Source organism: Rosa chinensis, chromosome 1 (assembly GCF_002994745.2).
Source record: "Rosa chinensis cultivar Old Blush chromosome 1, RchiOBHm-V2, whole genome shotgun sequence".
In the NCBI taxonomy this organism is placed as follows: domain Eukaryota; kingdom Viridiplantae; phylum Streptophyta; class Magnoliopsida; order Rosales; family Rosaceae; genus Rosa; species Rosa chinensis.
This window is the reverse complement of record NC_037088.1, coordinates 55,716,973-55,783,764: the sequence shown is the minus strand read 5'-3', so window position 1 is coordinate 55,783,764 and position 66,792 is coordinate 55,716,973. Positions and strand designations below refer to the sequence as shown.

The window sequence follows — 66,792 nt, the reverse complement described above, 5'->3', positions numbered from 1 at the left end:
CTTTGTCCCGAAGCTTCACAGTACTCAATAAGTATGGCATTAAGTTGCGAGCAGTTTTGTAGTGTAGCATTCAGAAAGAAGAGGGAGTCGTCCGCAAAGAAAAGATGTGAGATTACCGGGCAACTCCTACTAAGTTTAACACCCTTTATTACTCCGATAGAAACTGCCTTGGTGAGTCGAAGAGATAGGACCTCGCTGACAATGAGGAAGAGATAAGGCGAGAGTGGATCGCCTTGTCTAAGCCCTATACTGGGCTTGAAAAAAGGGCCTGCTTTACCATTCAAAACAATTGAAAATGATACGGTAGTAACACAACTCATTACCAATGTAACCCAAGATCTAGAGAACCCAAAACTTAGGAGAGCAGCCTCCAAAAAGTCTCATTCAACTCTGTCATATGCTTTGTTCATGTCTAGCTTTAGACCAAATGCATGATTCCCCCCTTCCCTTTTCAAACGAAGGTAATGATAGGTCTCATGGGCTAGCATGATATTGTCCTGTATCTGCCTCTCTGGGACGAAAGCGTTTTGGTTTGAAGAGATAATCTGAGGGAGGATTACCTTTAATCTGTTGGCTAGCAGCTTAGAAAGAATCTTGTACGAGTTGTTGCAAAGACTAATAGGCCTGAATTGTGTGGTCTTCTCAGGATTTGAGACTTTAGGAATTAGAGCAATATGAGTCAAGTTTAGAGCTTCAAGTCTGACTCTGCTTGCTTCAAACTCAGTAGATGTAGCAAGAATCACCTCATTGACAATAGTCCAGTATTTGTGATAGAATAATCCCGGGAAGCCATCAGGGCCCGGGGCCTTTAGTGCTCCCAACTGAAAAACGGCCTCTTTCACTTCCTCCACGGTAAAGGGAGCAGTTAAGTTGTCATTCATCTCCATGGTGACCAGGTGATTAACACCCGAGAGTGCCTCACCCCACTGACGAGGACCTTGGCTTCTTAAAATAGCCTTGAACTGTAATTCAAACTCCCTCCTGATATACCTTTCTCCAATCCCAAACTTCATTAGCAGTTTGTATCCTTAGGATGCGATTCCTTTGCCTTCGGTGAATCGTGGTGAGATGGAAGAACCGTGAATTAGAGTCTCCAGCTTTTAGCCAATTAATCCTGGACCTTTGGTGCCAATACTGCTCATTCAATCTCCAAAGAGAGCTCAACTTGTTTGTGATTTCCAATTGCTGAACATTAATAGTGAAAGGAGCCGAGATTTGTAGATCTTCAAGTTCCAAGAGGCATTTTTTTATTTCAGAATTAGTGCTCTTGGGAAAGCGTGTCTTGCTCCACTTCCTTAATTTGTGCTTGCATCTGGATAAGTTAGAAGACCAAGTGGAACTATGTGAAGCAGTTCCAGTACTCCTCCAATTATCCCTAATTATCTCATAACAATCAGAATCCTCGGCCCAATATGCCTCAAACTTAAAGGAGGGTTTGGGCTTGATCAAAACTGGGTTTGTTTCCAAGAGAATATGATTGTGATCAGAACCAATCCTAGTCAGATGCGACAAGGTGGTGTCTGGCCAAGCTAGAAGCCAATTCTCGCCAACAAGACATCTATCCAATCTTTCTTGCAGCACAATTACACCATCCACCTTCCTTGCCCAAGTGAAATTCTGCCCTTGGAATATCGATCAACTTATTTGTGTTCTGGAAGCATCTCAAAAAATGCTTTCTATTGAGACCCCAAGTAGCTCTTCCTTCTTTCTCATGTTGGCTTATCAATTCATTCAAATCACCAATTACCAACCAGGGCGTCCCATCATTCCAATTTTTACTATTCCAGGAATCCCAAAACTTTTCCTTATCAGCAAAATAGGGTGGACCATAAAGCCAAGTGATCCTGAAGCGTGATGAGCCAGTCTTGGTTACCACAGTATCAACGAAATGCATTGAGTAATCCAAGATACTCACGGAAAATTCAGGTTTCCACCAAAGACTTAGACCGCCAGCTGTTTCAATGGGTTCGACATTAAATCCTTTACTGTAACCAAACTGCCTTCTAACTTTATCTACAAAATGATAACTCTGATGTGTTTCAGAGAGAAAAACAAAAGCTGGGCTGTGGGAGCGGGTAACCTCCCTTAAGGTTTGTACTGTCAATGGCTTCCCCAAGCCTTGACAGTTCCAGGAAATGTAATTCATTGGTTCCTTGCAGCTGAATTCGGCCAGCCGCCACAGCCCTGGAGGTGGGTTACGTCCTCCATACCTTCTTCCACAATAGCTACTGCCACATGAGTATTTTCAGCTGTGGGTGCTGGGTAGGACTCATCGAGTAAACCAGAGATAAACTCAGCCGACACCGGTAGACTTCCTCTCCCTTTTCCTTTTCCTCCTTTGTTCCCCCTGGTTCTTTTTCTTCCTCTGTTCTTTATTTCGAACAAAGTGTCCTTCATATCATTACCAGCATTTGTTTTCATAACCACCAACGAAGTCAATGATCTAGTCAAGGAGTTTACACCTTTCGACGAAAACACAAAGAAGACGAAGAAGTTTGCACCTTGCTGCCCATGAATTCTGGAATGAAGGTGGTTTCATGCAAATGATTGTATATGTTAAATTTCAAGTGGCTCCTAATTTGCTACATAATTTTCGGGTACCGTCGTTGGATGCCTCTCAATGTTGTTGAATCAATCAATTCCTGAATATTTTATTTCTTTGATTCTCTTTACAAAAGAGAGAGATGGGAAAGTTCATGCAATCATAGGATTATTTTCGAATCTTTTTTCCCCATAGTAATTGCACTGATTGATCCCAGACTACTGGTAGAAAGTAGAAACGCTGCTTGGAGTTCTATCAAATAAATTTAATATATGTAGAATATATTTTGGTACAAATTATGAAACTAATTGGAAATAAAATTGTAAAGAGTAACTTGATAAAATTGTAAAGAGTAACTTGCTTATATACATGTTTCAAGTTCCCAAGAGTAACACCAAGTTGAGGCATCATGAGAATAACAGCACAGGGAAATTTCTTATACCAGAATTTGTGGCACTTTAATCGAAAAGAAAGGATTTATGTACATAGAGCACAGGCTGATACATAGCCAGCAGAACTTGAACAAATATGTAGACTCATGATATATATGCCTTCACCAGATCTGTGTAGTTGTAGATCTCACCTGTCCTCGGACAAGTAATTTTCCCATCATTCTTCTTGGCCATTTCTTCCAGGGCCTGCCCAAACATAAACTTAAGTTAAGATTCGAACACTCAATGACCAATCATCTAATTATTACTGGCACAAATGTGGGAACCTTAGTGCTGTAGACACGGCCGTTTGGCAGAACTTGTGGTGGATTTTCCGTGTCCATCAGTTCCTTAGTTATGTAGCAAACAAGCTTTGAGTGATGCTGCTTAGAATAAGGTAATGGCAGGGCTAGCTTACGGAAACCTTCCTGTGACAGTGGATCCTCCTTGGTGCAATCATCTTCATAACAATATCTGGAATAAATCAAGGCAAAACAACAGATCTGGATACAAGATGCAGCTCTAATGCAATAACCACATGTGCATAAAGGTGAATCAGAAGTGACCAAAAGCCAAAGGAAGAAGCCACTTTTATGACAGTAAGGATTATAACTTACAACCCCTAATGGGAAATAAAACTATAATGACATGAAAACGGTTTACATCATGCATTGAGTAAACTCAATACATGTACTTGACAGCCACAATAAATTGTTGTCAGTAATCCTAAAATTGTTCTCCATTTCAATCACATAATGCGCCCAATGCATTTGCTGTTTCACCATTCTAATTGGATAATCCTGCAGGGCTGCAGGCATTCTATCCCACTGATTAAATGTATATGAGGACAATAATATAGAAATCAGATAAATATCAGTAAATGGATACGGAGTTTTCAGAGCAGAGAGTCCTGCTTGCAGATAAATATTCAGCAGAGGCTCAAGTGTCATGCCATATAACTTGCAGAATTCCTGTTTGAATTGGTCAACCAGGTAATCCCATTGTTTTGGTTCAAATAAAACCTGGATAGCATAACCAACCAAAGAGAAAATCAATCACATATCTTAGAAGATAAACGACTAAAACGATTAGAGAGACCATAGTCCCAAAAGTACTTAGTTTACTACTTTCGCATTCGAGTTATATCTTTATCTTTACATCTGCAAGTCCATTCCAATAAAACAAAGCAACACAACTAATTCCAGACTAGTAAAAACTGATAATGCTTTCCACCATATCAGAAAAGAAGAAGAAAAATGCATCAAAGTAATCCAAAAAGAAAAGGAGCTTCCTGAACTAGAGAAAAGAATCACCTTGTATGTACCACATTCGGTAGTACTCTTATAAGCTACTGTTACAAAGACCCGCTGCAATTCTTTCATATAGGTAGTACCCCATGGTGCAAGGTATTTCTGGGCATATGTGATAGCTCGTAAGTTATTTTCAGCTCGTACCAACTCTATAAACTCTTGAAGTCTTAGCTGAAACTCCAATTTGCTCTGCCATCAATAAAAGATGCAGTATTAGACAAATAGCCAGATTTTAGCACAATAAAATTAGGGTAAGTATCGAAGTAGTAACTAAACCCTATGTGTCTTGTTTGATAAAAGCAGTTCAAAGCAACTACTCACAAAATGGAGTCCAAGTACAGAGTAAGAGAATAGATATGCCACTTCATCTGGCTTAATTATATAAAATTGCAATAATCTAACTAGCAGAAGTAAACCACCCACTGCCCCCTCCGAAAAGGAAAGACATCATTACTTTCTTTGCGCCAGCAAGCCTCAATCTAGACATGCAATCATATCAAATATAACTTCACGAGCAATTATCAGAAATCAGGTAGGGTGAAGATACTGTGGAAAGCAGTTGAGCCATCACTATGGTGGACCTTTAACAACCATATAGGACAAGAATGATTAAACATTTATGAAAGTCATTTTTCCATTCACTTTGATCTCCTATTATGTAGGAAACGTGCAAGAGATATGCATAACTAGAACATGTACCCCATATTGTGAGAATAATAGCAAGTCAAATGTAAGATAAGCCAAGCAGCAGGAGAGATGCCACGAAAGAACAGCCAGATTAGCTTATATAGAGAGTATTCATTTTGTAATTCAGAAACAAGCAATACAACAAATAATTGTACAAAGAAAACTCATCTAACCACCCCAATTATAGCAAGGTCTCCCCACCAACGTACACAGAAGACAAAGAGAATGCATACCTTGGATTTCTTTAACCTTGACTTATTCTCAGCACACCAGGCTAGGGCAGGGCCTACCTCCTTATTCTGGAGAGCTTCAATAACCTTTCTGGCTTCTTGAAATACATCGATATCAACAAGATCCTGGAACATAAGAAACACTAATCATGTCGCAGTTTCAAAATAAGAGAAGAATCAGCATTATGCTTAAAAGCAAAGAGATTCAAATACGCCAATGAACCCTGGCAGTCTTCCAAGGAGAGAAACTGGAGGCCATTATCCATTACTTATTTCTACTTGTCTTCACTCTTTTAACTCTTATACTTCAGGAATGAGACTCAACCTGTTTCAATCTATATGCTGGTTTCTTCACTTATTGCGAATTACAAAACCTTTTGGCCAAGCTATAATTTTACTCTTTTTCATTTCTAATAGGCTAGGCATGAGTTACAAATACCGGAACGAACAAGACCGAGACCATAGCATAAAGAACCATAATATTATACAATGCCAGCTAATCCGAGACCAGAAAGCGAAACTACCTGAATATTTTGGCTTTCGGCCAGCTTCACCGCGGTATCATAATAAGACATTCTCAACATATAGTCCACAAGGATCCGGTTCAAGCGCACATTGTTCCATTCTGACAAATTCTCCACATCTGCTGATTCTAAATGATCCAGCCTCGCCCGGCACCTCTGCGCCTGTAAGTGCTCAGTCTTGCTCCCCTCTTCCAGCTTCACCAAGCAATTATATCCATCATCACACAAAATCCGAATCACAATTTCGCAATTCAATTAGGAACAACCACTTGTTATGCCAAACATTCAAAATTATTAGCTCGAATTTCGACGATTCAATACTCCAGATCACTCTAATTCTATGAATTGTGATTCGTTTACCTACCTTTCGTTTGAGGCCTTGGAGCCTGGAGACGAGGGAATTGAGGTGACTGACGGCGTCGTCGCAGAGCATGTCGTCGCGGTCGGCGGCTTCGTTGACGCCGTTGATGACGGCGGACATCTCCTTCTCGGCGACGCGGTGGTTGGCGCGGATCGTCTTCTTGTAGTGCTCGAAGGGGACTCGGAGGAACTGGTGCTCGAGCTTCAAGGAGTCGGAGAGGTGGCCGAGCTTCAAGGACGGCGGGGGTGCGGTGGCTGGGCTCGGGCTTGGGCTTGGGCCTGGGCTCGGGGAGGCGGAGGTGCCGTTGGGGAGGGAGTCCATCTCCATCGGAGAAAGGGATAGGAGAGAGCAGTGTGGGAGTTGAGAAGAAGAGGACAAAAGGAACACCGGAGAAGAAGATAGAGTAGTTTTGTTGAGAATTCGTTCCGGCGTCGTTTATGTACTTTCTCGAAAAGTCAAAGCTTACAAATCACAGGCCCAAGAGGTAGAAGGATTTTAAATGAGACCCGGCCCATAAATATTGAAGGATCAAGAAATAAAGCGGCCCAAGTATCCAACTCACTATTGGTCGACATGTTTATCGGGAAATGATTTGCTTTTTAAAGATGGTGTTGGTGCTGATCTTGGAGTGCATTTCATGGAGCAACATTTTCCTCAAAAAAATGTTTTGCTTGATGATTTGTGTGCAAGTCCTAAATCTAGGACCGTAATTCTTGATCTGTAATTGTTTTTTTGGGCCTCTTGTCCCTCATCTACCCAAAAAAAAAAAAAACTCACTATTGGGCCTAGTAACGACAAAAACAAAACTCAGTAGTCCATAACGAATGGTAACATCTTTTCTTCTTTTAACCAGGATGAATTTTAAGCTTGGGACTTCTATCAATGTCTTGGCGGAGAGAAATATTGTGTTACTCAGTAGTGTTCATCTGGTCAGTTGTTGACTAAATAATTTATGCTCAATAACCCTTAGATTTACATCCAATGGTGGAAAACAAAACACCGAAACTTAATAATAATTCTCTCTGCCATTAGAATTACATCCAAGAGTGATTGAGCATTATTTTCTTGGTCAATAACTGACTAGGTGAACATTTTCGTTGTATTACTAGGCTAAATGCCTAAATACTAGTTGGCAGAGAAAAATTAAACAGAAGGTTTAGTAATTATCTTACATTTGTCTGAAAATTAATTGTGATACAGTGGATCTAAGAAAATGATGTTTATCGTAGTTATAACAAATTTTTTTGAATAACGATTAAAATTAGCTCGTAACAATCACAATGCTTCGGGATTACTGGCTCGGAGATTGCCAATGAGCATCCATTAAAGTTGGACTTCTGGATCAACTTGATAGTTTGAAAAGCAAAGAAAAACTGGAGGGAATTGAAAAAAGCTAATAAGGTCAGATCCGTTTGACGACTTCACACCAAAACTAAAAATGATCCTTTGTCTAAACTATCTTTTCCCTCAATCATCATCATGGACACATGTGGTAATGCGAAGAAAGCTAGAATGATCCAATTGAATCATGGTGTCTACGATGACTTAAATAAAGGAAGGTACCTACACGCCAGAGATTTTGGGGATGATGAGGTCCCGCCAAAAAGAAAAATGACACAACGGCTTCTTCTTTCTTATCTCTTGATTTAAAAGACAATTACTTTTGTTAATGTCACACCTTTGGCTTAGGCTCCTTTTCGTACAACAACATGACTTGATTTTGAAGTCATCAGTTACATATGTACTAAATATAGTTTATCCTTATGGCCCTTTCGATCCCACTTTAGTTTTGGTGTCGGAACACATTAGAATAGATATTCTTTAATTAATATTGGAATAGACATTCTTTAATTAACATTGAGTAACGTTACAAACCAGAAAATATTTTTGAGATATCTTACATTTAAGACACTGAATCACAAAATATTTTTAGCGTGTAAGATAAAAAGTCTCTCATATTTTATTTATTGCACCATTATCTAATTTTTTTTTTCTTTAAAGTAACACGTTTTCCATGCTTGCTTGAAGTATGATTCTCACCAAAATTTCAATTACCGTAAGAGTAACTTGCCTTGTTAAATGTTAACCACTACGACCGTGACACATTATGTTGTTGCGAAAATGTTCACCTGGTCAGTTGCTGACCAACAAAATAATGCTCAACCACCCTTAGATGTAAATCCAAAGGCAGAGAGAATTATTATTAAGTTGAGGTGTTTTATTTTCCACCTTTTGATGTAAATCTAAGGGTTGTTGAGCATAAATTCTTTGGTCAGCAACTAACCAGGTGAACACCACTGTATGTTGTTGTACCATATTAAACAATCCGACTCTGACGTGCTATGTCGTCACACATAATGTGGTTATGTGGTTAGGTTACATCAGATTTTAATGTCATTAACTAAGCTTTAAACGAAGCTCATCCTCATTTTGCAACGTGTCACCACACCATTGCCCAGCCTCTCTCTTTACACAGTGGAACCAATTACACCCGATTGCCGCCTTTTCAGACCGCTCCTCCCCCCCGCTTTTTCCGCAGGCGACAAATTTTTTCAAAAGTTTCTCTTTCGGACCACTTTGCCCCCATGAAATACTCAAACCAAGCGCGCGTACAAAATCATTTTTAATTAATAAACACAATAACAATAATAATAAAAGCCCCCGATAAACCATAATTGACTCTCTCTCTCTCTCTCTCTCTCTCTCTCTATCAGTATCACTCACACTGCTTCGTCTGCCTCGCGGAATCCAACTGGCCTTGGACTCTAACGGTCGAAACGCCGGCCTCTGACGTCGTTTGGTAAGACTCGATCTCTCTCTCCCTCTCGCATCTTTTTTAAAATTCCGTTTCCCTTAGAATCCGGATTCCTCAGTTGGAAAAATCCTCCTCCTCATTATTATTTTCTTCTTCTTCTTCTTCTTTTTGAATTTTGAATTTTCGAGCAGCAGCAGTGTATCCGAGTAAGTAACTCCAAGATTCTTCCATAATTGCACAGATTTTTGATTTTTGATTTTTCGAATTTTGAATTCCTTTTCCTGTTGAATTTATTTGCTTCCACTGCTGGTTTATTTTTCTTGACCGTTTGGAAAAAAAAAGAAAGAAAAAGGAATCTCCGAGAACCTTTCTTCGTTTTCCTTTTTCTGCTTTGGCTGCTCAGAAATCTGAGCAGATTGACTGATTGAGATCGAAATTTCTCTCGTAAAGAAGTTTTTACGAGACTTGGCTGGTGATTTTTCTGTAATTCTTGGCTGAAATCGCTGCAAGTGTGAGTATCTTTAAGTTTCCTTGGCAGTTGATCAGTAGTTGAATTTGTTGAACTGAAGAAGTTCTTGATTTTCTTGATTTTTCGAGGTCTAGGTTGCAGAAATCGTGTGCAAAATAGTGTCGAAACTATTTTATTTTTATTTTTTATGTTTCAATTTTCTGGAAATGTTGATTTAATTGATTGTATATGAGTGATTTAGATATCCGGATCTGGTTTTCTTTAGACTTCAATTTGTTTGTTTATGAATTTGGATGATGATGAAATGCCTCGGTTTCGTCGAAGAATCTGATCCTTTTGGTGTCAGATTGTATACAAGACTAGTTAGTTTTTTAATTTTCAGGCTTGCAGTTACCTCTCCCTGTGTGGGAAAGAATTGGGGCTTAGGGTTTTAGAGGGTAGTGAAGGTGAAGGGGGCTAATATGGTATTTCCCCTGCCAGCTTGGCTCTCAGCTTGACAGGCTCAGAGTGAGGTTGATTCATCAGATCTGCTGACTGACACATGTTTTGTTAAACACTTTGAGATTATGAACGTTGCTGAAATCTTTATTGATATATTGTAATTTCTGCTCACGTGACCTCCGGTATAAAAATTGCTATTTTTTGTTTTCTTATGTTTCCATTTTTAATTAGAGAGCTAGTTTCTGGGGAAGAATGGTAGAGATGTTGATGAATAAGGCTCTAGAGTTGTTTCTGGTTACTTGAAGTAAGGTTTTACGTGATTAATCATGGTTTACATAAAGAAATTCCTCCTTGGATTAAGGCTTTTCTCATTGTTTATCTACTTTCAGTTTCGGAATCTTGTTTTGGGGAAAAAGGGTAAGAAGTGTATTGTGTTTTTTGTTCAGTTTCTTTTTAAAGGTTTGTGAAAATAAAATAATCACAAAGTCTTTCACTTTCTTTGCGTTAATCCAGGTGTCTGTTGTACTTATTTCAGCCGTTGTTGTTAAAGTTCATGTTTCTCTCATGATGGTTATGCCCATTTTGCTATATGATTATTAGTTTCTTGTCTCCCAGTAAGCATCTTATAGGACATCTGAGTTGAGCATTTTCATTACGAGTCATTTGCCCTTTTCTCCTGTACCACTCCCCACCAGTGTTAATGGTACTCTTGTGTTTTTTGTTTCTGAATTATTATAGGTTCTGAGAGATCCCATCTGGTACAGAACTTTAATGTGCTGCAGTTAGCAATTTCTGCCGAAGATACACACATGAAGAAGCTCTTCTTTTTCAGATCTTCTGCTTCTAGCAATGGAAACAACAAATCCCCTCCATCAACTGATAAGCAAGTATACTGGGAAAACCCATCAGAAAATGGAAGTCAAGTTGGGGACATTGCTGATAATAGTTTTCAAAGCCCTAAAGGATTCTTTTCTAAATCTCGAAAGCAGGTCTCTGCTAACAAGAATTCCAGTGAGAGTCCAGGCCTTAGAAGGAGCCGGTCATTATCATCAGCAGCCTTCCTTGTAAGTGAGCCAGTGCAAGCAGAATTTTCTTCTGCGAGATATCAGAGTAGATCTCCTTGTAGTAGTACAAGTAGTATTCCTCATCGACAATGTGGCCAATCATCTTGGTGAGACTTTTGCATCAATATATTGTTAAGAACATGAACTTGTTGACTAGAATTTCAGTACATTATGTCAAGTCCTGTTTATGTGGAATTTTATCTTTGAGGTGCTAATTATAATGGGCTTTTGATATGTTCCAGTTGTCGGACTTTTACCCCTGAGAGGCATCAGGCTAAAGAGTTAGAAGTTCCAGCTGTTCAAAACACACACGGATTAGAACGACCTGGTTCTGCTGGTTCTCCTAGAATACAGCATGGTTCGTCAGGGAGCTCTTCTACTTGCTCTAGTAATGTCTCATCCAAAGTTTTGGACCGCTATATAGACGGAGAGCAGGAGGAAAGGGGCAGACAAGAGAACAATTCTTCCCATAGAAACTTCAATGGGATTGGAAACGGTGGTGGATGGCGCCCTCCGCGAGTTCAGATTACAGCCCCCAGTTCACCCAGGGCTCATTCATTTAGAGAGGCCAAAAGTTCTCGTTATCGTCTATCATCCAAAGATTGGGTCGAAAATGGATTTGGTCATGAATCTCCCAGGAGACTTGCAAAGAATGTTGTGGAGAGGCTATCACAGTCTCAAGTCATGCAGCCATCACATGCAAAGGAATTTGACCATGACATCCCACTCACCATTGAGGATATATATGGTAGACCAGACCTGGTAAGCCAGAAAACTTACCCTTTGGACGAACCTTATGACACAATTAGTAAATATCATGGGGATGATTACTCGAGCTTGCAGAAACAGTTCTATGGAGAGAAGTGTAATGGTTTAAACTCTGATGAGACTGGAGAGGACCTGGATGTGGAATTACAAAGAAGACTGGAGGAAGCTGAGGAGAAGGTCATGCTTCTGTCTGAAGAACTTGAGCAGGAAAGCTTTCTTAGAGATAGTGGGTACAATGTGCCATCACTGATTCAGACAATTAGAAACCTAACAGAGCAGAGAATCAGCTTTGCACTTGAGGTTTCAAACCTTCTTCAATTACGAATTGCTGAGAGGGCCTCTGCCAAGAAAGAATTGAGACTGGCAAACGCAGAACTTGAGTCTCGAACCAGAAGACTAGAGAAGGAGAAGAATGAGTTACAGTCAGCATTGGAGACAGAACTAGATCGAAGGTCAACTGACTGGTCACTCAAGCTGGACAAATATCAGTCGGAAGAGCAGAGGCTTCGTGAAAGAGTTAGAGAGCTTGCAGAGCAAAATGTCTCGCTTCAGAGAGAAGTTTCTTCTTTTAATGTGAGGGAAACTGAGAGTAGAAATTTCATAACAAATGCAGAGCAACAGCTTAAGGGGCTCACTACTAGGATGGAGGAAATGAGAGAGGAGAATCAAGGCCTACAAGAAAATCTCTCGGAATTGCAAGAGAAGTACAGAGCATCAGAGGAAGATCGTGTTTGTCTCCATAAGAATTTTGAAAAGAGGGATAAGGAGTGCAAGGATTTGCATAAATCCATTACAAGATTATTAAGAACCTGCAGAGAACAAGAGAAGACAATTGATGGGTTGCGTGAAGCTTTTAGTGAGGAGTTCGGGAAAAATCAATCATCGGAGAGGTTTGACAAGCATGTTTCGAAATTGCAGATGGAGCAAATGAGGTTGACAGGAGTAGAACTGGGTTTAAGGAGAGAGTTGGACTCTCAAAGGCTTGAAGTTGATTCTCTTAGGCATGAGAATATACACTTGTTAGACCGTTTGAGGGGCAATGGGAAAGACAGTGGTGCGTTAACTTTCAAGCTAGATAAGGAGATGTGGGCGCGGGTCGGCTGCTTGCAAAATCAAGGGCTATCACTCCTAAATGAGAGCTCCCAGTTGTGTTCAGATTTTCTGGAATTTGTCAAAAGAAAAGCAGGCCATCTCCAAGAAGCTAAGAAGGGTCTGGATGCACAATTTTTTGTTGAATCTGAAATGAAAGTGCAGGGGTTAAAGCGTGGAACTGAAAGCTTAACCAGAAGTTTGCAGACAATGTCTGCTTTGTTCCATGAAAAGTCCAGTCTGGCTGCATCAAAATATCAATCTAAGTGCATGGATGCTGACGAATCAGGACATTCAAATGATCAAATCCCAGAGGTAATATGCTCTGGTGTTCTCAGACATAGATCACTGAATATAAAATCTTTGTTCCATAATATTTTGAATGAGTCCTTTACTACATAAACTGTCATTGACGACTTTTGCTTATACGTGTAGGACGATATGAGATATAAGCTTCAATCAGAAACTATACTTACAAGTTTACTAAGAGAGAAGATACATTCTAAAGAGCTGGAAGTTGAGCAGTTGCAAGCTGAACTAGCTGCAGCTGTAAGAGGAAATGACATCCTTAGATGTGAAGTTCAAAATGCAATGGACAACCTTTCCTGTCTCACCCACAAGTTGAAAGACGTTGAACTACTGGTAACCCATCATATCACTTGTATTTTTATGTTCAATGTTACAGCCTGTGTTTTGGTCAGACATATAGTTCATAATGTGAATGAATCTGGAGCTTTGTATATGAGTGAGCACGATAGGCTTTAAGAAATAATGGTAACGATTTTCATTTTCCGGTAGATTTACTTCACATAGTATATCAACCCCATGAGTTATAGTTGATTTGAGGGCTTTGCAAGGAAAATTGAGGCAGAGAAGACTGTCCATAAGAAAGTACATTGTCATCATTGTTTGAATGGAATATTCTGCTTACTGTTGCAATAAGCATATTATTTGTCTGGGTCTATTTCCACTAACATTACATTGAAGTCAATTTTCTTTTGGCTATTAAAGTTACTTCCATCGATCGGCTAATTGAAGTAATGTTCTTAATAGTGCATCTTCTTTTCTTACAAAATAAAAGTTCTTGAAGTATTCCTCTGCTTATTTCTCAATTGTGCCAGTCTTGCCTTCTGTAAGCTGACTACTCTTTTTTTTTTTTTCCTTATGCATTGATAACAGATGCTCAAGAAGGATGATAACATAAACAAGCTTCAAAGTGACCTCCAAGAATCTACAAAGGAATTAACAGTTACACGAGGGATGCTGCCTAAAATTTCAGAAGAGAGAGATATGATGTGGGAGGAGGTGAAAAAGTACAATGAGAAGAATATGCTGTTGAACTCGGAGGTTAATCTGTTGAAGAAGAAGATAGAGACCCTTGATGAGGAAGTACTCTTCAAAGAAGGCCAGATTACAATCCTGAAAGATACATTAGGGAACAAACCGTTTGATCTTCTAGCGAGTCCTGATAATACACGAGAATTTCTGGTTCGATAGTTCTCCAAGATCAGGTTTAGGGTTCGTAATCAACTTGTTCATAGTCCTATACCCCTCAAGTTTGTCTTGTGAGATTGTATACCTGTCCTTCATTTTCTTCCTTGATAGAGTAAGAAGTGAAGAACAGTTCATCATTCGTTTGTAATTACCAATCTTTACAGTTGGTTTAGCTGCTTGAATCAATCAAACAAGCATGTTAATGAATCTCATGCTTTGCAGTCCAGGGTTTCCCGGATCAATTGTGTGAATATATTTCTTATTTCTGTTTAAGGACAGGAAGACTGAATGGTACACTACTTTCAGACTAGTCGTCAAAACTGACAACATGAGGTACAAGACCACCCTTGGAGTGACAATAATCAAAGCCATACCAAACGTTTTCTGGAACAAATGTCCTAAAATAGAACACATAAGAAACTGGTACTTCATGGCCACCATCTTGTCGATGTAGCACCTTCACCCAGCCAGGTCGCCAGTCATCTGATCCGACTTTCTTCAGGTACAGAGAGCACACCCTTGAGCTCATGCATGGTCCACTGGCCTCAAACACGTCTATGGCACATCTTCCAAACCCGCCATACCCTCCACGTTTTGAACCACCTTTCGGAGCATACAAGAGCTTAGGGTTGTTCAGATGCTTCACTATGATCAGATTACCCTTGGAGTCGCTGAATCTGACGCTGACATGGTCTGTGGTTTCGGCAGATTGTGCACAGGTTGTCTCAATCTCAATGGAGTAGGTGCAGTTTGGTTTGGCTCCTTGGAAGCCATGGTCGATAGGATGCATTGCATTGGTTGGCAGAGAAATGAAGAAGACTAGTGAAGAAATACTCAAAATGCTTATTTCCTTCATTGGAAGCTTTGGCATGGCTTCTTGGCTATAGTTTGTTTTTGGGTGATAGGTACTGAGTGATACAATGAACTACTATATAGTACAGGAGGTTTAGATTCTCTGAGGATATAAAGAAGGGTACACACAAAATCTAAAGGAAAGGCAAAGCAAATTGAGTGCTTTGGGAAAAGAAGAGATTCTCAGTTCCTTTGAAAATGTATGATGTGCTTCTTTTTATGACTGCTACAGGTTCTGATCTGATCTCTGACCAATCCTGTGGCAAATCTTCTAAGAAATAAACAGGAATTTGCTGCTGAGTAATATGACTCACAAGTCACAACCTGAAACCCTTTATAACTAAAAGGGATTCTTAACTAATGTAATCTGCTGTCAATCAGCTTTATGAACAATAGTGACCAAAGCTTTAGAATAAAGGCCAAGCTGATTATCTTTAGATAGGTTTATACTACATTTTTATAAGACTGGATATTTCAATGAGATATCTTTGATGATCTCTACAACCAAACAAAGCCTAAGCCTTCTTCCGTTCTGATAATTCTTGGATCTATAATACTCTGTGACAATCAGTGTCATTAGAGGAATCTGAAGTGTATTTCAGGTAATACAGAATGGCAAGAAGCTTCAGTTTTGAGTGAGATAAATGTAGGAAAAAAAAAAAACTGCTATTTTAAATTTGGAAAATCCTGCTTATCCCAATCTTTCAAACTGATCAATAGAATACATATTTTGTAAAGTACAAGCATGTGTTTTGAAAATAAAGAAAGTAGAGACATGTATATTTGGTGAACAGATCTTCAATTTCTGGCATCTTCATTTAGAAGTGCAACAGTAGTTTCTTCTCTTTTTTCTGGCTACCCTTTTGAGTAACAGGGCAAACAGGAGAAAGCATGTAAAGATCATAGAGATGCAGATTTCCAGAACTCAACAGGTTTCCGATGCTGAAACAGGAAGTAAATTAGAAAGAACATGAGTTGACTACAAGATAGTAATTTTCATAAACTGAAAATGAAATGAACAGGAGTATAAAAATGCTGCTTGATATTACCCCTATACCAGATAAATTACATGTCAAATATTTTACCCCTCACTCAGATTTCAAAACTACAGGAGGTACATGTTTGATACATGTTTCATTTCCATACTTATCAACAAAACTTGCCTTGGCAATTGGCATCTTTGCTCTCACTGAATCGATCAATGAGAAATCAATATCAGCTATAGTAATCCCGGTTGACAAAGTATCTAAGGCAGAGACGAGGAAATGTTAGAATTATGTTGTAGCACGTGGTACTGTAATACCAGAAGCATAAAAACTAACACTACAATAACTTTGTAGCATATTTAAAAAAAGAGATTCATATGTTTTAGATTTGACTCTTGAGCAAAAACCATTTCTCACAAGAGAAGCACATTCATTTCAGAATAGAACTACATGGAGTTCAACCCATCCCTAACTCTGAACATCTCCCCACAAAAAGGAAACCTTTCTAGTAAGTTATTTCTCTTAAAGCATGAGTTATCATTTATCAAAGGGACCAAGTCTACTATCTGTTCTTCCATATCAATGGGAAACAAACTAACAACACAAGAAATACCCCCAACTAGTTGTTTTCCTTAGCTTTAAGGAGTTTGACAATTACTTTCAAAACCTGATTATTTATAGGCCAACACTTTTTTCATTGAAATCACCTATGCCCATGACCTAAAGCTGCTGAACGTAACACCTATTCTAAGTGCTTAAAACGTGCAGAGATATTAAATTCTCACCAGGTAGTCGACCAACAACAGTTCCCCATGGATCAATAATTAAAGTTTCGCCATGGCTCTCTCTTTTATCATTATGCTTTCCAGCTTGTGCAGAAGCTATTACCTGATGCGCAAGTAACATTAACATCCCCAAAAGTCAGTAAAGAGCAATACAGCATGTCAGCATCAGCATCCAAGATAACACTGTCAGTAAAATTTTATCCTAATCGAATTATGAAAAGATTATACTAGTGGAGAAGAAAACTGAGTCCATACATAACATTGAGTCTCAATTGCACGAGCACGAAGAAGAACCTCCCAATGTGCCTGACCAGTTACTTTGGTAAAGGCTGAAGGAACTAACAGAATCTGCAGATTGTAATAAAATATGTCACTGTGGGATGCTTAACAAACATCAACCCTCAATTCCAATGCACTTTAAATCTAAGAAAAATCTAATTGTACCTGTGCCTCATGTTGGAACCTGAGCAGCTGGTAAATCTCTGGGAATCTCAGGTCATAGCAAACTGTCAAACCCAAACGTCCCACAGGGCTATCTACTGCAACAACATTCTTCCCTGAAAATATGACCAACCAAACTAAGTTCCTCAAAACAAAATAGTAACCGAAACTACAGTGGCAACGAAACTAGTCGGTACATTACCTGCTTCTGTAAAGCTACTTTCCTTGTATGACCTCCCACCAGGAGTATCCACATCAAACCTTTCAATAACAAAAACAACTTAAATTGCTGTAAGCACATTACACAACGACCACAGTTTTCGAGCAAAACCAATCAGCACAAAACTGCATTACTTACAAGTGAATCTTTCTGTAAGTGCTTCTGATGTTGCCAGCATCATCTACCACAACATGGGTGTTAAACAAATGCTCATCGTCAGACCCCTTTTCCTGAAACCCACCTAGTGACAACCAAATCCCAGATTCCCTACAATAATGGGTCACTTCAATTACACTCCAAAACCCAATGTATGCTATAAAGTTTTCACCTTTTTACTTTTCTACCATACCTTGCAAGAGAGCAGTACTGTTTCATTATTGGACCCTCTAAAGGTTCAGCTATTTTGAGACTATCCCCATCTTTAGCCCCAATAAAGGAGAAGCTTTCAGGGAAGCAAATCAATTTAGCTCCACTAGCAGCTGCCTCCTTCAAATTTCACAAATTGGGTTAATCATAATTTTACATAAAACTTAGAAAGATTAAATTTTGAATTTTTAAAAAAAAAAAAAGTGTAAAGTTGGGTACTTTGACGAGGCGGGAGCAGGTGGCGAAATTGGCGGCGAGGTCGTTGATGGAGGTCATCTGGGCGGCGGCGACTCGGAGCGAGTTGGCCGCCATGGCTGACCCGCCGGCGACGGCACGTGGGGACTTGGGACGAATCGGAGCAATGAGCGGAGTAATGTGAGGGTTGGTTAGTGAGAGACAAAATGACATCGTCGTTTTCTGCAGAATTGTCTGGTTTTAGGAAATGTTTAGGTGCCGCCACGTCAGCAAATTTGTCTTTTTGGTATAGGGTCCTTTTACTATGCTGTATATCCTTGAATGCACCCACAGGTTATGGAGTTTCTTACATTGTTTTTTCATAATATATATATTTTTTTAATAAAGTTGTTTGGTAGAGTTTAAGTTTCTTGATTTTTAGGTTTGAGAAAAAAGTAATTTATTTTGCTATGTCTGAAATTATTTAGTTTTGTTGCATAAGTTTTACATTTTTTTTTTGGTCAAAACAGAAGTTTTACATTGGTTATGTATTCGAGGCTAATCGTAGTCTATTAATTGTATTTTGTTATATTAAGAAAAACAAAAAATACAAAATGTGAGTCAATCCACTAGGTCAGATCGTGACCTAAGTTACCTAACTCTGAATCTTGTAGTTAGGCAATATTTTTCTTCACCATTTAGCCAGTCTCAAGAACTTACCAAAGGAAAGCTTTCGTCAACTTATAATAAACTATTGTTTATTTTCTGTGCAGGTATATATTAGATATCAAAACTAACACGAAGGAGAGTGACCATGCATATACCAATCTAACCACAGAGGTTATCAGTAGTCTGGTAGTAGCTCTTTATTGAAGGATTATGAGTTGTAGCAGCTCATTTTGTTTCTTTATTAAGGTTTTAGTTGTTGGTTGAGTTTATTAGTTAGGTTTAATAAGTCACTACTCAATTGGGCTAGGATTTAGGGGTCTTAGTCTTATCGCTGTGTCATTTGTATGACACTATCTCATGAATTATCTTATGTGTTATACTTTTGGTGTCTTCTCGTTACTAACTTGATTGTTAATTGCCCTAACACGTGGTCTAGTAATCTTGGGACACGGTACAAAAGATTGTGAGATGATTCATCTCAATATTAATTGTGAGGTTATATTGTGAAAATGACAATCATTGTGGTTAGAATTTGCATCTCATCGCCTTGTGGTAGGAATAAGTGAATAACCGCTGGACTCTAATTTAGTTGTAAATCTGTAATCGTTTGGATTAATAAATGAAGTTTCTTCTTTTCTCATAAGAAAAACAATCTACTAAATACAAAATATGAGATTTTCACAAATTATAATAAATATATTGAACTTTTGAAAGATGAGTCAAACATATGACTTAAAACTCAAGTTATTTCACGGTTCTTGTGGTGAGAACACAACGAACTATTCTTTCGCTTTTACAAAAAATATAAAAAATACTAAGTCATTTCTAAAAACCCACAAATTGAACAAATTGAAAGCCTAAAAATCCGCACTGAACTAATCATTGAGAAACACAATCGTGCATAAAAAAGGAAAACGAACAAAAATACCTTTGATTTTGACCAAGCAATGGAGACAACACCATTGACTCAATTGTACTTTAGAAAGAATCACTAAAACATGTACTTCACTGAGGGATGATTGAATTTATAGGGATGATTGAATTTATAGAATACCAAACTTGATGTACTGACACAAACCATATTCACATTGCTACATCAACTTTGTAAATTGTTAAAAACAATCATTTTCATTGTTGATTGAGAAGTAGTCTAACTGTCTCCTCTAAGTAAACTAGCTAGTCTACAATTTTGATGAAGGGTCATTTTCCACCTATTGATTGATGGGGTGCTCAAAGATATTTTTCATTGGCTAAACAACAACTATTACAAGTTGGGGGGTCAACTTTATTCCCAAGAAATTCCCCAAAACACACAATTTAGCAAGGTGGAAAATTCTTTCTTTAATTATTCTTGAGAGGGAACCTTCATTTGGCTATAATAAGGAGAAGGGAAGATGAGTAAAAGTTGCCTAAAATGGTGGTTTGTTGGAGGTCAAAGTCAAAACCCCAGCCCATAAATTAGAATACCAAAACTGAAAATCCTACCCAAAAAGCCTCAGCTCTCTCCCTTTCTATGGTTTGCAAACCAAGGGCGAGGGGTTTGTTGTATTGTATGCATAATCTCTTTCCCTAACCAAAAACCAAAAAAAAAACACAAAAAAGAAAGAGAACCCATTAAACCTTCCAATCTATCTATCCCTATCTCCCTCTCTCTCTTTTGGTCGATCCAACTTCCCACGTTGTTTCTGACAACCTTTTTTCTGTCAGAACATTCCAAATCTGCTTCATTGGGTGTCTTGGTAATCTGGATAAAGCTGTCATTTTGAGCTCTCATGGTAATTGAATTTTCATAAGACAAAAGGGTTGCTGCAATTCCTCATAACATAAGCAACACAAAGGTAATCAGCTACCCTTTTATTTATTACTTGGCAGCAATTCCAACTTTGTATGCAATTTTGTACATACCCATGTCTCTGTTTGATCTTACGAATATGATGGACAATTGGGGTTTGGTTCTGGTATTTGTCTGCCAATAAAGTTTGTGTCTTTCAGAAACCACCCATATTAGTTTGGTCTATGGACTGGTAAAGTTTGCATTTTGATTGTTGAGATTGCCGTTATGCATTTTGATGTTTGTCTCAAAGTTTCTTTTTAGTTTTTTTCTCCCCTTTCAATCTGTTTGATTTGTGTGTTCAAAAAGACTTTGATCATGTTTGGAGTTTAATGTTTTTTTTTTGTGAAATTTATATGCAGGTGTTTGCATACCGAACAGATTGTTCGATGCTTTTGCTTCCCTAGAGATTAATGTCCTTATTCGTGGATGAGTGTTTGATTTGTGGAACCTGTTATTTGCATTTTGAAATTGTAGGGAAAATAGAGGAAAGACTAGGATTAGATCATTTCCACAGCATATACTCGATGAATCATTTAATTGCCGGAACATTTGGTTGAGAATATGTGAGGTATGGTATCAGCTACACTAATGAAGATTATGGCACCGTGTTGGAGACCTTCTGTTGAAGGTGAAAATTCTAATAGAGCTGGGGATGCGAGTGGTCGAGTTAATGGTTTATTGTGGTATAAAGATTTGGGAAACCATGTTAATGGTGAATTCTCGATGGCAGTAATTCAAGCAAACAATTTGTTGGAAGACCATAGCCAACTTGAATCCGGACCGTTGAGCTTGCTCGAATCAGGTCCCCATGGAACATTTGTTGGAGTTTATGATGGACATGGAGGTCCAGAAGCAGCCCGATTTGTAAATGATCACCTGTTCAAGAATCTCAAGAGTATGTTGTTCCTTGACTTGCACCATTTGTTATTTTACTGGATCTCTTATAATTCATTTTTTATACTTGTTGAGAAGTTTTGGAATTAAAATATGATAAATAGTCCTGTTTCATTCTATACTTTTGGTGATAGCAGAATTTGATATATTAATGCATTTTGGTCATTGTTTTCCAAATGTCTTACATTTTGCCATAGCCATATGAAAGTAGTAGTACTAGCAGTAAGGTTTTGCCAACTTGGTGCCATTTTTGCATGCTTGCCACAATGTAACATGGAAATTAGAGGTCATTCAGATTCTCTTTTGGTGGATTTGGAGCTTTTCTGTCTAGGCATATCTTCATAGTCACAGTTTATCGTAATGCAATATTGTTAGGCCAACAATGTTTGAATTGGAACTGGAATTCGGTGGCTATTGGCCAAAAAAAAAAAATGAAAGCTAAATTTTAAACTAAGTTTAGAAAAGGCAAATAGACAAATATAGCAGAGACCGCATAATTTACTTTTGAGCGCATGTGGCCTGACTCCATCGACCATTTAAGAAGCTTTGTGTATATATATGCATGATATACATATGAATATATGATAGACCTGGATATCTGTATATATTCCATTACAGCTTTCATCTTTATAAGCTAATGCATATATTTACTGACTTGACAGCTATTCTCATGGTGCAGAATTCACATCAGAGATTCAGGGAATGTCAGCTGATGTTATCACCAAAGCATTCTTGGCAACCGAAGAGGAATTTCTATCTTTAGTAAGGAAGCAGTGGCTGATTAAGCCACTGCTTGCTTCAGTTGGTGCATGTTGTTTGGTAGGCATAGTATGTCGTGGACTGCTATACATAGCAAATGCAGGAGATTCTCGGGCGGTGTTAGGAAGACTGGAAAAGACCGTCAAACAGGTAAAAGCTGTTCAGTTATCAGTTGAGCACAATGCAAGTATAGAATCTGTGAGAGAGGAACTGCACTCGTTGCATCCCGATGATCCTCAGATTGTGGTAATGAAGCACAAGGTGTGGCGCGTGAAGGGTCTGATACAGGTGATCCTTTTTCTTATATGCTCTAAATCTCTTGTTGATACAGGAATATTTTTGTGCAATTAAAACAATGTTTGGACATCTTTTTTCAACATAAAATTGATGGCAAAGAACGTTACTAATCTTTCAAAGTACACCAAGTTTTCTAGATCCAGGTCCTCTGTTAGACCTGCAACTTAGCTTTTCTTTTTGTCTTGCTGTTTTTGGGTCTTTTTAAGACCTCCTTGTAACCATAAAAAAAAAAATAATAATAATAATAAATAAATAAAAAAGTACACCAAGTTCTTGGATCATATGACCTGGTGCCGTATGGAAATCGAGTTTTTATTAGATTACAATAGATGGATGCAGTTGGTTTCGGATTAAATATGAGACCTATTGCTGGATTCTACTATTGGGTAGATACTTGGGCTGTGTTTCGCGTCCTGCCCCATTGTAATGCCCCTGTTTCCTAACCAAATTAGCCTTTATATCTCTGACTCCTTTCTCTTTCTTGCATTATTTGGTGAAGTTAGATTGATTCTCATTGTGAAAATCTACTTAACCCATTAATAAATATGCATGGCCCCTTCTCAAAGATGACATGACATGCAAAATGGAAGAGCACTTAATTTAGAGTGATTTGTTTCTGTTGTAGATTTCAAGGTCCATTGGTGATGCCTACCTGAAAAGGTCGGAATTTAACAAAGAACCTCTGTTGGCAAAGTTTAGACTATCAGAACCCTTCCACAAGCCGATCCTTAAAGCTGAGCCAACAATATTGGTGCAAAAACTCTACCCTGAAGATCAGTTTCTCATATTTGCATCGGATGGCCTATGGGAGCAGCTGAGCAATCAGGAGGCAGTTGACATTGTTCAGAACTATCCACGTCATGTATGATTTTCCTTTCATGTTCTGAATTTCTCTTGTGTTTATTGGGTGTTATTATGTTGCTGTTTTTAAATAACATTGGGGAAGATTTTCTCCTCTTGCTATCAGAAAATATACTCTTCCCTGGCTGCCTTTCACATTCTTCTATCACCTTTTTATATTTCCCATGTCTCATAATGTATAGTGCTTATAGTGCAATTCAACCCAAAAGAATCATTGTGTTGACAAAACTAGGGAGGAATTTGGATCATAGTGGATTGTTCTTGTTTGTCTGATTGTCATTGTGAGCTCAGTTGGAAATTATCTATTGTTGGAGTTGCTGTGAGACCTACTATAATGTGTGCCATATTTATGCAGGGAATTGCAAGGAGACTTGTCAAAGCTGCACTTTGTGAAGCAGCAAAGAAGAGAGAAATGAGATACTCAGACTTGAAAAAGATCGACCGAGGGGTGAGGAGACATTTTCACGACGATATTACAGTAATAGTTCTGTTCCTAGATACACATCTGGTCAGTCGTAGCCACTCACACGGGCATCTGCTTTCAATTAAGGGAGGTAGCGGCGTCCCAGCCAACACCTAGATTAGGAGGTTCTAGTCATCTCTCACGCAAACCCCCTGTTTTCTTCATTTGTACTGAGAAATGAGCTGTTTGTTTTCTTTACAAAGAGGAGAGGTTAAAGGCAGATTTTTGGGTTTTTTTTTTTTTTTTCCTTCTTGGTTTTCTTTTTCTTCCTCCACTGATGTATAGCCATATGCTTCCTAAATTCTTTTATTTCTTAAATTTGCACCACAACAGATTTCAGTATAGAGATGGATAGTCAATGGCTAGATAAAAGAGTGAGTACCTGGAGAAATGAGAATAACTTCTGCAGAACTTGAATAATTTGACTGCTCTGTTACCTTGACAATAATGGAGAACTTGTCTTTGAATACAAAAATGTGTGGATGATACAGTGTTGTTTTCAATACATAAGCTTCATTCTATATATAAAGAAGATGATGACATAAAAAAAAAAAAAAAAATACAAACACACACACGAACCCGATATATATAACAACCTCTCCAATCCGATATATATAACAACCCTTCCAATCCAACCAAAACAAACTGAAAATGACTTCCACTTTGAAAGTCAGTTTCAGAGGCGTTGTACCTACTTCATCACCTCTGAAGTCTCGACCGCGCGTTTTAGATTCATTGTATGTAGCCAAGTTTCCAAACACCACCATACTATGTCCTCCTAAGCTTCGACTTCAAGCTAAAACAACCAGAGCTTCACTCTCTGCAACAATGGCAACTGGGTATGTCACAACTCTCCTGTTTAGTGTCTGCTTGCTAGAAAACGAAAAATTACAGTGAAATTTAATCCAAAGTTCCTTTCTTCTCCAACCCAATAGCTAAAGTTTTGAGATTCTTAACTAGCTGTGCATCTTACTTTGGTTTTGTTTTCTGTGAAAAGTGTGCAAGAGGCTCTTCCACCAGCTCTTACTTCTACCTCAGACCCTCCTTCAATCTTCGATGGGAAAACAAGGTTGGTATTGATCACTAGCATTTGTAGTGTTCAAGTGCTTGTAGCCAATGTGTTTGTTTCAATGTCAATTGTACTATTTGGGTTTAAGAGAATCTAACTATTAGAAATGTTGGGGTTTTTATGTTGTTGAAGGTTGTATATATCTTACACATGCCCATTTGCACAGCGTGCGTGGATTGCCCGGAACTGCAAGGTTGTTTCTAGAACACTTTACAGTCTGGTTTTGCTTGAATTTGGTCTCTTTTTCTGAATTGCCTTCTCATTGGTAGCACAAAAGTTTAAGGAGGAGAAATGGAATTTGAGTCTTTATACTTTCTGGCTTTGCAAATAATGAATAGGGTCCTCGTTTGTTGAGTCACATAAAAATCTTATACATTTTCTTTCACATACTGTTTTCTGAGCGAGCAACAAAACTGGAGAGTGAACATGTCTTTAGTGTTCTTGTTTACGCCACAGGGATGACATCAGTTTAACCCTTAAGTTTGTTCGAAACAGGGATTGGAGGAAAAGATAGAATTGGTTCCTATTAATCTGCAAGACAGGCCTTCTTGGTACAAGGAGAAAGTCTACCCTCCTAACAAGGTGATTTTTTTTTTTTTAATAGAGTCTGCGCTTCAAAATCGTACAGGGATAAAAGGTTGTTTTCATATATTTTTGTGCTGATTTGAAGGCACAGGTTCAATGGTTCATCTTCTAAAACCCAAAAGTAGAGACATAGCTAGATTCAGCAAAGCCATAATGAATAATATCATAGTAATAATGCAATGAAATTCTGCTAGTTCATGGATCATCTAAGTTCCTGATTAGCATGGAGTTTTATGGAAACCTTACTGGTTGTGCTCTATAATGTATGAGTGAACTACACAAAACTCGTATTAGAAACATTAGAGAGACAAAATGGAGCTTCAAACCTATGTTGAAGCAGGTGCCATCACTGTAATTTTACTGAAATGAGATTTCAATGCAGGTGCCATCACTGGAACACAATAACGAAGTCAAAGGAGAGAGTCTTGATTTGATTAGATACATCGACAGTAACTTTGAAGGGCCTTCACTGTTCCCTGATGTAAGATTTGTGGATACTTTTTTACATATTATTTGACTTCTCTCTAACATACAAAAGCTCATAATCTGTAAATATAGGATCCTGCAAAGAGAGAGTTTGCAGAAGAGTTGTTTACCTACACCGACTCCTTCAGCAAACCTGTGATTTCCTTTTTTAAAGGAGAAGGAACTGAGGCAGCTGCTGGTGAGTTGACTGTTGACCATTTTGTTCTTTTGATGTTGTTCATTGGAAATAAGCTAATGTAAGCATAATGTTATGTTGAAGCAGGTGCTGCATTTGACTATATTGAAACTGCTCTTGCCAAATTTGAAGATGGACCTTTCTTTCTTGGCCAATTCAGTCTGGTAATAAGCAGCTATATGTGCTTTCTACTAATCACTTTCAGTTTCCATTTGTCTTAAGCTTTAAAGGCAATCAAAACCTGTCTACTGAACTTATCAAAAGTTGCTCGATCATTTGGAAAAGTTTCAAGTGTCATTCTTATTTTTCAGGTGGATATCGCTTATGCACCATTCATTGATAGATTTCAGCATTTCGCATTGGATGTGAAGAAATATGACATCACTGCAGGAAGACCTAAACTGGCAGCATGGATTGAGGTACAATATGATTCAAGTGATCTTTCCTTACACAATTGCCAATTATAAATCGTAAACATATGGACCCCACAACAGTGTGTTACTTGCAATGCAAAAGATTCATCTCAGTTCCACTGAAAAGATTACTCATGAGACTATATATCAATTTTCTAGGAGATGAACAAAAATGAAGGTTTCAATAAGACCCGACGTGATCCCAAAGAGCTCGTTGAAAGCTACAAGAAACGCTTTTCGGTAAATTTCTTCTTGCTCAATCTTAAGAAGTAAATTCTAAAGAAGTTGCTGGCTTGCTGCCAATAATTATACTAAATTCTTAAATGCATTGATTATGCAGGCTAAGGTCTGAGATGCGCATAAACAAATTGGAAGGGGTGCTGCAGATGTTCCAAATTTGGCTTCCATTTTCTCATATCTTTGTATGCCACTGCTAAGTACTAATAATGGTTCTGGGAATATGGTGAACCATATCATGTAGTCAGCTCATTGCCTATTCCTTGTATCTGCAACTTAATATTAGTCTATCAAATTCTCAAGTTACATTGTTGAAATCATTTTTCCAAAACTGTAAATCGCCCTCACTCACTCCTCATGGTTTGTTAATTCTAGCAACAATTTAGCTCCGCGAATTCAAGGTAACATAAGAAGGTCTCAAATCACATTTCGAACCCAGTAATTAGGCTAACTGTGTCTAGACATCATGTCCATGGTTGCTCATTTTAAGTCCATCACATGACTCAAACTTGCAACGGTCACTCTACCACTTCTTGTAGTGACATCCCTCTGTGCATATATCTGCTTTCTCAGCTTTTCAGTTTGACCATTTAGGTGGAGATTGGGTTTTCATGGTTTTAGTTGTTACTTGGTTGAAATTGAAACATTTTAAGCAAAGTGAAGTGGTGATTAGTTCAACAAAAATCAAAATAATGTGGTGCAATCCGAAAGAGTGAAAGTACCTAATACCTTGAGGGTGGAATATAATTAGGTCCACCTGCTTTGTTTTCTCTCTCTCCTCCAACAATATATAAGTACATAACGAACTCTCATACCAACCCAAAGAACGATGACTAGTTTGAAAGTGAGTTTCAGAGGCACTGCTCTTCCTTCTTCATCACCTCAAACTTCCCGGCATCACTTTTCAGATTCAGTCACTTTTTCTCTCCCCAAGAAATCAGTGATAGCCAAGTTTCCAAACTCCACTATACTATGTCATCCTAAGCTTCGTCTTCAAGCTTCTTTTGGGAAGAAGACCAGAGCTTCAGTCTCTGCAATAGTGGCAACTGGGTAATGTCACTAGTCCCATGTTTAGTATATGCTTGCTAAGAAAACATGAAATTACAGAAACATCCAAATTTTTCTACTTCTCTTTTTATCTAACCCAGTAACTAAAAGTTGTAACAGTTCTTGAGAATCTGTGTATCTTATTTTGATTTTGTTTGTTTTGTAAAAAGTGTGCAAGAGGTTCTTCCACCAGCTCTTACTAACAGCTCAGTCCCACCTACACTCTTTGATGGGAACACAAGGTTGGTGTAGAGTGTAGATTACTTGATTTGCAAGTTGCATTAGTTTTTTGGTTAGCTTTTGCAGTGTGCAAGTTCTTGTAGCCAATGTGTTTGTTTTATGCAACCTGCATGGGTATCATTATCTGGATTGGTTTGTGTGAATCTAAGTATCTAACTATTGGAAATGTTGGGTTTTTATGTTGTTGAAGGTTGTATGTATCTTACACATGCCCATTTGCTCAGCGCGCATGGATTGTCCGGAATTGTAAGGTTGTTTTCTAGATCACTTCATAGTCTCGTTTTACTTGATTTTGGTCTCTTTTTCTGGTTTACCTTCCAAATGCTTGCGTTAGAGATTGAGGAGAAGTAATGAAGTTTTCAATCTTTGTGCTTTTCAGCTTTGCAAGTATTAGAATTCTTAATGCTTGCTTGTATGTGGAAAAATCTTACAATGTTGACTATAATGTTACTTTGGTTATTCTGGTTTTCGCTGTGGGTCAAACCTTTTAATACTTGTTGACTACTGGGAACAGGGATTGGAGGAGAAGATAGAATTGGTTCCTCTTGATCTGCTAGACAGGCCTTCTTGGTACAAAGAAAAAGTGAACTCTACTAACAAGGTGAGATTTTGTGAATAACTCTGTTGCTGCATTTGAATAACTATGTATAAGGTTTTACACATGCTTTTGTTGCTGCATTTGAATGCATAGGTTGAACTGTTCATCCTCTAAAGCCTAAATTAGTAGTTACAAGATGTAGCAAGCCCCTAATAAAAAGTTAGTAATAAGTTGCATTGGAAATTATGGAATGCTGTCATTTCACCGGACAAATATGGCCTTGATGTGGAGCTTGTAGATACCTCACTAGTTTTGGCTTTAAGTTGCACTAGATCGGTATCAGAAAAGTTTAGAGAGAAGCTAGAGTTAATGAACCTCCTGAATAAGCTCTAACTTGTGAGCTCAAGTAACTGCGGTTTGCTGATGTGGAATCTGAATGCAGGTGCCATCACTGGAACACAATAACGAAATCAAAGTAGAGAGTCTTGATTTGATTAGGTATATCGACAGTAACTTTGAAGGGCCTTCACTGTTCCCTGATGTAAGACTTGTAAATACGTTTGTTGCTTAGGTTTACTTCCCTCGATATTACAAAAGCTAATAATCTTTAAATATAGGATCCTGCAAAGAGAGAATTTGCAGAAGAGTTGTTTTCCTACACCGACTCCTTCAACACATCTGTGTTTTTGTTTTTCAAAGGAGATGGAACTGAGGCAGCTGCCGGTGAGTTCAGCATTAACCACTTGCTTCTTTTGATGGTATTTAAGTTGCATATAAGCTCGTGTAAACATGGTGTTATGTTAAAGCAGGTGCTGCATTTGACTATATTGAAACTGCTCTCTCGAAATTTGAAGATGGACCTTTCTTTCTTGGCCAATTCAGTCTGGTAACATAGCAGCTATATCTGCTTTCTGCCAAATAGTGATTTTGTTGTCATTTGTATTAAGCTTGACAAGGCAATCAAACCTGTCTACCAAACCAAACTTATGAAAGTTGCTCGATCAGTTGAAGTGTTTCAAGTTTTGTTCTTCATTTTCAGGTGGATATAGCTTATGCTCCATTCATTGAAAGATTTCAACCTTTTGCATTGGATGTGAAGAAGCTTGACATAACTGCAGGCAGACCTAGACTGGCAGCATGGATTGAGGTACATGTGTTTTGAGTTCCTCAATGATTAGCCCCACATTCTCTGACATGAACATGTACATTACTCATGTGACTATATCAATGTTGTAGGAGATGGACAAAAACGATGCTTACAATAGAACCCGACGTGATCCTAAAGTGCACGTTGAAATCTACAAGAAACGCTTTCCGGTAATTTGTTCTTCTGCAAGTTAGGAAGTCAATTTCACAGTTTTTGCCAGTTCTCAAATCATTTCATCGATTGTGCACCCTCGAGTCTGAAATCAGCGTAAACTAGTTGAAGGGTAGCTGCAGATAAATTTTGCTTTCCTTCTCATCTCTGTATGTCATTGTATGGTGAACCAAATCATGTAGCAAACTCATGAAAATGGATTTCAAAAGGGCAGTCTAATTAGTGATTCGAATCTTCATTTCTTGTATGATAATCTAGCTGAACTGGGATTTGCAACTTCCTTATATGATTAGTAATATGCAAAGAGGAACACTTTAAATATAGGGAGATAATCATGTCCTGAAAACGAGGGCCTTGATTTCCTCAACTTTTGTGATTGTTTTAAGACACGAGTAGGAAAGTAACCTTTGCTTTGAAAACTATGAATATTTGTACATCAATTGCCATGAAAAAGTAGCCACTTGGGATATTTAAATTGAGAAGTTCAGTTTTTGAGGACATGGAAAAGCACCCATGTCCTAAAGGACCTAAATCCAGGTTCATGACAATGATGGAATTGCAGTGACATTCGAGATACAGTTTTTCCCTGATAGAAATATAATCAATCTTTATAAGACCTAGAAAAAAAAGTGAAAATGTTTCTCCAAGGATATAAAAGTAAACAACTAAGAGGAACTAAAAAAGCTGTTTCTTTGTAATTTAGGTTTACACTTTAAAAAAAAATCAACAAGCATAAACCATCTCCAACACCAAACTTCAGCAGCAAATGAATTAATAATGCACCCCCCAGCCTCACCCCGGCTTCAAAGAACCAACATCTTGCAAATAAATGGGCTGATAAAAGAATTGAACCAAACTGTGTAATGTGAGGAAAGTTTGTTTCAACATCTGTATCCCGAATATTATCCCAAAAAATCAGACCAACCTGACAGCAGTGAGAATATAAAGTCGTTGAGGGCAGCCACTAAAACACAATGACACTACCCACCCCGAAATATGAAATTTACTTAATACTGCAGGAACTTTAGCAATAATGTTATCCTCCTTCATCAACTATCAGCAAAATGCTGCTCCAATGTGCGATAACGGTCATCAATGGGTTCATGTACAGAGCACTGACAAGTAGTTCTTCGCATTTGAAATGATTGCTCAGATGAGATGTATATCCGTAAGAAGATAGAGCAGCAGCACCACTGGCTACCTCAGCAGTACTTTCCATATCTTGCTCATATACACAGCTAAAGACCATACAGCAAGCCCTGCTGATATATAAAGCAGAACAACCCCAGAGGCTACTACAAACTCTGGCCCTCCAAGACTGCACACGTTAATGGGAAGCAAGGGGTAAACAATGATCCAACAAGTTTGTTGCATAAATGATCTCTTTCATCTGCATTGACATAAAAAGAATATCCCCAAAGCCCAAAAAAACAGACAATGTACCTGCTATCTCGGGTGGCCAAGAGGATAGTTAGTGCGATCATCTGTGTGGCTGTTTTCCACTTTCCCAAGTTATTTACAGCAACAGCCTGAAAACATTTAACATCCAAGTGATTCCTTGAAACGTAAAACTTCTTTAAGATTGGAAATAGAAGATAGTTGTCCTGAGAGGTGACATGGGAATGGAAACAAACCTCTAAAAGCTTGGCGTTCTGAGAAGCAGCCCATTCTCTAACTGCAGACATGGTTATCTGAAAATAAGAAGCGAATTGATTAATACAAGGCAATCAAGTCAACAGGGATCCGAAAAACTAAAGGATAAGAGCGGTTGCAAAAAGGGAAATCAAGAGAAATAGAGGGGTGGGGGGAGAAAGAGCATTCGATAAGATAACTACTCATTGGAGTCAACATAGGCAAACTTTCAAATGAGCCCTAAGCCTTGGTCAACAGAAACTAAATGACAACATGGACATCCATACAGAAAGGAGTAGCAGGCGCACAGTCAACCTAGAAAATTGATAAGAACACCATATATTTGCAAACTGCAGTTTAACATTCCACTGTATTAATGATAACCTAACCATCACATCTTGGAAAGATGCAATTGGACTTTCCACCATGTAGATGAGGCCCACTATTGTAATGTTAAATACAGGCAAAATACCTTCCTACTAAATCTAACTTCCTAGTGCAAAATCACAATCAAATCTAATTTTAACAAATAACAACTACAAAATATACCAGTAAAGAGTCAATCACAAGTTCATAACAAGAAATGCAAGAAAAGCAGGCCTGAGTAGATGAATTCATAATTAAGGAAATACAGTAGACAAGTAAAATCATATAATACCTCTCTACCTATTATGGCAATTGAAGGAACAACCAACAGCCATGGCACTTGCCCAAATGCAGCAACATCTTGAGGTCTGGAGCACAATAAAACCAGTGTAGCAGCAACCATGAGCTGTATTTGGCAGGAAAAAGAGTCAACTTTAGAACAGTAAAGGAGCTTTAAAATAATAATAACAAAAAGCAATCTTTTCATTTTGAGTAGCTGATATTGACAATTGAAAGTGTTTACTTTACACTTAATAACAAAGGCAAATACCTTATCAGCGACTGGATCCAGAAATGCACCAAAAGCCGACCCTAACCTCATCTGAAATCCAAGGAAATTAATCAAATTATAAAATTTCAATCCAAATGTAACAAAAAGTCTCTGTCTTTAGAACTCCCAGGACTAAAAAAAGGTCTTTTAGAGTCGTGATAAAGAAAATAAAGCTAACCTTGCGAGCAAGATAGCCATCAAGCCAGTCGGTAATCGCTGCAGCTATGAATATACTTGTTGTAGCAGTTTTTCCCAACCAACTATCCACATAGAAAGCTACAAGAACGAGGGTAAAAAAAAAAAAAAAAAAAAGAAAACCATGTTAGCCATATCAAATGCAGGGGCATTGTGCAACCCAACCAAACCCCGCAAAAAAAAACACCACGAATGCATACAAAACCAAGATATCTGAGCACACCCAAATGCCAAGTATGACCACCCCAATTGTATAAAAACCCTCCAAGATGGGCGCCAATATCACTAACAACCACGTTAGCCTAATCAAACGCGAGAACCAAATAGCTGAGCATATCTGCTCCAATTTTATTGGAGAATCTAATGCAATGTACCCGAACCAAAGCCGGCAATGACTCCAAATGAATGCAAACCACATACAATTGAACATGACCAATTGACTACTCCAATTTTATAGATGATCCAACAATCATCAAATTCAAAGCAAAGATTCATCGAAATCAATCAATGGAAAAATGGGAACATACTGCTGATGAGAACGGGGACGGCGGCGACGCGGCCGAGGGTGAGAATGGTGGGCAAGGTGAGCAATTTAGGGGATTGATGAGGCGGCGTTGATTGGGCATCGTGATTAGGGGAAAGCAATCCGTCTTTATCAGCGTACAATTTGCCGTCGAACCACTCATGGCCTTTATGATTCTGGGAACCCATATCGGCCATAAGACCACCCTCTCCTTGATTCTCGGAGCGACCGCCGCTAGCAGATGAAGAGGAGGGATAAATGGCCAGGCATTTATATGGGCCGCGGAATCTGGGCCCAAGCAGGGGAGTCGAGGAGGGTGAGGGTAGTGGTGGTGCTATCCTCCACCACTTGTATTTGCGATTCTGATTTTGGGTTTGGGTCTGGAGGGTTGTTGGGTGGTGGGTGGTTGTGAAGGAGGAGCGAGAGAGAGAACGAGGGCGGACCCAATTGGGGAGGAGGAGATTTTGGGGGTGGGGTTTTATAGGAGAGGTTGCTGTGGTCATTTTGAGCACAAGGGCTGACATGGTTTTTGGTTTTGGCTTTTGGTTTTGGTTTTGGTTTTGGGTGTGTGCTCTCTATACTAGTTCTACTTCTACTACTCTACCCCCCTACCAAAGGCGTGGGGTGGGGTGGGGGGGCTTTACCTGCTTCTGCTTTTATTAGTTTACGCTGTTGAGCTGAGCAGGAGAGGGCAAAAAGCGGTTATTAAGTGATTTTGGGGGAAAGCACTTTCCGACTTTGGCTCTGGCTCTCTCGTTTTTTTTCTGCTTTCTTGTTTCTGATTCCTGTTCTGCTTAACTCTGTTAAAGCCGGAGAAAGAAAGGCTGGGTGGTGTTTTTGATTCGGTGGAGGATTCTAGAGGGAGGTTCAGGGAAACCTATGTCACTTCTAGAAATGCTCTGTTTCCTCGGGGGAAAAGAAAATGGAATTTTTGTCTTGTTCTTTTGTGTAATTTTTTGTTTTTGTTTTTGTTTTATATGGTGGTCTAAGTAGGAGGAATTCATTCGTGGTTATCTTGGTGTTATAAGAGTCGAACTCAATATGCCTCACGCTAGTGACTAGATTGACTTGGGCTTACACGAGTTATAATGGCGTTATGTTGATGTTGATTGGCTTAGGACATTTCAAATAGACTATCTATATATAAGTTTTAGACAATTTAGTTATTTAGGTAGACTAGCTATATATGAGTTTTAGACAAATCAATTTTATTTTTGGAATTGCTTTTATATTATTTTCTTTTATCAATGTTGGAAACTTCAGTCTAAAAAAAAAATAAAAAAATTGTTGGAAACTTCATTAGAGAAATACAAAGAAAAATGTTGGGAAGAAAAAAAATCCCGAAATTATACGGATAATACATTTTGGTGCATAAGGAGGAAGGTGGGAAGGCTGCCCAATTTGGTGGGCAAATCCTCCTAAAAGCCAATGACACCACACGGTCAGTGGCTTGGTTGGTTTTTATGCTCATCCATTGCCAATTACACGGAAAGGGCTAAAGAGACAACCATTTGTTTCCTGTAAGCCAAAGTCTGAGATACTTGTCATTCTGAAGAGATTTGGTTTGTATAAAGAGACTTATTGAGGTGCAAAGAGCCTGTTAGAATTGGAGCTCTGAAACCGAATCCTTATGGTTGCTAATACAATAAAAAGGGTCAGAAATCTTTGAGTAACCGAATATCAAAGCAAACTATTATTAGTCTTATTTTTCGGTTTGACAAAACAATATATATGGTTCTAAAATTATAAGACTATTTTCGATAATTTCACATTACATGCATGTATACCTTAAGCATCAAGTTTCGATTTCATGACCCAATACTCTCTCTATATCAAGACAACACAACGAGGAACATCTTAATTCTATCATATCTTAGAGTTGAAAAATGTATGCCAGCCACATTATATCACACCTCACCCAAAGACACAAATCCTTATCTTAAGCCTTAAACCCAGTTAACATTTGCTTCTGCAAATCCAAAAGGCAGATCACAGGTGTAACTTCAAAGCAAGTGAAAGGTACTCCTCGTCCTCGGAAAATGAAAACCGAATTCGTAAGCAATATTAATTTGCAAAATCAAAAGCTTTGGCCTCACATTAGTATTATTGCCAGATCCTGTGTATTGTTATCTTGTACCGACACAAAGCTTTTCATTTTCAAGACCTGAAACCTGTGCCTGTGTCATTTGGCATTTACGAAAAAGGGCCTTTACACTCAAATATCGGGACATCAAATGCACTCCACCGACAGGCCGCACTATTTAAATCGAGTCAAAAGTCAAAACCAGAAAGTTCATATAATTACCATCACCTTGTGTGTTAAGGCACTCATGATTTCAATAAAAGCTTAACAACTCCTGCAATTTTATGACTAAAAGTAAATAATTAGGCTTTCAGAAAAGTCGATAAAGATCGGCTTCGTTTGGAAGGCCACGTAATTGATGAAATCAAGTCTTTAATTCAGTTTTTTTCTAGTTGTGGTAGTCATATTGTGAGACGGAATGACAATAAAGTTGTCTATCGTTTAGCAAAAAAGTCTTTGAAATTTAGTCAACCTTTACTTTGTTTAGAGTCGAGGCCAGCATGGCTTCATCAGTCTGTCAGTATGGATTTCCAATGTGAAGTCTAGTTGGGTCAAATGCTAGGAGTGTTTGATTCTAAAATCATTGTATCCATTTCATCATGAATGAAGTATCATTTTGATAAAATAATAAATAAAAAAATGATAGGCTTCGTGCCATAGTAAACTATTTTTTTTTTTTTTACATAAAATAGTGGCCGAGTAAGAGGAGAGGATTATATGCACTGTAGGTTATTTTAATCTCTAAAAAAATAACAACCACTCATCTAATCCACTCCTTTATATATTTTAATATAAAAAAAATTACGTCCATTCATATTGCAAGTATTTATGCACTGACGGTGCATGGAATACACTCCCATTTGCAGCCTATCATGTTTTTACCAGACCAACTCCATTAAATAGTAGTAAACTAGTTTGAGTCAAGGTTTAAAATTTTGATTGCGTCGTAATCAGTAATTTCAATAACAAAATTCTTGATAATAGTTTTTGAAGAAATTTAGATTCATATTCTGAGTTTATTATTTTGTATGAAACTGGTTTTGTCCGCATGAAGAACCGGCGGGTAGGTAGATTGTTATAATATTGGAGTTGAAAGTAACCACGTCTTTGCAAGAAAAGTTGAGCTTTCCTATGAAAATGATAACCGTGGGCCTCCATATTTTGCCTTTATGGCTTTACTCATTTCATGTTTGCCAAATGAGGAATCGTCGATAAGTCTCTTCATTTTATGGTTAATTTTGAACATTTAGAACATGCCATCGGCCCATAATGCCTTGAATTTACATATTCCATATGTAGAAATCTCTCCTATTTTTTCAGAAAATTTGACTATATAGGAATTCCAGTATCTCCTATTTAGTAACTTGCACATATTAGTCTATGCAAACTTTATAAAGAAATAAATTTCACAGTCTTCGTTTTCTTTTTAATTGATCATATTGACACTTAATTATTTAGGCGATTGGATGTTTATTTAGATTGTTTATATTTTCTTATTATTCATGCAGTGGTCTCAAATAGTTTTGGTAGAGAAATAACGCAATTCGTAAAATATGGTTAGTCCACTTCAAGCATTTAAATACTTCCACACCAATGCTTTTTGAGGTAATTGTCGAGTATCCTTCTAAATGTCTTTTTACTTTTTTGCAAAGTTTAATTTTAAAAATCACTTGGCCAACAAATCTGTAGCCTAAGTGACATTGTTATGATGTAGAAGTCTCACTTACAAATGAGTATGAAAATAAAGAAAAGAAAAAAATTTAAGACATATGAAAATAAAGAAAAATATTTTAAGACATAATTATCATATGTTTACTTTAAAATGTAAGAGCATCTCTAACAGAGTAGCTAAATTTAATTTTTAGCTATATTTAATTATTTTTGAAGCAAAATTCAGCTCCAACAGACTAGCTATAGCTTAGCTATATTTAACTTTAGCTAAATTGGCTAGCTATATTTAGCTAGAGAATCCTACATAGCTAAAGCAAAAGTTATATTTCTCTCTCCTCTTTTGTCCACATGTCAGTTTACGATTCGATGAAACATAATATATCATTTACAAATAGCTATCATTGATGGAGCAACATTGTTAAATCAATAGCTATAATTCACAAGTTTAGCTAAATTTAACTAAAAAATAAATTCTACTGTTGGAAATGCTCTAACTAGGTTTTCCTATTTCTTTAGGGATCCGATCACGTTGTGGGTAGTGAGTAAAATCTTTATAAATTTACCATAAAAAATTCAATGATTTTCAAACTAGTATTGTACAAGATAACTTTTATAGTAATTTATAAAATAAACACTGTTTTTTTTGTGTTGAGAAAGACAATAACCATTAATCAACAAAGCATATAAGGGGGACATAAACCAAAACCCCAATAAACCGCGTTATAGAGACCATCAGGCCAAAGGGCCCAAACTCTAACCACCATACGCCTCTTCCCAGGCTACTTTGAAACCTATGAACCTGAAAGTTCCAGTGTAACCTTGTAATCCACCACACAGAAGACAGCCTCCTCTTCAACACCGTGTCCGAAGGTACTAAACCACGTGTAAAGGATCGCTTATCAGCAAATCGACAACAAAGATAAACCAGAGTTGAACCAAATCGTCATCGTCCTCGGGAATGACACCATTTACATGGCATAACACCTACACTAAATCCTAGCTCAGAAGAGTAGGAACCCACCCCTAGCTCAGAAGAGTAGAGACTTATTAATAGTAACCAAACCAACCAAGAAACCCTAATTGACTCCAAACGACAGACACAACAAAACCCAAAAAAATTGAAAACAACACACCACCAACGAGGCCCAAGAACAATAGCCTAGCCCAGCCCAACCACCACTTTTCCCAACAGAGAGCAAGCGCCCTAGACAGCCCTTCCCGACGCTGGCAAGCTCCAATGTCACCACTCCGCTGCCACGTAGCACCATGTAGCACCACGCCGCTCCGCCGCAACCCTACATCGCAGCACCGCCTAGCCACGTTGCAAACAGATTCGATAGCCTGCAGACGACCACAACTAGATCCAAAAAGGAGACCGAAACTAGCTTCGATTCGATCTCGTCAGCCACAGCACAGATCGCCAGACTGCTGGCGCCCGATCCCACCACCTGAAAGAGCCGTCGAATAGCTGCTCCACAAGCTTTGTCATCCCCGATCCGAGATGGACAGAACGAGATCTGTCTGCCCAACCCGAGGTCAAAGACCCATCCTTCTTCCCTGGACAACACCTCTGCACAGAAAGCCCGCCGCTACTCAGCATCCCCTCTCGGGCCAGAACGAGGCAGCAGCGTTCGGCCAGGAGAAAACAAAAACCTTCGGGATTTTTCTTTTTCTTAGCGCGCGGGGCGCGTTCTAAGCACCTTCTATTCTGGCTTTACTTTATAAAATAAACGTTTATGATTACAACCCCGTAAAATTACTATTGATCTTGTGAATTTTATTTTTTTGAGAATATATTGATCTTGGTACAAACACATCCAAAATGGCATGATCGGAAGCCATATGGAAATCATAAATGAGCATTCTACCTGTATGTAGCATATCTGACCCCATCCAAGATCCGATTTTCCCCCAACAACCCGCTCTCCCAATTTTATTTTCCTTTCAGGTCCAGTCAATATTACCCAAAAACTTCTTCTAAACAATAATTACTTTTTTTTTTTTTTTTTTTGAGTCTCTAGACAATAATAACTTAAGCATAGAGAAATAAGCCTGGTGTCTCCTCGGTCTCGAAGTCCGTGTCCAAATCCATGGGGGCTGCACATGTAATAATTATGTGACGCCAATCTCGCTCTCCTCTCCTCTGCATGTGCCTAGACGCTAGACAGCCGAGTCTCTTCTCTTCTCCTCTGACTCTTCCACTCCCCCAGAGCCAAAACCAATCTCATCGATTTCTCTCTCTCTCTCTCTCTCTCTCTCTGGTCTAGTCTCAGTCCAAGTTTCAGTCGCCGAGAAAATCAAGGCGAAGAAGAAGAAGAAGAAGGAGGAGGCGAAGATCTTCGTAGTCGCCAACTGAAAAGTCCGATATCTCCGCCGATCCGGAATGAAATCCTCCTCCTCCGCCGCCGCCGCCGCCAAGGCCACGCTTAATCCGCTCAGTGTCGCCTACGAGAACAAGAGGTACGGTTTTCCTGTGCCACTACTCTCCCTTTCGTCCACGCTTAGGTTTTGGATTTCGTAGCTATATGCTTCGATCATAGTGATTTGGCTGAAGCTGAGTTAGTGTTTGAGATCGGAGCTGTTCGTTTGGTACTGAGTGTGCCTTAATGCGGTGTCGTTTAGTGTGGATTGGGATTGAGATGAGTCGATTGTGTGACAAGGAGTTTAAGATCCTGATTGGCTGGATTTAGTTTAGTGTGTAGTTTTGGTAGGATTTGTGTTGTCGTTTGCTTTTGAATGTGCATTGAGGCAATGCCGAGCTCTATGGGAAGTAGAATATGCCGATTGCAGGTAATCGGAGCTGCCCGGCGGTGCTCGGAGTTTTGTTTATTTACGGTTTTTGGTGAGATGATCTTTATAATTGGGGTGTTTGGTTGGGGATATGATTGGGAATGCACTGTGTGATCTTATTTAATGAAGCAAGTTTTATTGATATTTAAGAAGAAGCAATAGGTAGGTGGATTTTACTGTGCTTATTTATTGGAAATTTTGAATGAACCGGCATTGGTGTTTTGACAGGGATGCTTATGGATTTGCTGTGAGACCTCAGCATGTGCAACGCTACCGAGAATATGCCAATATCTACAAGGTTTTACTCTATCTTAATTTCCACTTTCCAGTTGACGTTTCAGGTTTGTATGAGAAATGTGTAAAGAACGAACGCAGAACAGAATCTCTTCTTTTATGATGTATAGTAAAAGAACTTATGTTTTCCTCTTCTCATATTGTACTTGATTATGTAATATACTTGTGCTTTCAGGAAGAAGAGGAAGAAAGATCAGAAAGGTGGACCTCTTTTTTGCAACGGCAAGCAGAGTCTGCAAGATTGTCCGTAAATGGATCATCTAATGCAGAAGATAACAAGGCCTTGGAAGCTGAGACCTCAGAGCAAGAACTAGATTCCAGTTCAGAGAAGGGTGTTGATGGCGATGTTTTAGGTGACCGGAAGCCGGGTTCGAATTCTCCAATAAAAAATGATAGCGAAATGGAGGAACTGGCAGCGAAGGAGACAAAAGCTCATGGGATCCAAATATGGAATGAGATTAGATCATCCCTTCACGAAATTGAAGAAATGATGAGTATTCGTGTAAAGAAGAAGAGCAATTTATCAAAGACAGAGCAGGACACGAGAAATGGAAAGCCGGTTCATCCTATTGAAGAGTTTAGACCCCCAAAAGGAGCATCTGAGGAGGACTCTGAGGACGAGTTCTACGACGTGGAGAGGTCAGACCAAGATGCCCCTTCAAGTGACAGTATAAATGCCTCTGCAACAGGTGCTGCTTCTGACGTAGTCCCTTCAGAATCCTTATTTCCTTGGAAACAAGAGTTGGAGGTTCTTGTTCGTGGGGGAGTACCCATGGCTCTGAGGGGAGAGGTGCATTTATGTTCTCAATTTGCTTCTGCTTATTTGTTTCTATATTTCATGAATATCACTGTAATTAGCAAGTTCTATAACTGCTTCAGTTCAATCTTTCAGCTTTGGCAAGCATTTGTGGGTGTGAAGTTGCGGCGTGTTGATAATTATTACCAGGATCTGCTAGCTTCTGAAACTAAAGCTGGCAGTGATGTGGAACAACATAGCTTGGACTCAGACATAAATAGCAAGTTGTCAACAACTGATTCTGCATATGTACCCGAAAAGTGGAAAGGACAGATTGAGAAGGTTATTCACTTCTTTACTCTGTCTGTGCTATTTTATTTGAAATTATTCATCTATCCAAGTGCTTAACTTATTGACAATGATTTGAACTGCAGGATCTACCTCGTACATTTCCAGGTCACCCTGCTCTAGATGTGGATGGTAGAAATGCTTTGAGGCGATTGCTTACTGCATATGCGCGACACAATCCTTCTGTTGGGTACTGTCAGGTAATCAGAGTGGAGTTGTAACATGACCCTTTTTGGAATTGTTTTTGAGATATTGCATTGTATTAAGTGTGACACTTCTGTAATTTGTTTTATTTTTGATATACCATATGATAAATGTTATCAATTATGTCCTACATTTTTTCACTTGTCTTTGACTTTAAAGCACTTTTGCTTTAATCTACATGCAGGCCATGAATTTCTTTGCTGGCTTGCTACTACTTCTCATGCCCGAAGAAAATGCTTTTTGGTAAGATGAGAAGCTTGATCAATTTATTGTCTTCCAGTAAAGAATACTCTCCAACTTCTTGGCTTTTTTCATATTTTCTTTTCAAGTTTTTATTTTTTATTTTTTTATTTTTTTTTATCGCTAATCAACTTACTTTCTGAGTCATACTTATAAAGAAAAAAACAAGGTACTGATTTTATTTCATTTTAATGATATATATTTTATTTATCTTTTATGCAAGGAGTAACAATTTCCTGGAGAAATAGAAGTTTAATTTAGATAAAACTTATTAGCATAATAGTTCACATATTTTTTTTACGTATATTTACAAAGTTGGTAAACTCTTTCAGGGCTTTGATGGGAATCCTAGATGATTATTTTGAGGGCTATTACTCTGAGGAAATGATAGAATCTCAGGTAATCTTTTCTGTTTTTCACCTTACTCATTTTGTGTACATTTGGTCTTTCTCCTCTAATGAGAAACATTAACAAAAGTAAAGAAACCACTGTTTAAATCCATATTGTTATTATTTACAGGTGGATCAACTTGTTTTCGAGGAGTTGGTGCATGAGAGATTTCCTAAATTAGGTTTGTATATCGTTACTATTCAAACAGTATATGCTTCTTTTTATACATTATTTTTAGGTTGGATGGTCACATGTCACCTTTATTCATAATGCAGTCAATCATCTAGATTACCTGGGAGTGCAAGTGGCATGGGTGACTGGACCATGGTTCCTTTCCATTTTCATGAATATGCTGCCATGGGAAAGTGGTCAGGTTTTATATTCAGTAATATAAACACATTGCAGAGGTACTAAATCAAAGCTTACCTAAATTTTGATGGTTTATTATTCACTTACAGTTCTACGAGTCTGGGATGTGCTTCTTTTTGAGGGGAACCGCGTGATGCTATTTAGGACCGCACTTGCTTTGATGGAGTTATATGGTACTGGGTAACAAAAAATGTTTTTATTTTTTATTCTATCCAAGAAAAAGAATAAAATAAACATATAATGTTGATACTTGGACATGAATGTCGTATCATGTTGGCTGTAAGCACCTCTGGTTTATGAAACTTAATTTAGCTCAGTTACTTGTAGGCCCTGCACTGGTTACTACCAAGGATGCTGGAGATGCAGTCACTCTGCTGCAATCGCTGGCTGGCTCCACATTTGATAGCAGTCAACTAGTATTGACAGCTTGCATGGGTTACCAAAATGTAAATGAAACTAGATTACAAGAGTTGAGAAATAAACATCGGCCTGCTGTAATTAATGCTATTGAGGAAAGATCAAAGGGACTTCGGGCTTGGAAGGATTCTCAGGGTCTAGCTTCTAAGCTATACAATTTTAAGCAAGATCCTAAATCAATGATAATAGAAACGAAGAAAGCAGAAAGAAATGGTGATTTATCACGTTCAGAGTCTGGGTCCACTAATGCAGATGAAATTCTTATTAGCTTGACTGGGGATGGGGAGTTGGATTCTGTTCCAGATCTTCAAGAGCAGGTTGGACTCTTGAAATAAAAGCATTTTGTTTCAGTCATTTACTCAGTGCATAGATTAGATCTCTGTTTTGACACACACACACACACACATTCATCAATGTACACCTGTCCATGGATTGCCAATTATTTTGCTTTTTGGAAAGAAAAAGATACGCGCATGGAGCCTCTTATCCACTTCTGTTATATCATCTGTGTGACTGATAGAGATTGTTTTTTTTTTTATTCTTTATTTTTTTGTTTTTTTTTATACAACTAGTACAGTATGCACAGTTATTTGGGCTGGGCATAGACATTGAGATAATATTTAAGCTTAGAGTTGGGAAATGAGTAAGATTTTTGGTGTATATTCTATTTGTGAAAAATGTCGAAGGAAAATTGTCCTTTTCTCCAGAAATTGGTATCAATTGTACCATTGAGAGAATGATTTTAACAATGTTCTGACATTCTATCCCCACAGTGTTCACTTGTACATCAAGAAGTCCCGAAACCATGGTTTATGACATAGATAGAGTATACAAGGTTTAATAATTGTAAATGCGAGGAGATTTTGAATTAAAGTATGCTACTGAGAATCCACTATGAGATTGATATAGGGTTCTACCTGCAGGTGGTGTGGTTGAAGGTTGAATTATGCAAGCTGCTGGAGGATAAAAGATCTGCTGAACTCAGGTTAATATTTTCTCTCGTCTTACGGTTTTAAGCTTATAAAATCTATACTTACATAGGATGAATGTATGGAATATGTTTAGTGACATTGACATTCTTGGTCCTAACCATTTTTCAGAGCTGAGGAGCTGGAGACAGCATTGATGGAGATGGTTAAGCAGGATAATCGTCGGCAATTGCATGCTAGGGTATTAGATTCAGAAAACTTATACATGTTGCAGTTTCTTTTATACATGTTCCCTTTTTACATGGATATTCATTGATTGAGGGGGGTCTTTATTGGCTTATTCTAAATAGCTTTTCATTTTTCAGTGTTCTCTTATTAGATTATTTTTGTTGTAGTTGTAGGTTTTAGGTTAACAGTGTGTGATTGTGAGGAAAGTAAAGGAGGTGATAGTTAGTAGATCATAATTTTCTTGCTGATAGGCTCTCATTGCGGCCATTGCACCTTGCTTTTCCTTATTATCTTTTGTTTCTTTTGGTAGATTTGATCTCAGAATTAGAGATGATTTGCAGTTTCTTTGTGGATGTAAAGAGACCATGCTGGAAACAACTTTCCTTCATTTATAGCTTGTATTGTTATTACAGTTTGCTGAAAATTTGTAAACTTTTCTACACAATACTTTAGCAATAAAACAGATTCTGACAAACAAATGAGTAGCTGATATGTACTGAAACCAGTTAGTTTCGGTCTTACTGCATCCAAATAATTTTTAAGATAAATGCTCATGCAAAGTTCTTGTGTTCTTGCATCTGTACTCGAAAGTTTACTAGTAAGTACAGTTTAGTCAGAGGCAGTTACTCATTCACTATGTCACTATGTCAGGTTGAGCAATTAGAGCAAGAGGTCGCCGATCTTCGCCGAGCCCTTTCTGATAAGCAGGAACAGGAGAGTGTCATGCTCCAGGTTTTCATTTCCTTTTCCTCTGTATTTTTAAGTTTATTTTTATTTCCTTTAATTGCTTTAGTACTTGCCACTTACAAGGTCATTTTCCATCTCATAGGTGTTGATGCGAGTAGAGCAAGAGCAGAGATTAACTGAAGATGCGCGAAGATTTTCTGAGCAAGATGCAGCAGCACAGAGATATGCTGCTCAAGTGCTTCAGGTTGCATATATAACCGTACCTCTGAAATTATGTTTGGACATGTATTGATGAGTAAATCTTATATGGGATACCCCTTATAGGATTTGTTTGATAAATTGCTTGCAATTTTTTCCCCCTTTTCCTTTCCCTAATAGTCTTTTCCATGGGGCTTGATGTCTTTAGTTGTATACGACTATATGGTATTGGCACTAATTGTCAATTCAAAATTTGAGTGTTTTCTGCTCAATATACAATTCTGTGCTGCCAGCTTAATAGAACTAGCTATTGCTCAAAATTGAAATTACTTTGTGCTGTCTGGAGAGTTTGAAATAGGTGTATATTTAGAGCATGTACTTCTATCAAACTTTTTCTGACTGCAGATGATACCATTATCTGGTGATGATATACAGTTTATTTATTTTTATATGTTCTGTCTTTGCAGGAAAAGTATGAAGAGGCCACTGCTTCCCTCGCGGAAATGGAGAAGAGAGTTGTTATGGCAGAATCAATGTTAGAGGCTACTTTACAGTACCAAACTGGTCAACAGAAAACACAACCTTCTCCACGGTACCCCTGCCAGCTTCTTATTTAGTCATTTTTGAAAGTTAATCTATGACCTGTTGTTGCTCTTGGTTTTCTTACATGTCTACCTTAATTTAGTCGTTGCGTAGTCGTTGGTGAGTTATATGAGTTTTAAGTTTCTCCTCTAATGTCATCCATACTAAATCTCTATTTTACATTTCTAAATTGTCTCTCTCTCTCTCTCTTTTTTTTTTCAAAGAGTTTTTGTCTTTCAATAGAAGAAATTCCTTTACACCTAAGAGAAAATGTTGGGATCCTGATAGATACGTAAAGCGTGCTCATGTGAAAAATCATATGCAAAGTATAAAGCCATAGCATATCAAGGATTGAAATTAGATTTACATATGTTTCGTTTCTCAATAGATGAAATTGGTACAGTGGAATTGAAACACAAAGTTGTTTTGCAGATCTTTATCTTTAGATTCTTCACCCAGAAGCAATCAAGAGCCCACACAAGAGTTCCCTGCAAGAAAGATTAGTTTGCTATCTCGACCATTTGGACTTGGTTGGCGCAATCGCAGTGAGGTTAGTTCATGTAGACTTTTGAACTGATTTTGTGTAGAGCAGATTAAGAATGGGGTGGGTGGGACATTTTGACTAAGACCAGTGGCCTTTTTGCCTGGGATTCAACTGCCTACTTTGGTAGGAGTTGAACTTACGAGAGAGAAGTACCACTTGGCTATGAGGCCCGGAACAATATTTATTCTTTGGTACAGTAGAAAACAATGAATCTGTCAAGCATCTGAACTCTGTTCATATAGTAAGTAGTAACCAAGGCATAAGGTTCCACTGTCACTGATATTCAGTTGCTGAGTCTATTATTTGAAACCCAATTCAATTCATTACGCTAGTTGAATGCACTAACCATTATAACACGGGAGAAATTGAGCCGGTGATGATAACAGCATTTCCATTAGTTTTGCTTTTGATTATTTAGTTTACTTATCTGAAGTTCTTTTCAAGTGTATCCTTGCACCATAGATGATATCATGCTAGAATGTTTTTTTTTTTTTAAATTTTTTTTTAAGGAAACTTATAAGTTCTTCTTGATCTTGTGCTATTATTATCAATTCCTATTGAATGTACCAGGGAAAAACTGCTTCCAGTGAGGGACAGAGTCCTACCACAGAAAGGAAAGAAACAAATGCAGAACTTAAAGAGGCGAATGACGGCAAGCATATCAGTGAAGGACAAAGTCCTACCGCAGAATGCAAAGAGACAAATGGCATTGAAGTACAAGATAAAGTGTAGAACGGTGCAAGTTGTGTTGATATCCCTATAGATATTTGCTGCCCCAATAGTAATACCATCATGTGGTATTAGCTCGGTAGATGTTACTTTCTGTGTATGCCGGTCCAGGGTGCAATAGTTTTGATTTCCTCGTCTTTAATTTGTCAAAGACAACCAATTTTATCCATTCATTGTTTGACTGTTCATTAAGTAGTACTAGAGTTAAGGGGAAGAGTACAGAAAATATGGTAGTATGGTTTACATAGTTGTATAATCTTCATCAATCTGTTTGTATGACACTTTTCTAAACGTACAGTTCTTAGTTACCTCTAATGAGGGTCTCTTCCAGGTTGATTTTCTAATAAAAAATTGTCAGTACTTGGTTCATACAGTGAGAATTATTGCGTTTCTTCACTCTTATATTCTGTACCATCAGTACTGTGTAGTTGTACATGATACTTGTGCCCAGATCGGAAACTCTTATTGTATGTTATTCAATTTTGAGATAGGATGAAGGCAATCAATTATACTCCATGATCGTAATGAGCTTAACCAAGTTGAAAAGTTCCAGTGATTTGCTGGAATGAGGCTATGGAACAAACAAAAGACAACATTCTTTGACATATGAAGGAATTGAGGAACGTCGCGCTGTTGGATGCTGAAGGTAATGGCAATGAGCATCGGATTTGTAATCCACTCAAATTGCCAATGGGATGGGGGCGGCGTAGAGCTTTCGAGCGATATTTTTACGGAGGCTACATCAATTGAGGAAGCACAATACTGTTGAAGAGGATACAAGCATGGGGAGGGTGAAAAGGTGGTGCCCCAACCTTGAAGAATATGAAGAGTTGAAGACAGAAAGGGTAACATCTACACTAAGAAGACATAATGATCTGCAGTGGTTGGGACTGTGATCTAAGGATGAATGCAGCTGATTCATGCTTTTGCAAGTAAACTTTTGATGAGTTTTGAACCACAAAAGGGAGTAACACAAAACCTTCAGACTCGGTGAAAGACAAGCTTATGTGCATTCACCTGGAAGATTTATAGGTATGAACCCCATGTCCTACTCTTAAAAAACAGTTATATCCCACATCGGAAAAAAAAGTAAATTCTGCAAATGTTTATAACCAATTGAGCGAAGGATAAGGCTACCCTACTCAGTATGGGTAGGTAGCAACTAGCAAATCACTTTGTTCAGATCATGCAACCTCACTTTAGCCATTGTGGGTAACAAATACTACTAAATGAGATTCTCCAAACTCTAAAGCTGGAGCCTGAGCCCCTAGGGTTATAGGGGCCTCCCTACCCATCGTCGGTAGGTAGTTTTTTTTTAGGTTTCGTAAGTCTCAATCTCTTTTGTTTTGTTTATTTTATTATTATTATTATTATTTTTTTTATCAAATCTTACAATTATACTTCATCGTACAAGAAGTAAATATTTAAATATTGACATCCACCGTTCATTAATTTTGTGCTTACTTAGATTCAAAGGGTGTTTTGTTTATCAAGATATCTGATGATGCTAGTTCTTGTCTATTCCAATCATGGGGGAGGTGGATTAATTCATGTACTGAACCTATAGCTAACATCGGACTTACTGATTGCAATGTGAAATTGCCAGTATTAGATGGTGTATATTGAGAATATAGATACTGCACCTTTGGCTTGATTTCAAAGTGAAATTGCTAATATTCATTAGTAAAACAATTGCCCGCTATGGAATTTTAGAACTAGAAGTATTAACAGAAGCTTCGTTGAAAAAGCACGAGACGAAAAGGTCAAGTTGAAGACTAAAAGAAGAAGGATATGAAAACTGTCTTTGCAAATTTGCTTTATTGAACAAATTCAAATGGCTTTGGTAATTTTCAAATATGATCTGATGAGGGTAACATCTAAAGCAAGAAGACATATTGATCTGCAGTGGCAGGGACTGTGATCTAAGAATGAATGCAGCTGATTTGAACTTTGCAACTCGAGCTTTTGATGAGTTTTGAACCAAAAAATGGAAAAGAAAAATGAAACTAAAAGCTTCAAACTTGGTGAATAAACAAGCACTGCTCATACAAAATGCTTCTATGAACTCACCAAAATGGTAAAATTCCTGTAAAGAATTATTTCTATGATTCAATGGATTAACAGTTTCTATATCGATACAAAACACCCCATGCTCAATTGTACATAAAAGAATCTTATAGAAACAATAGAAGGAGGAAAGGGCCGGGAGAGACCGGGAGTCGGGAGACCACTGCACCTGCTACCAGAGTGAGCAAAATTCGATAAACAGGCACCACTGGCAAGTTGGCAACAATGCATACCACTAAGCTCCGAACTATTGCTTGCTGAATCAGGAATTCTTCCAGCGAATTATATATATATATATATATATATATATATATATATATACATTTAGCGAATTACATAAAAACAACTAAAAGTTAGTGTTACGGTGTAAAAAGTTGTTTGTAACTAAATTTAATAAAATTAATTTGGACATACGTATTTTCCAAATTCAATTTATCAATGCTATTTTTTTAAATGAAATTAATTAATATTTGGAACGAAAATTTAATGCCTATTTCTTGTCACCTAATTTAATATATTTATGCTATTTGGAAAGAAAATTATAGGAAAGAATTTAATTAGATGAAGAAAAATATTGGTGAAAGAATCTGTAAACATCTCCCTTAAATTAATATATGTTGTAGAGAAACTGAATTTGGGAGGAATTTCTGTGTGTTCTCATTGATAATAGGGGCCTATTTATATAGATGATTACAATGCATAGAATCTCAATCATACAAGGAAAGTAATTCTACATTGATTAGGATTCTAGATCCTTCTAATTAAATCCTATTACCACTAGGTCAAGTAACCTAGAGTTTGGGCTAAACACAAATTAGGTTTTCCATGAACACTCCCCCTTGTGTTGCCCAAACGCGGTGCTTCTCTCGTTGCCTCATTAAAAACCTTGCCGAGTAACAAAAACCTAGTGGGACAAAAATAACCTCGGTCGAAGGGGAAAAAGAGCACAACACACCCTTCACGATTCGAGACGAACATGTAGACATCTCCCCCTGATGTCTGCGCCTCCCCCTGATGACTACGATCATGGGAGTTCAGATAATTTCCGCAAGCCAATTCTTGCCACATGTTTCTCGAACGTGGAATTGGGCAATGACTTAGTAAACAAGTCTGCCTTACTGTCCTCAGATTGAATCTAGTTCACTTTGATCTCGAGGAGTGTCTGTTGTTGCTGATTATGCTTGGTGTTGTCGCTGTTGATGTAGCCTTGCCTCATTTGTTCAAAACAAGTAGCATTATCTTAAACGCTCGTAGGCTCAACTATGGTAGACTTCAAACCACAATTGTTCGAACATGCGTAATTATGGATCCAATCCATATACATTCACGAACCACTTCGTGAAGAGCAATGATCTCTGCATTGTTCGAAGATATAGCGACTAGGGTCTACTATGTAGACCTCCAAGATGTCACGGTCTTTTCCCATGGTGAACACTTAACCGGATTGGGAATGACCATTGTGTGGGTCAGACAGATACCCAACATCAGCAAAACCTTCCAAAACACATGTCGTTTTGGAATGGGGATAGAGAACGCAAGCCAGCGTTGGCGGCGTTTCTGGTGTGTGATGGGTCCGAATCCATCATCTCTTCGTAGGGATAGAACAAGCCCATATCAATCATACATCCCAAATATCGAAAGATATCTTTTACACCAATCCAATGGCGTCGCGTTGGCGCAGAGCTATATCTAGCTAACAAGTTCACAACATATGAGATGTCCGGTCTTGTGCATTGAGATAACTACAATAATGCGCCTATTGTACTAAGTAAGGCACTTTTGCCTCTAACACATCTTCATCATCATCCTTTCCACGAAGAGGATCATTTTCAGGATCAAGAGTACGGACGATCATGGGGGTGCTTGAAGGCTTGACCATGTCAAAATGCCTAAGCATCTATCGACACGATGCTCAAGTTCCAAACCGAGACATAATCGTGTTCTCCCAAAATCCTTCATCTCAAACTCAGATTTCAAGTGTTTGGACCCAAAATGAACATTTTGGTCTGACAAGGCACGTCTTGCAGAAATTGAGCCAATATCAGTGGCTCAAGCTATATATTGTCGACAAGTTCGAAATATATATTTAGAGGCTAAACAAAGCCTACTATGGAAGCATGAAAAGTCAACTTTAGCACATTTTCCTACTTCGGCTAGGAGAAACCGAGCTAAACAAGGAAGGAGGGGCGGCAGACTAACCAAATGAAATCTAAATGAGCTGAAACTTTCCAGATTAATACTAGACATCCCAAGGATCATTTCTTATGAAGAGTGCCAGAGTTAAATTTAAGTGAAAAGCCTTAAAAAAATCAGCCCAATTTTTAACAGAAGCAAAACTGGAAAACTGGACCTGTAAGAGGTCCAGCAGCATTTCCGGCCCAACCACATGGAAATAAATTCTGAAATTTTACCACAGTAATCTACACTCATGGTGGATAATTTCATATGAAGAAGTCCAAGGCTTATACTGAAGTCTTGTTGGAGAAATAATTGAAGGAATAAAGGGGCAGAAACTGACCTAAAACCAGCTAAATATTCACATGTTCATGTTTCCTACCCACATGAAGAAAGCTAGATGCTTTTCTCTTTTTCCTTGGATATATTTTTCTTCTACAATCTCTTTAATAGATCATCATCACTTCCATGTTTTTGCACCTTCATGCTTTGCTTTCATTTCATCATTTCTCTATCTTTTCCATATTTTACAATTCACTTTCATACTCCACTTTCATTATTTTTCTTCCACTCATCATTTCACTCTTCTTTTTCTTCCCTATATAAACACCTTCTCCTCTCATTCTAAAACACACATTCACAACATCACAACATCTCTAAGATGATCTAAGTTCTCTCTAGAGCAACTCCTCTCTTTCTCTTTCTCTTAGCGGTGATCACACTCCTAGTCCTAGTCTTCTCAGAAGCCGACTTTCAGTGCCACCAAACCCTCTGTCAAAGTGCTTCGATCCTAGTCTCCTTGGGAGCCGATTGTAAAATCACGACCAAACACCAACACCGAGACACATTCACATTCAACAACAACATCTCTAAGATGATCTAAGTTCTCTCTAGAGCAAACCTCTCTAAGAGCAACTCCTCTCCTTTTCTTTCTCTTAGCGGTGATCACACTCCTAGTCCTAGTCTTCTCAGAAGCCGACTTTCAGTGCCACCAAACCCTCTGTCAACGTACTTCGGTCCTAGTCTCCTCGGGAGCCGACGGTAGTGCCGTGACCACAACGGTTACAAAACCAGCCAAGAAAGGGTAACGCCCTAGCAACCCAGCCAAGCTAAAGTCACGCTTTAGCAAGATCTCAATACTTCCCGGTTTTGCTCTGCTCAATCTGCAATATTGAGTATCGATTGTGTGAATAAGAAGAAGCTCAGTAAAAGTCCTCACCACGAGGCACAAAGAATCCCACGACGAGGTTAGTGCTCTCCTCGTCCACAATTGCTTGAAAGAAGTCAGGTCAAGGGACATCCCCGACGACCGCACCTGAACGGTGCTGGCACGCCCGCGCAGAAAAGAGACTGTTGACCAGCTGCAGCAAAATTGGAGCCAAACATTTTGGCACGCCCAGTGGGACAAGGTTAGAATTTTTTTTCTTTTCTTGAAGACATTCAACCACCGGGCTTCAAAACAAACATTTTGGCACACCTGGTGGGACTATACTAGAGTCTTTTTGCATTTGTTCGCCATCATTGAGATGCCAGGGGAAAATCTTTACCAAAAGAAATTCCTAAAGTGAATGATGGTCAATGTTGCCACCACTGGCAATACTACCACTAATGATGAGTTTATGCCTATTCCCATCCCAGAGGGGGCAAGCATTGAGGAACAGCTCGCGATCATCATGGCCAACATTGAGAGGCATAAAGAAAAGCGAGCCAGGGACATGACCAGTTTGATTGCAAAAACAAAGCAGAGGTTTCGCGATTGGGACCTACAAATTGAGCAGAACGCTCGAGAAGCTGGAGAACAATTCCATAAGCCTTTCTTGAGCAGCGACAAACAGACCACTCAACATGCTGTGAACATCACATCTGAGTTCACAACCTTACGCGAGGAAGGTTCCAGCTTGGCTAATTCGCAGCAAGGCGAATTGGAACGTCAAAAACCTGCTCGCGAAGAGGTCGTTTCTGAGACTAACTTGCCTGTAGGTGGCAATCAACCTAAGGGTCTCACTGGTGAGTCACAGCCTTACACAGAGGCTGTGCATGGAGAAGGTCATCAACAAGATTGTTCTTCAGACAAGAAAATTGTCTCTAAACAAATATCTGATTTCTCCATTGATCAAGCCAAATATGTGGCTACTGATCAGATGCATGGGGGGCAAGATATGACCCATGATCATCCCTTTGATCAAGAGAAGTTGGCGACAGTTCCCAAATTACAATTGAAGATCATGCCTCGTCAACCAAAAAAGATACTTGGGGGGCAAGAATACCCCTCTCACGAGCCAAATTCCTCCAAATTCTTCAACGAGAAGTATCTTTGTTCTTTTCCTACAAGCTCTCACAGGAGGAATTTTTACCCTATAAATTTTGATACATCGGAGCTTGGAGTGAAGCATAGATGGCCTCCCCCGTGGCCTTCTGGAGGTTAGCCAAACATAGTGCTGCTAACTTCTTTCTTTGTTTTTAAATTTCCTGTCAATTTTCAGTTTTCATTTTTATTTTCGTCATTTGTGAATCATAACGGAATAGGTGAAGTCTCTTTTGTTACTATTGGCCTAAACTCCTTATTGGTGCCTAGTTCAGGTCCCTTAAGGTTAAGGGAGACTTTTATTAACACTTGTTGAACTGTCTTCACACTTATGACCTTTCTCATCTTAGTAAGTATAGCCTATGTGAAATGGTGTCTAGAAAGGGGACAACGTTCATGACAGGTTCTTGAATCCAGAAGTGCGTGCAAATGGGCCTAAACCACTATGTGGGAGTAGCTCATGCCAAAATGGATTCTGCCTCTCTTGTTCGCCCTCCCCCATCTGGCCATTTCAGTAAGGTTGCCCAAAGGATTTGAAAGAAAATTTGTGTCTAGACGACTATACTTGGGCCGCATGTCTAAACCTTGATTCACAATGTCTTATTAAAAAAAAATAGAAAAATACAAAATACAAAAAGAGTTTCAAATTTGTGCGTCGTGGAGGATGCAAAAAATTGTGTTCTTGCCGAATAGTGACTGGAACTTGCTAATATACTTAAGAGGCCATTGGTATTGGTCTGGACACATATACAAGAGGCATTTAATATGCCTAGTATGGTGTTAGCAGTGGAGGACGTCAAATCAATATTTTTGCCAATAATTGTGGCGAAAGCTGGGTTACGAATTGTTGGCAGCGAAGTGGTTTTAATTACATGGCCTCGCAAAGGATGGTTCGCGAAGGAAGACTGGCGATTTATATATGTATGCTCATTATATATAATTAAGAGGGAGAGAGGCCACTGTTCAAGTAATTTTAGTCAAGCCAATACAACTGGCTTTGGAGCAACGACATTATAAGAGCAGTACTGATTCAAGACCTCTTCAGTCAGGACGAAGACCCTTTGACTTCGAGGTCTGGGGGGCAATGTTTGGATCCAAAATGAACATTTTGGTCTGACAAGGCACGTCTTGGAGAAATTGAGCCAATATCAGTGGCTCAAGCTATATATTGTCAACAAGTTCGAAATTTATATATATTTAGAGGCTAAATAAAGCCTACTATGGAAGCATGAAAAGTCAACTTTAGCACATTTTCCTACTTCGGCTAGGAGAAACCGAGCTAAACAAGGAAGGAGGGGCGGCAGACTAACCAAATGAAATCTAAATGAGCTGAAACTTTTCAGATTAATACTAGACATCCCAAGGATCATTTCTTATGAAGAGTGCCAGAGTTAGTTTTAACTGGAAAGCCTTCAAACAATCAGCCCAATTTTCTACAGAAGCAAAACTGGAAAACTGGACCTGTAAGAGGTCCAGCAGCATTTCCGGCCCAACCACATGGAAATAAATTCTGAAATTTTACCACAGTAATCTACACTCATGGTGTATAATTTCATATGAAGAAGTCCAAGGCTTATACTGAAGTCTTGTTGGAGAAATAATTGAAGGAATAAAGGGGCAGAAACTGACCTAAAACCAGCTCAATATTCACATGTTCATGTTTCCTACCCACATGAAGAAAGCTAGATGCTTTTCTCTTTTTCCTTGGATATATTTTTCTTCTACAATCTCTTTAATAGATCATCATCACTTCCATGTTTCTGCACCTTCATGCTTTGCTTTCATTTCATCATTTCTCTATCTTTTCCATATTTTACAAATCACTTTCATACTCCACTTTCATTATTTTTCTTCCACTCATCATTTCACTCTTCTTTTTCTTCCCTATATAAACACCTTCTCCTCTCATTCTAACACACACATTCACAACAACAACATCTCTAAGATGATCTAAGTTCTCTCTCGAGCAACATCTCTAAGAGCAACTCCTCTCCTTCTCTTTCTCTTAGCGGTGATTACACTCCTAGTCCTAGTCTTCTCAGAAGCCGACTTTCAGTGCCGCCAAACCCTCTGTCAATGTATTTCGGTCCTAGTCTCCTCGAGAGCCGATTGTAGTACCACGACCAAACACCAACACCAAGACACATTCACAACATCAAAACATCTCTAAGATGATCTAAGTTCTCTCTAGAGCAACCTCTCTAAGAGCAACTCCTCTCATTCTCTTTCTCTTAGTGGTGATCACACTCCTAGTCCTAGTCTTCTCAGAAGCCGACTTTCAGTGACACCAAACCCTCTGTCAACGTACTTCGGTCCTAGTCTCCTCGGGAGCCGACGGTAGTGCCGCGACCACAACGGTTACAGAACCAGCCAAGCAAGGGTAACGCCCTAGCAGCCCAGCCAAGCTAAAGTCACGCTTTAGCAAGTTCTCCTCATTTCCCAGTGGTTCTCGCTCTGCTCGATCTACAACATCGAGTATCGATTTGGTGATTTTCAAGAAGTTCAGCAAAAGTCCTCGCCACGAGGCACAAAGAATCCCGCGACGAGGTTGGTGCTCTCCTCGTCTACAATCGCTTGAAAGAAGTCAGGTCAAGGAACACCCCCGACGACCGCACCCGAACGGTGCTGGCACGCCCGCGCAGAAAAGAGACTGTTGACCAGCTGCAGCAAAACTGGAGCCAAACAACATGGTCAGTGACTTGACCAGTTACATGGTCAGTGACCTGACCAGTTACATGGTCAGTGACCTGTCCAGTTACATGGTCAGTTACCTGATCATTGTTTTCTGCCAACATCAATGAAGAAGGCTTTGTGCATCATAATCACTTATGCCAACAGAAAACCACAAAACCCATGAGCTTTTAACTTTATATTCTACCCAGATTCATCCTTGTAAGAAAATTAAGCTCTCGTATCTGTCAATTTTAATAATGTGTAAACAAAATCTGGGAGATTTTTGTTCTTCATGCAATTTTACACAATCACAGATACAATACCATATCATCAATCAATTCAACATGCATATTCAAGCATAACCAAAATTGATTTGATTCCAAGAAACCACATAACAATCAAGAAATTGTAAATTTCATCCGGTCACCATCTACTCTAACCTAACGCACGCCGGGAATGCAACTAGTGTTCTTGAGCACAATCAAAAACTCAATTATCATGCTATGAATCGAAATCAATTTCACATAAAAACCTGTTTTTGCTTTTTCCCCAATTTGCTGCTAAAAATCACAGCGGAAGCGTGAATTTGAAATTTAACCAGATGCAGCAATCGACTTAAGTAACTTACCTTGATCAGGTACATGACCAGTTACATGGTCAGTTACCTGATCAGTGACTTGGTCAGTTACCTGACCAGTTACTTGATCCGTAAAGCAAAAACTTTTTTTTTTTTTTTTTGTGTTTGTTTTGCAAAACCCTAAAACGATTTTGATACTTGTGAGCCTATGCTCTGATACCAATTGAAGAATAACCATATACATGCTCACAACATATGCACACAATCACAAAAGGGATTAAGGCTTACCTTCAGCAATCACTGGCATGGATTCCATCTTATGCAGCTGCAAACACGAACACTGAATATAGTCTTCTGTTACTTACCAACTTGCTTCTCAATGGACAGAACAATATGCAAAACGTCGGTAGTAATCAGGGACCAATTCATCTGTATATATATAGGTGACTTAAACCTCAAGAAGCTTCCCATTAAAGTTATCCATATCGGTTTAGGTTTCCTAGTTAGATTTCTAATGTAACACTTCATTGTAGTCTTTCTTGCAGACTAAGAATAAGATTACTTACCTTAATGAATAGATACACAGCTTCATTAAGTTACAAGTATTGATTTACAGTTTGTATCCATGTTAAACTAGGTTTGACATTTAGCTAATCATCAATTACTTTATGATGATATGTGTTAAGTCCATATTTGATCTAACATCTATGTCAGGTCTCCGATCCGCAATCAAGATATCGAAAGCAGTTCAAACAGCTAAAACCCGAGAACAAGGACACTGAACCCAAGAGGAAAGAGGACAATGGCAGTGATGATAAGTACTGGGGCTTTTATGAAGTAAACCTTGCTTATAGTTGATATGAGATGATCTTTAACATTCATGTCCCCATTAGTATTAACTGAGAAACCAGTGCAGCCTAACAAGAAGTTTCACATGCCACAATTTTCGTTTATTTATTTTCTTCGGTGATTGTAATTTAATAGGCTAAAACATGCAGAATTTGCTTCCGTTTGGATCTAATTCCTGGTTTGAGCAAGACATTAAATTTAACTGATGCCGTCTAGTAATGTTTCTCAAAATTACTACCATTTTGTCGAACTTTTTCTTTGGGTTTATTGCAGTAGAGTACTTCACCGGCGAAATTATACTACAGGCTCGCACTTGTAAGTGATATGAGATGGAATTGAATAAAAGTAGATTACTTGAAAAGCAAGCTTAATTATCTGACTTTTGGTTTTAGTTGTTTAGGAGTTTGAATATATAAATATATATTTTTTTCTTCGACAAAGTCTTTCAATGCAACTAAAAAGAACAAAATCATTATGAAGAAATTATGAGAGACTAGTGAATCTGATGACTGAAAATAAATTATTATAATTTTAACTTTTAAATGTAATACATGTAATTGAGATACATTTATCTCTCATTGTCCATTAAAATGTCTCTTTATATGAGTAAAACTGTCGGAGATCGAGCAAAAATGATAAATTAATTTTTGGTAAACAATAATTAAATTGGGAAGGGAACAATTTCCAAGCAAAGTCAGCGTTTGGTAAACCTACAAGAAGATTAAAACCGCCTTTGTTGAAGAGACCGGTTTCTTGTACGTTTTGCTTGCTAATACATCAAACGGGGCCGATTTTCCCGCATGTGTGCAAAATAAATAGGGAGTCAAACTTCGGCGAAGAATCGTCAACCGCGCACGATATCACTCCTATATATAATCTCTGCTTCTACCCGTAGCTAGAAATTAAAAAGGCGCGAAACCAAACTAGAATCTTGTGAGAAAGAGACGAGACGTTAGGGATTTTTAGGGTTTTTGAATCTGGGAGAGAGTCAGAAAACTAGAAGAAGAAGAAGCAGCCAGAGAGATGGGGAATCTTACTGATCAAAAGTAGTTTTTTTTTTTTTTTTGGAAATGAAATAGTATTTATTTGTAAGAGAGAGGAAAACTAAAGAATAAAGAGGCTTTGTAACGAGGCCTGCATGTGTAGAATGTGCCGACCAATCCCCACTCGACAAGTCAACCAAAAGTAAGAGAGAATTATCAAACCGGTCCAGTCCGGTCCGATTTCTTGAATCTCATAAATAAAAAAAGCCCGGTTTCTTGGATTTCCTATATAAAGCAAACCGCATTGGAAAATAGAAACAAACCGCCTCATTGTGATTTTGCTGCGTCTGCTACTCCACACTCGTCTACTCTGCTCCGAAACCATGGACCTGCATCACCTCAACGAAGACGAAGCCCAAGGATCCATCGGCGAGCTCAACGAAGGAGGCGGTGGAAAAGGCGATCACTTCGTCTCAGGCGAAGTAAGTGCTTTCTTGATCGCCTTCTCTATTACCCCTCTCAAGCTTTTTCGATCTCAAGGTTTGTGTTTGCTTCGACCAGCCCAACGAAGCAGGCGGAGGACAAGGCGGTCACTTCGGCTCCGGCGAAGTAAGTGCTTTCTTGAACCCCTACTCTCTATTATCCGTCTTAGGGTTTATCGGTGTTAGTGTTTGTGTTTGATTGTAGCATATAGCTGCTGGCGATTGTCTCTTAGGATTTGTGTTTGATTCTAGTATGTGTTTCTGTTAGGATTTGTGGCTCCTAACAATTGCTCTTAGGATTTGCGTTTGATTTTAGTAAGTAGATTTTCTGTTAGGATTTGTGCTTGATTACAGTTTTGGGGATTGTCCCTTAGGATTTCTGTTCGATTAGATTTGTGGCGGTTGGCTATTGTTTTTGTGTAGGTGCATTGCTCAACTTCTTGCTTTGATTGTTGAATCTAATAAGTTCAGGTTTATTTGTATTGATTTTAGTCTCGGAATACAAAAATATATGGCATGCTCTCTGATGGACTTATAATTAATTTTTGGAGTATAAAATCTAACAGAAGAGTATGTTTCATAACTGGAAGTTGTTCTTATCGGTTGAATGTTCTTATTTATGGACGCACTGATATTGATTACCGTTTGTCTCCAGTCTCTTGTTCTTTTTCTCTTCAATACTTGGGTACTTGAATCCTTCTATCGTGCTTCCTTATGTGTGGACATTTCAGATTATTACTCAAGAAAACGTTGCCTCAATTCTCTTGTTCTTTTTCTCTTCAGTACTTGGGTACTTGACCTTCTATCGCGCTTCCTTATGTGTGGACATTTCAGATTATTAGTCAAGAAAATATGCTTGAAGAAGATTCGTCAAGTTCAACTACTCATCGCTGCCACAAAATCATTAATGATATCCAAAGCTTCCTTCCCACCTCTCGGCCTCGTGTTTCTGATTATCTGGAACAGATAATACAGGGGATAGAACAGGTTCTCTGCTTGCTCTTTTTTCGCTTATTTCTGTACATGTTTTTCAAGTCACTCATTTGTGGGTTTCTGTTCCCTGAAATTGAAAACTCTGTGGAGATGAGTCAATATAGAAAATTACAATTCAATTAAGACCTGTACAAGTTCTCCCTGATTTTTTTTTTTGGCGACGGTTCTCTCTATTGTGTCTTTTTAGTCTATAATTACTCCTAATTGTTTGGTGTAGATCATCAACAAGGGCTATGGCTACCTGGCTGATGGAGATGCGTTCTTTGCCGTCTATGCTGATCAAAAGTTGGAATATGCTACAGATGGTGCACAAATTTCTCTCAAGCTAATAAAGCACCATCCAGCAGATTTTCTGTTGTGGAAGTGACAACCTACACAAGTCACCTCATGCTTACTTTATCTGTTAATTAATATTGTTGTAAAACTTCTGACCTTTCATAATGTTTTCAGTCTGCGAAGGCTGGTGAGCCAAATTGGTACAGCCCTTGGGGACCTGGGAGACGAGGGTGGCCAATTGCATGCAGTGCAATGACTCCTCATCTGCCATTCGAGTTTGATATCCATGCTGGCAGCAGTGACTTGATTTGTCCAAATCAAACTGAAATTTCTGCTCCGAGTAGTGCTGACCAGAATGGGCTTGTCACTATTGATAACAAGAGAATGTCAGAATCAAGTCTCACAACTCGTTGGGTAATTATGGAAATCCCTTGTCTTTATTTGAATGCTTCATAGAGCTTGTATCTTGTATGATAATTTGAATTACAAAATCTATTTTCCTGTAGATTACTCAATACTATCATCCCCTGGCAGTAAGATACTTCCTGTTAAGTGCACGCTTCACGTCTTCTATCAAGTTTACTGTCTCTCATCTGGAAAGCGCATCAACTGCCATGTATTCCATATATGAGGTACGAGGCCTTAGTAATCAGGGGCACCTGCTAGTTTTGTAGCAGTTTATTCAACTTTCCTTTTCCAGAATAAGTCTTTTCCATTGATTTTTCCTATAAAGATATTCTATGTGATTTGTAATAGATGTTGCACCAAGCTTCTTCATCTTCCTTTTCTTGGTTGATAGTACTGGCAGTTTCCCGTGGTAACTGTTATACCATTATGCCGTTGGTTATTGCTAAAATATTTCTATTTAGGCTAATGTCTATTTTCTTTTGGTCCGACTATCTGGCCAAACGTAATCTGAAATGACGGTGGATATAAACACGAACTTTCTAATGTAGATCGGTCTTTATATTCTGTATGGAGTCTGTTGGACTTGAGGATAATCACTAGGTAGTAGAAGCAAACAACTTATCTGTGAACATAGCTTTGTTGGTTAATGTCGCCATCGTATAAAACAATGATTACGATGGGAGTTCCCTTTTTGTGTATATTTGTTTTGCATTGTTTACCTCAGTTGATCTAGGTAGATAGCATTTTAAACTATGAACTAAACCACTCCCCAAGTTTCCCTAAAACAGTGAGAAAGACCACCTAAAAGGAAATAGAAGTTATACATATCTAGTACTTCATGACATGCTGCTTTGTGATTGTTAGACTCTGCAAGACTGTGAAGATGCTTTATCTTCTCTGACCGGAGGAGCAGAGGAAAGCAGTACAGCAGTTACAATTACTACAGCCCAAAACGACAGCATTGAGCTAAAGAAGCAGTTTGAGACTCAAATGACTGATGATTTGGACATATCCCACATAATGAATGATGCTTTTCAAGGTGCTCTTGATCTTCTAAAGAAAACCTTAAATGTGCTCAAGGTAATCATTGGGTTCCAGTTTTAGTGTTTTGCGTACCCTCCGAGTTTGTATGGGTGTTTAATAACAGAAGATAATTTTATTTCCTATTTTCTCCGAAATAAACAGGAGCAGCAGCCAGCATCATTTCATTGTTTACTTGAAACAGTGAAAGAAGTTAAAGCAGTCCTGGACATTCTCTGTTTGCTGCCCTCCCTTCCATACTCTCAGGTAATATTTCATGTGTTGTTTTCCTATGAATTTGAAGATGAATACTCTTTCATTGAAATCTTCAACAACTGAAAAGTGAACTGCTACGTTGTTGGACAGGTTTTGCAGCAACTAAAAGATACGACACTGAAGAGAGAACAGCTTTCAAAAGGTGGTGCTGTAAGCAGGAAATTAGATAGAGCAGACCTGGAACTTCTTCTGTGGATGTGAGGAAAGGAGGAAAGCTGGATTTGAGCTGCACATCTAATGTCGGAAAGGAAATAGTACCGTCGAACCTTTCTGATATACCAGAGTGGATACTTGTTGATATTCTGTCACTCCTCTCAGTCAAGGATGCGGCATTAATCAGTTTCACCTGCAAAGCATGGGAAAATTTGTGGACCTATTCTACAAATCTGACTTTTGTTGACCACACAGGCCCCTCTGCCAACCTTGACATTGGACGTACTGAAGATTAGAGAGAGGGAAAAGTATGTTGGCTGGGTCAGAGATGTTCTAAAGAAGTACAGAGGGACGAAGCTTGATAAGTTCCATATCTTCTTCGATTTGGACAGCAGCTATACAAGCGAAATTGATGATTGGGTAGAGTTTGCTCTCGAACGCGATGTTAAAGCGTTGATCTTGGAAATGGTCAGCCCTTTTGATCCTTCTCGTAATAACTATTCCTTTACTAAGCGGATTACGGGCGAGTCCCTCCAAGTATTGGTGCTTGAAAATGTTGATCTGAATGGAGAGGTTTTTCAGCATATATCTCATTTTCGAGGACTTGAACAACTATCAGTGACTCGTGCATCTGGTTTAAATCGCATCAGAATGTTTGGTTCTTCTGTACGTTTGAAGTCCTTAGTGGTCAGAAATTGTTGGAATCTTGAGATTATTGAGATCTGTGATTTACCTCAGCTTGCTTTCTTTGAGTTTGAGGGAAGACCTATATGCCTGGACCTGAACTCAGTTCCAAATCTAGTGAAAGTGTCCCTTGGCGAGTATGACCTGGAATTCTTAAAAGTAGCCTTCAAGCAGCTTGCTTGCTGTCTCTGTCAGCTAAGAACTCTTACTCTGGATAACACACTTAGTTTTCTGGTTAGTGTATAGCCTTCTATTTTATCATGTTGGTTGGTTCAATATTTAATTGCTGACTCATTGTTTGACATTTTCAGACACAAGAGAAAGTTGTCTTTCCTATTCCTCAGTTACCAGAGCTTGTGTGCTTGGAGTTGCGAATCTCACCAGATGATGCATGTGTGCTGTTGCAATTGGCGTGTTTTTTGGATGCATCTCCTCGCTTGCAGAAGTTAGTTTTAAAGGTATGCCGTCTTTTAGTCTCTATTTCATAACGGCTGTGAACAGCTTCTGCATATGTTAATACAAATTTGGTAAAATTTTGGAAATTTCTTTGCACCTAGTCTTTAATATTTGTTAGACTTGTTGAGGCAAATTTGCATATATGCTGCATTTGCACGGAACACATGATCTTCAAAGTAAACACATAATGTTTTAACATTCCATGTTGCCATAGCAATCTTATGCTGAGCGGTCTTAAACTGAATAGCGTGGAAAGAAGTGGTTTCAAAGCCAATAAGACGGGAATTTGGATTTAATTTAGGTGGTGCAGCATTTAATAGTTTGAATATTAATTGAGGTCCACATGTATATATCCTCTGCAACGGTTCATTTTTGTTTGTTTTTGTAGGTTATAGGCATTCTCTGCATACATATCCTTTTGATCTGCATTCATCTAGTTACATATACAGTGGTATCGAGTTTCAGTTTTCTGCAGTTTGAGCAACATTCAGCTATCGTGTGTGAGAGTTGTTGATTGAACTGTATGCTTTGGAGTCAGAGTTGTTGATTGACCTGTGTGCTCTGAAAATTGGCAACTTGGTTGCAAAAAATAATATAGTACTTAATTTTACTATATTCCTTCTGTTATACATGTCAAAACTGTAATAATAATATGTTTTGTTTTTGTATTTTAGTTGGACTTTCTAGGGTCGGGGATAAATTTGTGGAAAGCCGAGAGCCATCCGCACAACAACTTAAAGGTGGTTGAGGTTATTGGATTCTTTGATTGCCCAGCAGCGACTGATATTGTCACATTCATAGTGGACAATGCTGCTGGGCTAGAAAGTCTGGTGATCGATCCTGTTGTCCCATGGTGTGAGCATCGTAGAGGAAGGAAGCCTGATGAGTTAATTGAGAAGGAACGAAAAGGGAGGCAGCACGCAATGTCGCTTAGAAGTATGCTGCCAGGCATGGACGGTGGAAACTCTTCTAGTGATTGATAGTATACTGGTATCTGTTTGGTATTGGAGACTGGAGACGGTATTTGGATTTGAGATGTTGAAACCACTTGAAAAACAAATGTAAAGGACCTTGCAAATTAGTTCCATGTTTTGGTAAATTTGTAGTTTACTACAGTTGCTCTCTGATGGTGGTTAACGCATAGTTAATCGGGATGTTGATGGGCCACTGGGCCAGACAAATGTACAACAAGGCATTTAGCGTTTTGGGTATAAAATGAGTGAGTAAATAATTTCCGTTTACGATGTTTTTCTTTTTTGATAAATTAATCTTTAATGATCTATTATAAGAGGATTATATGAGGGTTGACCCTTAAATGCTTCACTTTCGGGACATACCGGCCCATTTTATTTAAAGCCCAAAATTAAAAGTAGACAATTGTGGTATAAAAGGACCTAGTTGCTCCAGGGGCTCCAGTCGATTCGCAAAGCCGAGTTTTCAGATTGTGCTGTTGCCCTCAAAGAGAGGTACCCCTACTCTGTACTTTCTTCTCTTCTTTTGTTTTCAGAACTTTAATCTGTATATCTGCGATCATTATTGACCGTAAGATTTGGTGCTTTCATTATATACATGTGAATTGAAATCGCTATAGCTGTTGAGAATTTGATGATCTAATATATGGAGTTCCTGATTTCATGAAATAGCTGTTGAGAATTTGATTTAATATATGGAGTTCCTGATTTCATGAAATTAGTTTAATTTGAATGATTTATTGTTGAGCCCTGACCCTAACCCTAACCCGCATTTTTTTCTTTAGGGGAAGAGAGTTCGCTATATGATGTATGCTGTTATCTCTAATTGTTTAGTAATTTGAATGATATTTGAAAAACTTATATATAAATCACGCGCGCGTGTTTGCAATAGTTTGTTGTTTTATAATAGCAACCCTTTTCCTTGTTACTGTTACTAGATCGTGTTTTGTACGGGCTCATCAATACTTATACTGTGCATTCTAGAATTACCGATTTTTTTTTTTTTTTTTTGGTATCTATGGAGCAATTAGCTATAATAGTTTTTGCTTCTTTATTTCTTGGTGCAAACGGTGGACTGTCTAGCGGTGAGTGGTGCTTATATAAGGGGCCTACAGTACTCTGCGCTAGTTTGTCTGGGGTTAAAAACGACCCTTGTCAAGGAATTTTTGGGGGGCTGTATTCATTTAAGAGTTTACAGGATTGTTTTGTATTTTAAAAGTCTATGGGCATTCAATTGGGATTTAGAACCCTTAATCCTTCTAGCTAATTAAGCTCATATTGTTAAGATGATGCGTACACGTGTTCTCTTTGTAAAAGTAGGAGTCACTTACTCGTTTGGTTGTCAAATTTAGTCGCATATGACTTTGTAGAATTTTTTTCATACATGGTTCAAGTGTAAGAGACTTTTGTTTGAAGTTGTGATTGTTTTTATATTATCATTAGACAACACGAAGAATAGGAGAACTGTTGCCATTAGTACTTCTTTGGCATTGTTATAGCATTATTGTTGGATTCATTGTGTAATACATTTATTTCCAGCCAACTATTAATTTGATCTTTATTGTGGGTGTTGTTCTGTGTACTGCACTTTAGTTATTCTTGCTTTTACCGAGCAAAGAGCTGTAATAGTACATGGTATTTGTTTGCCTTTTTAATAGAGATTTGTGTGGAGTGCAGAGTCTTTAACTATGGAGATGGACTCACTTGAACGGCTGAGAAGCTTCATGATTGCGTTCTCAACTGTTCGAAGACATCATCTTAGTGACAATTCTGATGAAGATCTTCATGCATCCCAAGTTGCCGAAGAGACTCACAAACAGCACCTCATGGCGCTAGATGTTATAAAGGTTAAAGCTCCAGTAGATGTCATGGCAGTTAAGAAGCTTCGCAATGAGGGATGGATGGGAACTATCGAAGTGGTTGCATGGCCCTATTCTCCGGATGACGAAAGGATTCGTATAATAGCATATACTCTAGGAGTTCCAGTAGCCAATCCTTATGAAAGCGGAAGATGAAGCATTGGTTTTGAATTAAACTCCTGTTTATAGATGTTAGCTAGTTTTAACAGCATATTAACTTAATGCAGTTCTGCTTAAGGAGTGACTCCCGCTTTCTGCTAGTTCTGCTTGTAATTTAGATCAGTTCTGTTTAGGGGTCCCGAGGGGCTTTCGGTTGTAAGTTTTCTTTGCTTCTTGAACCGGAAAAAAAAAAAACTGGTATTTATTGACATGTTAGAGTGGAGCTGCAATATCACTATTACCAATATTTAATTTTGGGTACTGTTTTTATTAGCGTTTCCTTGTTTATTTCTGACTTCACTTGGCCCCGTCAGAGTTTCCACGTTTAGCTTCGTTACCGTCCAAAATATTGACCTGTCTTATTGAATTCACGAAGATGTTCAATTATTTGCATACAAGTACGTAAAGAAATGCTCTTAATTCCCCATTTGAGTGGACATGGAAGGACTCCCTCAAATGGCTAAGAAGCTTCATGATTGTGTTCTCAGATGTTGTCGAAAGCTCCTTAGATGTCATGCCAGTTTTGATACTTTGGAATGAATAATGGACGACTTCTCCGGAAAACAGGAAGATGCAGACTATAACTGAGCTCCGCGGCGTTTCAGTGGTTGATGTTGATTCTGATGAAAGCTAAATAGGCGGCCATGGATTGAATTAGGTTGGTGTTTCACAAATTTAAATATTCCAGTTTAGCAAGATTTTAAAATTGAGATAGCTTTTGAGGTCAATCAATGAACAAAGTATGCACATTTTAGGTGAAGTCTGTTGAAGTTGCTCTCAATTCCCTTTGTAAATCAGAATGGTCGGTTCTTCAGTACGTTTGAAGTCCTTAGTGGTCAGAGATTGC

At 38.4% G+C, this 66,792-nt stretch overlaps 10 protein-coding genes and 1 long non-coding RNA gene across 17 annotated transcripts; 7 read left to right on the top strand and 4 right to left on the bottom strand.

The window, feature by feature from the left end:
- Positions 1-1,599: 1,599 nt before the first annotated feature.
- Positions 1,600-2,740, top strand: LOC121051013. Its single transcript, XR_005804791.1, has 2 exons — positions 1,600-1,926; positions 2,044-2,740. It is a non-coding gene; the product is annotated as an uncharacterized LOC121051013 (long non-coding RNA).
- Positions 2,741-2,857: 117 nt separating this feature from the next.
- LOC112182964 (protein MAEA homolog) lies at positions 2,858-6,505 on the bottom strand. The gene is made up of 7 exons (XM_024321538.2): positions 6,089-6,505; positions 5,725-5,919; positions 5,204-5,326; positions 4,287-4,472; positions 3,862-3,995; positions 3,261-3,447; positions 2,858-3,180 (listed from the first exon to the last, which is right to left on the bottom strand). The coding sequence occupies exons 1-7, from the start codon at positions 6,410-6,412 to the stop codon at positions 3,079-3,081; spliced, it is 1,251 nt and encodes a 416-aa protein (XP_024177306.1). The 5' UTR covers positions 6,413-6,505; the 3' UTR covers positions 2,858-3,078.
- A 2,245-nt stretch (positions 6,506-8,750) lies between these two features.
- On the top strand, positions 8,751-14,391 carry LOC112182523 (sodium channel and clathrin linker 1). Of its 3 annotated transcripts, none has more exons than XM_040510151.1 (6): positions 8,751-8,885; positions 10,489-10,921; positions 11,057-11,576; positions 11,658-12,986; positions 13,107-13,313; positions 13,851-14,391. In XM_040510151.1, exons 2-6 carry the CDS (start codon positions 10,560-10,562, stop codon positions 14,166-14,168), a joined length of 2,736 nt encoding a protein of 911 aa, XP_040366085.1. In that variant the 5' UTR covers positions 8,751-8,885; positions 10,489-10,559; the 3' UTR covers positions 14,169-14,391. The 3 variants fall into 3 exon arrangements, with proteins under 3 accessions (XP_040366085.1, XP_024176791.1, XP_040366083.1); XM_040510149.1 differs by adding an exon at positions 9,032-9,046 and having other exon boundaries at positions 8,796-8,885; positions 11,057-12,986; XM_024321023.2 differs by having other exon boundaries at positions 11,057-12,986.
- An 81-nt stretch (positions 14,392-14,472) lies between these two features.
- LOC112170166 (embryo-specific protein ATS3A) lies at positions 14,473-15,036 on the bottom strand. Its single transcript, XM_024307354.1, has one exon. The coding sequence runs from the start codon at positions 15,034-15,036 to the stop codon at positions 14,473-14,475; it is 564 nt and encodes a 187-aa protein (XP_024163122.1).
- Positions 15,037-15,664: 628 nt separating this feature from the next.
- Positions 15,665-18,238, bottom strand: LOC112182525 (deaminated glutathione amidase, chloroplastic/cytosolic). The gene is made up of 9 exons (XM_024321028.2): positions 18,035-18,238; positions 17,799-17,935; positions 17,588-17,716; positions 17,432-17,490; positions 17,233-17,345; positions 17,044-17,136; positions 16,789-16,891; positions 16,181-16,263; positions 15,665-15,959 (listed from the first exon to the last, which is right to left on the bottom strand). The coding sequence occupies exons 1-9, from the start codon at positions 18,221-18,223 to the stop codon at positions 15,918-15,920; spliced, it is 948 nt and encodes a 315-aa protein (XP_024176796.1). The 5' UTR covers positions 18,224-18,238; the 3' UTR covers positions 15,665-15,917.
- Positions 18,239-20,102: 1,864 nt separating this feature from the next.
- LOC112182519 (probable protein phosphatase 2C 38) lies at positions 20,103-24,191 on the top strand. 2 transcript variants are annotated; one of them, XM_024321013.2, is made up of 5 exons: positions 20,103-20,496; positions 20,852-21,387; positions 22,066-22,433; positions 23,068-23,304; positions 23,659-24,191. In XM_024321013.2, exons 2-5 carry the CDS (start codon positions 21,063-21,065, stop codon positions 23,881-23,883), a joined length of 1,155 nt encoding a protein of 384 aa, XP_024176781.1. In that variant the 5' UTR covers positions 20,103-20,496; positions 20,852-21,062; the 3' UTR covers positions 23,884-24,191. The 2 variants fall into 2 exon arrangements, with proteins under 2 accessions (XP_024176781.1, XP_024176784.1); XM_024321016.2 differs by lacking the exon at positions 20,103-20,496 and having other exon boundaries at positions 21,251-21,387; positions 22,049-22,433.
- Positions 24,192-24,360: 169 nt separating this feature from the next.
- On the top strand, positions 24,361-27,048 carry LOC112182522 (protein IN2-1 homolog B). The gene is made up of 10 exons (XM_024321021.2): positions 24,361-24,605; positions 24,764-24,835; positions 24,968-25,028; positions 25,331-25,417; positions 25,803-25,901; positions 25,979-26,084; positions 26,169-26,245; positions 26,393-26,500; positions 26,654-26,734; positions 26,835-27,048. Exons 1-10 carry the CDS (start codon positions 24,418-24,420, stop codon positions 26,844-26,846), a joined length of 891 nt encoding a protein of 296 aa, XP_024176789.1. The 5' UTR covers positions 24,361-24,417; the 3' UTR covers positions 26,847-27,048.
- Positions 27,049-27,206: 158 nt separating this feature from the next.
- On the top strand, positions 27,207-30,255 carry LOC112182521 (protein IN2-1 homolog B). Of its 2 annotated transcripts, XM_040508564.1 has the most exons (10): positions 27,207-27,781; positions 27,949-28,020; positions 28,209-28,269; positions 28,533-28,619; positions 28,999-29,097; positions 29,174-29,279; positions 29,366-29,442; positions 29,596-29,703; positions 29,793-29,873; positions 29,952-30,255. In XM_040508564.1, the coding sequence occupies exons 1-10, from the start codon at positions 27,561-27,563 to the stop codon at positions 29,961-29,963; spliced, it is 924 nt and encodes a 307-aa protein (XP_040364498.1). In that variant the 5' UTR covers positions 27,207-27,560; the 3' UTR covers positions 29,964-30,255. The 2 variants fall into 2 exon arrangements, with proteins under 2 accessions (XP_040364498.1, XP_024176787.1); XM_024321019.2 differs by having other exon boundaries at positions 29,793-30,246.
- Positions 30,256-30,488: 233 nt separating this feature from the next.
- On the bottom strand, positions 30,489-33,775 carry LOC112182520 (CDP-diacylglycerol--glycerol-3-phosphate 3-phosphatidyltransferase 2). Its single transcript, XM_024321017.2, has 7 exons — positions 33,145-33,775; positions 32,601-32,698; positions 32,423-32,473; positions 32,165-32,278; positions 31,509-31,565; positions 31,318-31,403; positions 30,489-31,192 (listed from the first exon to the last, which is right to left on the bottom strand). Exons 1-7 carry the CDS (start codon positions 33,662-33,664, stop codon positions 31,072-31,074), a joined length of 1,047 nt encoding a protein of 348 aa, XP_024176785.1. The 5' UTR covers positions 33,665-33,775; the 3' UTR covers positions 30,489-31,071.
- Positions 33,776-38,965: 5,190 nt separating this feature from the next.
- On the top strand, positions 38,966-46,959 carry LOC112182518 (TBC1 domain family member 8B). The gene is made up of 18 exons (XM_024321012.2): positions 38,966-39,354; positions 39,913-39,982; positions 40,154-40,768; positions 40,871-41,056; positions 41,149-41,262; positions 41,451-41,509; positions 41,839-41,905; positions 42,026-42,077; positions 42,172-42,264; positions 42,355-42,438; positions 42,593-42,999; positions 43,606-43,667; positions 43,783-43,852; positions 44,491-44,571; positions 44,669-44,770; positions 45,192-45,316; positions 45,739-45,856; positions 46,421-46,959. Exons 1-18 carry the CDS (start codon positions 39,278-39,280, stop codon positions 46,580-46,582), a joined length of 2,544 nt encoding a protein of 847 aa, XP_024176780.1. The 5' UTR covers positions 38,966-39,277; the 3' UTR covers positions 46,583-46,959.
- An 11,135-nt stretch (positions 46,960-58,094) lies between these two features.
- On the top strand, positions 58,095-64,197 carry LOC112182514 (cysteine--tRNA ligase 2, cytoplasmic). 3 transcript variants are annotated; one of them, XM_024321007.2, is made up of 11 exons: positions 58,095-58,690; positions 58,770-58,817; positions 59,525-59,677; positions 59,901-59,988; positions 60,134-60,373; positions 60,466-60,591; positions 61,232-61,447; positions 61,553-61,654; positions 61,754-62,734; positions 62,812-62,958; positions 63,631-64,197. In XM_024321007.2, the coding sequence occupies exons 4-9, from the start codon at positions 59,917-59,919 to the stop codon at positions 61,862-61,864; spliced, it is 867 nt and encodes a 288-aa protein (XP_024176775.2). In that variant the 5' UTR covers positions 58,095-58,690; positions 58,770-58,817; positions 59,525-59,677; positions 59,901-59,916; the 3' UTR covers positions 61,865-62,734; positions 62,812-62,958; positions 63,631-64,197. The 3 variants fall into 3 exon arrangements, with proteins under 3 accessions (XP_024176775.2, XP_040368843.1, XP_024176774.1); XM_040512909.1 differs by having other exon boundaries at positions 59,474-59,677; XM_024321006.2 differs by lacking the exons at positions 58,095-58,690; positions 58,770-58,817; positions 59,525-59,677; ... (3 more) ...; positions 61,232-61,447; positions 61,553-61,654 and having other exon boundaries at positions 61,869-62,734.
- The last annotated feature ends 2,595 nt before the right edge of the window (positions 64,198-66,792 follow it).

Excerpts from the sequence above, each read along its gene's own strand:
- LOC112182525 (XM_024321028.2), bottom strand. The coding sequence starts at position 18,223 with ATGTCATTTTGTCTCTCACTAACCAACCCTCACATTACTCCGCTCATT. Across the intron at positions 17,491-17,587 it reads ACTTACAGAAAGATTCACTT|GTTTGATGTGGATACTCCTG; the intron begins GTAAGTAATGCA and ends TGTTATTGAAAG. Across the intron at positions 17,137-17,232 it reads GGTTCCAACATGAGGCACAG|ATTCTGTTAGTTCCTTCAGC; the intron begins GTACAATTAGAT and ends TACAATCTGCAG.
- LOC112182521 (XM_024321019.2), top strand. The coding sequence starts at position 27,561 with ATGACTAGTTTGAAAGTGAGTTTCAGAGGCACTGCTCTTCCTTCTTCA. Across the intron at positions 28,021-28,208 it reads CTCTTTGATGGGAACACAAG|GTTGTATGTATCTTACACAT; the intron begins GTTGGTGTAGAG and ends ATGTTGTTGAAG. Across the intron at positions 28,270-28,532 it reads GGATTGTCCGGAATTGTAAG|GGATTGGAGGAGAAGATAGA; the intron begins GTTGTTTTCTAG and ends TACTGGGAACAG.
- LOC112182522 (XM_024321021.2), top strand. The coding sequence starts at position 24,418 with ATGACTTCCACTTTGAAAGTCAGTTTCAGAGGCGTTGTACCTACTTCA. Across the intron at positions 24,836-24,967 it reads ATCTTCGATGGGAAAACAAG|GTTGTATATATCTTACACAT; the intron begins GTTGGTATTGAT and ends ATGTTGTTGAAG. Across the intron at positions 25,902-25,978 it reads GGCCTTCACTGTTCCCTGAT|GATCCTGCAAAGAGAGAGTT; the intron begins GTAAGATTTGTG and ends CTGTAAATATAG.
- LOC112182523 (XM_024321023.2), top strand. The coding sequence starts at position 10,560 with ATGAAGAAGCTCTTCTTTTTCAGATCTTCTGCTTCTAGCAATGGAAAC. Across the intron at positions 10,922-11,056 it reads CAATGTGGCCAATCATCTTG|TTGTCGGACTTTTACCCCTG; the intron begins GTGAGACTTTTG and ends GATATGTTCCAG. Across the intron at positions 12,987-13,106 it reads CAAATGATCAAATCCCAGAG|GACGATATGAGATATAAGCT; the intron begins GTAATATGCTCT and ends TTATACGTGTAG.
- LOC112182964 (XM_024321538.2), bottom strand. The coding sequence starts at position 6,412 with ATGGAGATGGACTCCCTCCCCAACGGCACCTCCGCCTCCCCGAGCCCA. Across the intron at positions 4,473-5,203 it reads CAAGGTTAAAGAAATCCAAG|AGCAAATTGGAGTTTCAGCT; the intron begins GTATGCATTCTC and ends TATTGATGGCAG. Across the intron at positions 3,996-4,286 it reads CCGAATGTGGTACATACAAG|GTTTTATTTGAACCAAAACA; the intron begins GTGATTCTTTTC and ends TATGCTATCCAG.
- LOC112182514 (XM_024321006.2), top strand. The coding sequence starts at position 62,282 with ATGGTCAGCCCTTTTGATCCTTCTCGTAATAACTATTCCTTTACTAAG. Across the intron at positions 62,735-62,811 it reads ATAACACACTTAGTTTTCTG|ACACAAGAGAAAGTTGTCTT; the intron begins GTTAGTGTATAG and ends TGACATTTTCAG. Across the intron at positions 62,959-63,630 it reads TGCAGAAGTTAGTTTTAAAG|TTGGACTTTCTAGGGTCGGG; the intron begins GTATGCCGTCTT and ends TTTGTATTTTAG.
- LOC112182519 (XM_024321013.2), top strand. The coding sequence starts at position 21,063 with ATGGTATCAGCTACACTAATGAAGATTATGGCACCGTGTTGGAGACCT. Across the intron at positions 21,388-22,065 it reads CCTGTTCAAGAATCTCAAGA|AATTCACATCAGAGATTCAG; the intron begins GTATGTTGTTCC and ends CTCATGGTGCAG. Across the intron at positions 22,434-23,067 it reads GCGTGAAGGGTCTGATACAG|ATTTCAAGGTCCATTGGTGA; the intron begins GTGATCCTTTTT and ends TTTCTGTTGTAG.
- LOC112182518 (XM_024321012.2), top strand. The coding sequence starts at position 39,278 with ATGAAATCCTCCTCCTCCGCCGCCGCCGCCGCCAAGGCCACGCTTAAT. Across the intron at positions 42,265-42,354 it reads TATGCTGCCATGGGAAAGTG|TTCTACGAGTCTGGGATGTG; the intron begins GTCAGGTTTTAT and ends ATTCACTTACAG. Across the intron at positions 43,000-43,605 it reads TTCCAGATCTTCAAGAGCAG|GTGGTGTGGTTGAAGGTTGA; the intron begins GTTGGACTCTTG and ends TTCTACCTGCAG.
- LOC112170166 (XM_024307354.1), bottom strand. The coding sequence starts at position 15,036 with ATGCCAAAGCTTCCAATGAAGGAAATAAGCATTTTGAGTATTTCTTCA.
- LOC112182520 (XM_024321017.2), bottom strand. The coding sequence starts at position 33,664 with ATGTCAGCCCTTGTGCTCAAAATGACCACAGCAACCTCTCCTATAAAA. Across the intron at positions 32,474-32,600 it reads ATGGCTATCTTGCTCGCAAG|ATGAGGTTAGGGTCGGCTTT; the intron begins GTTAGCTTTATT and ends CTTGGATTTCAG. Across the intron at positions 31,193-31,317 it reads TTGGCCACCCGAGATAGCAG|TCTTGGAGGGCCAGAGTTTG; the intron begins GTACATTGTCTG and ends TAACGTGTGCAG.